The 60,948-nt window shown below is 36.3% G+C and overlaps 1 protein-coding gene across 1 annotated transcript; it reads left to right on the top strand.

Moving 5' to 3' along the window:
• The first annotated feature begins 27,904 nt into the window (after nt 1-27,904).
• On the top strand, nt 27,905-53,893 carry LOC145693554 (transcription initiation factor TFIID subunit 9-like). The gene is made up of 5 exons (XM_081769645.1): nt 27,905-28,066; nt 30,712-30,848; nt 35,915-36,046; nt 43,871-44,135; nt 53,516-53,893. Exons 1-5 carry the CDS (start codon nt 27,946-27,948, stop codon nt 53,707-53,709), a joined length of 849 nt encoding a protein of 282 aa, XP_081625771.1. The 5' UTR covers nt 27,905-27,945; the 3' UTR covers nt 53,710-53,893.
• The last annotated feature ends 7,055 nt before the right edge of the window (nt 53,894-60,948 follow it).

The following is a 60,948-nucleotide window of genomic DNA, read 5'->3' on the forward strand; positions in this document are numbered from 1 at the left end:
GATTACATGAGCGAGACGTCGATGGGACAGGTTCTGTCTCGCGGGATGTAGCGAGGTTCCCAGGTTGAGAACCAGGCAGATCGCGACTCGAGATGTCGTTCGTAGATGGCGGTCTTTCTTGTGTGCCGGAGACAGAGATGTTAGCGAGTCTCCCTTCTATCACCTCGCTTGTCTCCTTCTGGATGGAGCTCTTCCACTCCTCCATTTTCTTCTCGAGTTGTGCACACACGTCATGAACGGTCTCTTGCATCTGCTGGATGCTACCGTTACATTCCGACCTGATCTCATCGAGTGGCGTTTCCTGCTCTAGTTCCCCCCGGATCCTGGCTAGTTGGGAAGCGAAACTCACTTCCACTCGCCTGACCTGATTATTCAGAGTAAGTGTGGTCTGTTCTACACGAGACGAGACCTGTCTAACACTCTCAGAAAGCTCTGAGTAATTCTCTTCTAATCTCTTAGTGGTTTCCGTGACACGAGAATTGAGATCTTCCCGAGCGCCTTCAATCTCCCCCCTCAGCTCTACAGTAGTGATTTCAAGTCGCTCCGTCAATTCCCGTTCACTCTGCTCGAGTCTCGATGTCATGGAATCTAAACGAACCTCAAGACGAGCATTTACCGACTCTATAGCCTTTTCTACACCCTGTGAGTTTTCCTCTAATTTCTTTTCTTTCTAACGTTTTCACATTCTCTTCTTGTCTTCTAGTACTTTCTTCTAGTTTCTTTTGCCCTTGTAGAAGCTCAAAAAGCATGGCTGCTATATTATCATTGCTGATGTTTCCCACAGAACTACCTACATTAATGGCTGGGCTAACACATCGTTCTGTATTTTCTGTGGTTACCTCCCTGTCCTCCCGCAATGGTACTTCCGGATCTCTACTGGAGACTGGCGGAACGGTATCCACCGCATCAGCGTCTCCCACAACGCTGATCGGAACCTCGCTAGCGCTCTGTGTTTCAACAACACTATTCTCTTCGGAGAGCTCTCCAGCTCTCTGAGCGAACTCTTCAAATCCTAACTCTGTGTCCATATTTCTTACTCTTCGAGCCTGTGCTCGCGTTAACACCATTTACAAATACAAAACAGAAATACTAAAGTTTCTTCCCCCCAAAGTTCTAAAAAAACTGAATTCTCGAAACACAGAAATGGTTATCAAAATATTCAAGACACAAATAAATTTCAACACTCAAGACACCTACGTTCTTGGAAATTTTTCGGGCAGAGAAACAAAACATATACCGAAATTTTAACACAAACTGTATGTTGACCAGTTAGTATAACATATACTTCATGCCCTTTACGCTGATGGCGCGACTGTTATTTGTGGCGCAAAAGCGTGAAGTATCGTGCCCCACGCTGGGCGCCACTTTTATTGTGAGGTGCTAGGTAGCCAGAGCCGAAACTACTGTTTACCTAAGAACACCAACACAACATAAATAAAAAAAAATAAATGAAGGAGAGTGGCTGGGAATATTTTAAGTAACTGAAATATTTGCATAGAATGCAAATACAAATTATGAAAAGATTTATTCCCTCTTGGAGATAAGGATCTCTCCTGTAAGGGCCGCCACTCCCTTATGAAGTCGGTAGAGCAATGTTATAAATGTTTTGTGAAACAGCAGATCTCAGGGCAATCTGCATAACAGTCATGCTCAAAGATTCTAAAATAGTGAGATAGTTATATATTTCAAATAAGGTTAAAAAAAAAATAATCTGACAATAAAATTTACAGGTAGCAGCCTGTATGTTATCTCACTATTTCATGACTGTTATTTGGTTCCTTGGGCAGAATTCTCTCTGAGCCCCATACAGAGAGGTGGTCAAACATATACAATCAAGGGGAAAATGCCTCCTTGAATCACACTCCTGAAAACAAACATGTCATTAGCACAGGTACTCACCATACAGCAAATTGAATACACAGTCGTTCTGGTAAGAGCTGGCGGTTTTATTTTCCAACAATGGAATCAGGAACATAAAATAGGATGGATGCATTGATATCCAAACTTCGATACACTAATAATTATCACCATTTCCGTAGTGCACTACACACACACTTTTAAGATATATATATATATATATATATATATATATATATATATATATATATATATATATATATATATATATATATATATATATATATATATATATATGCTAGATAATGGTAACACACTAAAAATAACAAAAAGGAGAAGGTAGGATGAACCTAAAGTAATAAAGGTCTGTCTGACCTCTCAGAAGAGAAAAAAAATATATATATATATAGAGAGAGATATTTACAACATTCTTTTATCTCCTCATAATATTGAGTTTCTTGTCTCTAACAGTTTTAGAGGAGAGATGTATTTCACAGAACATATTTCAATATCTGTGATATAAATACACAGATTGAAGATAAAAAATAAACACAATTTAATACTGGTTCACTGTTCCGATATTCACACGCTGTTCACAAGTTCCATGTGGTATTACACAGTGTCCTCCTAGATTCCCATTCCATTAAAATGAAAAATGTTTGGTAGGAGATATGGTAAGCTGGACTTCACACGTTCAATGAAGGAACTTTTAATAGCTCCTATATAAAAAGCAAAATATAATTGCTGAAACCTTGTACTAAATGTCCAAGGACAGGCACAGCTTAGAGACGTTGCTGGCCTAGGTTTTATACCTCTAACTGAGATATCGTAAAGTATGTATTTCTTTCATGTTCGAAAAACTGAGTTTTCCCATATTAAAAATTTGGGAGGTGCGACGAGATTTAAATATGTTGTCTCTATTGAGCATCCATAGCACTCAGAGATTGAACAATTAGAAACTGGAGATTTCAAATTTTATCTTCCATTGTCACTATATGTAATAAGCACCACTGATGAGAAACTGCAGATATGTGTAGGTCTTACACATTTTAGTAATATGATAATAGGTTCATAAATAAAACTGAGTTCTAAGCACTCGCGTATTCAGTTGTTCACAGGACAAATCCAGGGGAGCCGGAAACAACTTGCTCACACCTCGTCCTGGGTATCGAACACTCTGTTAGTGAAGTCAGGTGACTTCCCTTGAACCGAAAACTATATGTTGTTGCTTCCCGAATCTGACTTGAACTCCCCCGTTCTCTCAGGAAAACGAGTATATGTTTCTGGCAAAAACAAGGAAACGAAGAAACTCGCTTCCTCAAGCAACCTTTGACAAAAGGTTCTCTGCCCTGAGGCGATTTGCGTGTGGTCCGACCTGCACAATGCACTTGTTCAGCCACTATCCGTTGCCAAATTCACCCTTTCTTGGCTGACACGTGCTGCCCCTACACTGAGCAACGGCCATCACTGAACTTTTTGCTCGCAGCAGAAACTATGAAAGTTTTTCGCACACTTTTGTTTTTCTTCACTTGTTACATACAAATAACATTTAGAAACATATGATATCATACATCAAAATAAAGGTAAACATACAAAGAATACTTATTTATACCATTTATGAACTGTCATCTCTCTCAGAAGCAGCAGTACACCCAATTTCTGTGGCTGTCGTTCAAACTGTCTGCTAATAATGCAGCCATGTTTGCTTGGAGAAAGATTGAAGGAAACATCTTTGTTAATTATTTATCTTTCACAAATACAAGATCCAAGTGTCTTGTTCGATAAGGGAAACACGCTGTTAAAATTAATCAGAATTTTGTGCGGTATTTCCAAGAACGTGTATTAGCTTAGTACGTAAATATTAATATTAAACACAGAAAATAAGTCAAATCAGAGTATACAATTTCAAATTGGTGTTGCATTTCGGGAACTAAGTAAAAGGCTCGCTGGCCAGGTTACTGGTTTCTGGTGAGAAGGGGGGGAGGAAAGGACGCTTGACTCGGTGCATTGGAAATCACACCTATTGAAAGCTAAAATTTCGCATGTAGAAGCGAAAAAGTTTATGGCTTTTGAAACAATACAAACACTCTGTTTCCACACACTGTATCAAACTCAGTGTAGATTCACCAAGGAAGTTCGTGGCTACTTCCTGTGTATTGAGATACTTATTTTGTTCCAATTCTGGTAATTTCTTTCCATGTTGAGATGCGAGAGACCTCACATCATGTAGTCTAGGCGACAGCAAGTCGGGAAAGAAAAAAAAAACTTCTCTCAGCGCTATCTCTCTTCCAAGCGTACTGAAAAACATGTATGATTCCTATCGAATCTCTCATTTCCAATTTAATTAATCCTTCATCTATGCTTGTAATATCATTCCTTCCATAATCCCCTGTACGCTATACATTATGCAACGACGCAGTAAATATATGCAACCCATTAATACACTATATAATGCCTATAATTGCAGTAAACACAAATGAAATAAATACAATATAATACAATATTGTATTAATATTTACGTACTATGCTGGTGTTTCACACTTCATTACTAATAATATCAAACTAATATGCATGGAATATGCTAATGTTAAGCAAATAATTATACCACAAAATCCATTATATTTACATATTAATATGCAAATGTGCCCCTCATCTGCATTTCGATATGCAGATGATGGAGAAGGACATAGGCCTTCTACAATGTTCAAGTTTAGGACAAATTAGTAGGAATTAAGGACAACAGCTCACACATGGTTACTTAAGTTTGGTTGCGTTGATATCAATGGTAGATCCAAGGAAATTGGAATCTTTCGACGTAAGATATACTATTAAACTGTGAAATTATACTATGTAAAATCGTAAAATTTGTATGTCTGTAAAATTTATTATGTAAATCACACAGAACAATAATCAGATGTTTTATACGAACAATTAAATAACACAATAACTGACATACATAGTGAATTTGAACATTTTAACTGTAATTAAAGATATATATATATATATTAGGGTGGTCCTCCTTATTTATATGGGAAAAATAAATTTAGGAATTTCCTTGGACAAACCCCTAAAATGGCTCCATATTTGACCAAATTAAGCCATTAGATAAATTAGATCGATTGAATAATTTTAAATGGTGCTTCAAGCGACCTAAAGTTTTGAATTCGTTTACAATATATATATTTGGGGAAAATCTGGAATAACTCTTGAAATTTAGATACGGTTTAAAGGAATGGGAAGATACCCTGGATAATGGAACTAGAGGAAGAGACCAACCTAATTTTGTATAGCATTATCATGGCGGCCACCTTGAAGTCCGCCATCTTGAAGTCAGGTCAAAAGTTTCAAATAGGAAGAGGGTGATGTGACATCGTTTTGAGGTAGCGTTTTCCTAGAAGCACAAATCTAGTATTATTTTTACGCTACTAATAATCATGTAAGAGTTATTACGTGTGAAAGACGAAATGCTTCAATGTAATGTTATTTTATTGTAGTTATGAACCACAGATTTGTAAGAATTTTGGAAGTATTTTACATAAATTGGAAGCAAACTACTAGAGAAAGTTAAATCTTTGTTTCCCCATGAACTAGAAATAAGGTTTCCCATCAAGATGACTCATAGACCATTAAGAGGAAAAAGAAAAACTATAACTTGGAAGAAATCGAAATATCCCTTATTTATGTAATAGCTTTATGATAAGTTTTCAATCTTATTTGATACACGGTTCACTTTTATTACATCTAGGAAAAGATTTTCTATGGGCCTTCACTATCTGCAAAAGAAACTGTTTAGACCTATGCTCCTCATTTTTCGTAAGAACATTGCTACAATCTTCTATTAGTTTCACTCACCTTTGTGTTGCATCGTTTGTTACGTGGATGAATTTAACTATTATCTTTCCTTGAAGATAGTCATTGTTATTTGACCATGAAATCGGATAGCACTCAAGAAACCCTTTGAATATTTTAAATCTCTCGAGAAAAATTTGTTTGTTGCAACAAAATGATTGATTTCTCTTTTCACAATAATTTTTATGGTATCATCTCTTGTGTCAAGCCTCTTTGCTGTTTCACAGTTTCCCCTTACAGTTTTTAATTCTTTCAATCATTTTTTGTTTTTCCATTATGCTAACTTCATCATTAAAAAAAAACCCAATGCTACGTATTCATCCGTCAAGTACCAGAGATGCCGAGAAAGTTTAGAAAGAGCCACTTCAAACAATTCAGTACCTACTTGTCTATCAATCAAGCATACGACTAAAAATGCAAAGTCTCTGAAAACCCGTTTCAATTTGCTTCATTAAACGAAATTGTTGGCAAAAGAGAAGTATTTTTAAATAGTAGATAGCTTTTCCCAGTCACCTTACATGGTGAATTGCTTCAAGTAAACGAAAGAAAACGCCTCGAGGAGGTATACCACCCAAGAATATGATGGTCAGTTCCAAAAATTCCCTGTAATCTTCTATGCAGTGTCCTGGTTCCACAAGTTTGATAGCAAAATCTAACACTTCATTTCTTACATCGGAAATATTGTTATTTACTTCTTCATCATCAATTCCTGGAATAAAGTTGGTACAATCTATTTTAGACCACTCGTTCTGAAAATGCTTAAATAGGGGAACATCCAGTCCAGATGCAAACGAAACACAACACTTGTCAAATACACATTTTAGAACCAATTCATAAATGTAGTGTCTTCAAGGAACCCCTTCCACAAAACTTCTTAACTCGACATACATTAGTACACTGTCTTAATAAAACTATACTTATTTAGCAGAGAAATTATTGATATAACCTTGTAGCCAGCGGCGCAAATCTGTCTTCAACATTGGGGGGAACGGGTAATACCGTTCCCATATATATATTTAGCGATATACAAAATATTTGTGAAGTTGAAAAACAACGCTGTAGAGGATATGGGGAGCAGAATTATCTTCAACATTGGGAGGCGGCAGATTTGAGACTTATCCTGGAAGGGGGAGGAGAGATGAGACTCATATTTCAGGCGATGTAGATGAAGTGGCAGTCGCACACAAATCATCATATTTCTCCCCCCCCCAAAAAAAAATTCAAATCAGATTATAGGGGGAATAATACTCTCCAGTTCTAAGATCGAGATAGACATGTCCTCCTCATCCCCCTGGGATTTGCGCCAGTGCTTGTAGCTTAAAGATCTGATCACATGTACGTTGCTTTTAATATAGGCCTACTAAAGGAATGTAGCTCTATCGTGGCAGTACTCAACAATTACAGTAGTTATATAACCTTCCCGGATACAGAATAACATCTGTTCAATAGCATAGACGTAATGTCTTGTAGTATTAGACCCTCCGACAAGTTTTGAACCCCTCCTAACAAAAATTTCTGGGTGCACACTTGTTGCAATTGAGTAATATTTGATAGTGAATGATAAACAAATAGTTTATGTATCAGAATGTTAAAAGTAACGGGACACGGAACATTATAGATCTACGTAATTAAAATTCAAAAGGGAATGTACGTTATGCACGTTTTAAAAAGAAAAAGGAAAATAAAACCTCTTACATTTAAAATTATATGGTGATCATGACGTGTAACGTAATGAAAAGATTAACAACATAGAATTATTAAACGTTAGCTCACGTGCAGCGTAATAATGCCGATTTTACTTCTTTATTTCGTGCCTCTACGAGAACACCAAGAAATTATAAACATTGCTCATAGGTGGCACCACACTACAAGGCAAGGTTTCTACTGTTCTGAGTGTAGCCAACTATATAAGCTATTCTCCATGTAGAACAGCGTTTCCGAACCTTTTTCAACTTGTGGCACACTACAGGTGTAACTTAAATTCTCGCGGCACACCCATATTATATATATATATATATATATATATATATATATATATATATATATATATATATATATATATATATATATATATATATATATATATTATGTATAAATATAAAATACCGTGGTATTTTTATGTGATTACTTATCTCCTTCTTACAGAGAAGAAAGCTCGATCACTAATTTTCCTCCGTAAATCATTATGCATATTTTTTAATTCTAATTTTAAAATAGAAAACAATTGCAATGAAATATAGGACTCGGGTTTTAAAACTCCACCTCTTTCGAAAACTGTATCTAGCCTTTAACTAAAAGGGAAGATCACTAAATAACGAATAAATAAACAAATCTCCTATACTTTTAAAACACAAATGTAGGTAATTTGCATGCATGTTTGCTTTGTTGAATTTATTGAATGATGTTAAAATTTCAGGTTACGAAATAGTCTTCAACAATAAAGGAGCAATAATGGTCATGACAATGATAAATACGTTCTTCAACATTAAAAATGTACAGAAAAGTAACATAGTATGAAACTTAAAATTGTAGATTTATAGTAGTGTAATAGTAATGTGAAATACAAATATACATTTTGCCCTGTGTCTTGTAATTTGGTTCCTATACAATTAATAAATTTGTTTCGATTTCCTCGCGGCACACCAGCAGCTCATTCGCGGCACACCAGTGTGCCGCGGCACACCGGTTGGGAAACGCTGATGTAGAATAATAATTGATAAATCATTAAGGGAGCAAAAAAAGAAAAAAGAGAAAGGAAAAGTAAAGTAGCATAGTTCAGTAAAACTAAAAGTCATATAAATTACAACTTTAATGCTACTAATGAGTTAAAGTTCATGAGAACTGGATTTTTGACTTTCTATTTTGTATTTTTAGCATTTTCAAAGCAACCAATGATCACTATGATATTCAACCAGTGACGACCCCAGAGGAGTTAAAAGGGTGAACGCCCCCTGGTGGCAGTCTTCCTTCCAGACGTTGTATGTTTATGTAAGTGAAGTAATATATAGATAACTATCCTCTTCGATATACAAGAACATATCTACCTCCCAAAATCCCTCTGCCTCTCTGCTTTTCCCCTCTCCCCAAGCCCAGAAATCTAATTTCTAATCCTAATCCTAGTGACGGGCTAACATGGCTATAGATGTCAAAAGCCCAGAAGTCTAATTTCTAATCCTAATCCTAGTGACGGGCTAACATGGCTATAGATGCCGAAAGCCCAGAAATCTAATTTCTAATCCTAATCCTAGTGACGGGTTAACATGGCCTTAGATGCCGAAAACCCAGAAATCTAATTTCTAATCCTAATCCTAGAGACGGGCTAACATGGCCATGGATGCCGAAAGCTCAGAAATCTAATTACTAATCCTAATCCTAGTGACGGGCTAACATGACCATAGATGCCGAAAGCCCAGAAATCTAATTTCTAATCCTAATCCTAGTGACGGGCTAACATAGCCTTAGATGCCGAAAGCCCAGAAATCTAATTTCTAATTCTAATCCTAGTGACGAGCTAACATGGCTATAGATGCCGAAAGCCCAGAAATCTAATTTCTAATCCTAATTCTAATCGTGTCCCGTTGTATGATATTAACTGTCGCCCGACATAAAGTGATGCAACGTAAACATGATTTATGAATTACTATGCAAATAGATCAGATTAGTAAATTTAACATAATCATGAAGTCAAATTCCAACAAAAGATATTGTATTCATTTTAAATAATATATTTCAATCTTATAGGACTATGGTTTATGCTGTTTTTAACTCTCCTACGAAACTCTCCATTCCGTCCAAATGTACGTGTTCCATATGTATTAGAGTTTTTTTTTTAAATTATAACTACGTGCAAAATAATAAAGAAAGCTCTTTAATTAGTAAAATACTCGAAACTTTCGAAAAAATAAATGAAATCTTTTAGTTTTACCTCCCACGGTTATGCCGTTTGAGTGAAAGGAGGCGATGATGATGAAAATGAATGAGATGGTTGAATGAAGAAATTGGGAGGAAACGTGGGAACAACGAGAAAACTCACGCACACAGTGTCTCTACCACAAAGCACATACAACGCGAGTTGGAATCGAACAAGGGACCCCCATGCATCAGAGGTGAACGGAGCCACCGCGACTTTCAAAACTTTCGAACGCTACATGCTTGTGACATTTTAATTTTATGATGATTGTCTCTCGTCCTTACAGAACGAGAAAGTTTGCTATTTCAGTCCGAATCCGAAACATTATTTGGCTTTGTATAGTATACAATTCGTTATACTCAAGGGTGCCCAGAGGCGGGTTGTGAGACGCAGATTGCGTCCAGATGATTTCTCGTTTTGAGGGGAGGACATATTTTTTTTTATATATAACAAATAATACAAGCTAAAGTTAATTATATTATAATGATGCTTTTAAGAACGCTAGTCATGAAGGAGAAAGTACCAAAATTGAATAAAATTTAGCGTACAAAGCAACTTTTCTTGGTTTTATTATAAAAACAAGTCTCCTATCTACCTTTTTGCGGAAGGAGAGTGACAAATTTGAGGAGATCACATGAGAGAAATGGGGATCCATGGTTATATTCTTGTTAGAACTTGAACCCGTTACGACATGTACAGAAAGGGAGCATAGCGTAACTAAAGAGGACTAGAGAGAAACACCCCTGGAACATTGTTTATATGTCTTCTACTTCATCTTCATCATCATCATCATCATCTTCTTCTTCTTCTTCTTCTTCTTATTATTATTATTATTATTATTATTAATATTAGAAATTTCTTATTTTCATTGATTATGATTAGGGATGCGCACGAGACGAGTCGAGACAGGATTTTCCTGACAAAATTCTAGTCGAAACATGGCTCTTCCAATAGAGAAATATACATTTTTCGAGTCGAGACATCACTTTTACAGTACATTTTCGAGGCGAGACAGCCACAAATCTTGTCTCGTGTGCATCCCTACTTATGATTTCTTAATACATAATTTCAACTAATTTAATCCATTTAATGTGCTCAGGTACTGTATTTATTTTACATTTTACAAAACTTCTTTTGTTTATTTTCAGATGTAAAAATTAAGATGGTAAAAGAAATATATAGGGTGTACATTTTCCGAAAGTTTTGTGAAGTGGACAAGAGACATTTTGCAGTTAAGCATCTGATATCACGGTATTCCAAAACTACAGGGACAACGTTTGGGAGGCGATTGTCACACAAAGATAATTTTAAAAGTTCATATGGACGGGACCTATGGGGAAAAACGCTTAGTTCCACAGCTAGGGCTGCTCAAAAGTATGGGAAAGCTGCATTGCAACGCACATTATTTCGAACATGAGAAACCTTGGAGTGGCGCTCCATAACAGTGTAAAGGAAGTTGCACATCAGTGGTAGGCAGGGTGGGGCTTACCCGGCTCAAGCCTCTTTCCTTAGACCAGTGATGCTGAGAATGGATTCTGCTTACATTCCATGCGTGATTCCGATATCACGACGTTTTTTAAAATAATTTATTACAAAAAAAAAAGTATTGTACAGCGGGGGACATTTCTAAATGGTACACCTTAGCCGTAAATCTCCATATGGCTGTACCATTTAGAAGTGTCCCCCGCTGTACAATTATGTTAAAAGAAACTTGCTCGTCAGGAGTTCAATATTTAACCCTTCATAAGAATTCATCAAACTATTTATGTTATATTTTTAATCTGTTTGAGCTTCTCTGTAGCACGTGCTTCAAAATGTATCATCTGCTAGTGCGAATATAAAGCATTTATCATGTGGAACATAGTCGCTGAACGAACTCAGATGCTTCTAGCACGCAAAGCTATGGAACATGGATTCTGTTGCCAAGAGGAGCCTGTCACTATCCGACCCTGAACACTACATATGACGATCTTTATTCCTTAGACTATGGGTTACTTGTCCATCAAATTTTGATCAGATCCGACCAGTAGTAACCGAGTAATAATGTACCATATACAAGGCGAGCCAAGCCTGTCTGGCCGAATTTGGCTACCAAAAATAGCAACCTTTATTTCTTAGAGCATAGGGTACTTGTCCACCAAATCTGACTTAGATCCAGCCAGTAGTTACTGAGAAATGAAGTACCACTGGTCCAAACAACCTTCATATAATATTTAGGCTAAGCGTTATTTAAAAAGCAAAATAATTTTTGTACTAAAAAATATTTTTAAAAACGTAAAAGTACAGCGTTTTTATCTAAAAAAAAACTTCAACGTAAAAAAATATTTACAACTCTATCTGTACTTGCTTCTTTATTTAGCAATGTCTCTTGCTTCCGTACTAGTAGAAAAAAGCTGCTGGAAGCAGTCACTTTGCTGAGCCCCAATTCGTTCCTTCCCGCTACAAGGAATAAGGATCCCTTCAAAATATTAAAAGTAGATATTTCGATATGCATTTCATGTAGGTCAGGCCCAAATACTGATACAATATTTGTATGTTGTTTTTCTATGTCACACGTAAGTTAGGAAACAGAAAAACAGTAACTGTTGGCTATAGAATATTTATTTTATATATGGCTATAGAATTATGTGACGATATGACTTCCCTCAAGTGCCGCCACTGCATAGAATGCCGTTTCCATCAACGTTTCGCCCTTGCTACACTCCTTCTCTTGTTATTTCAAATGTTTCAATGTGATTTTATCTATACTATCTTCATAATTTAAGGTAATCACGTCACTTTGATAACTTGTAAAAGATAAATTTGTAGTAATGTAGTTGGCAGCACTGATAGGTAAAGAATCTTATTTGATTCAATGTGTTACTTTTAGATTTTCCTTAAACAATATTTTAATTATATTAACATTATTTTGTTCGTGAATGTTTATATTTCTTCAGAGTTTGAATTGAAATAGTGAAATAGTTTTTTTTTCTTTCTTGTATTGGTGTACCAATGTGCCAATATTAATTTTCAGTAAAATAATACTACAGCAAAATATTTTATTGTTAAAAATTGCAGACAAATATTCTCTGTTAGTTAAAGTAATAATAACTTGAAGTCGTTGATAAGAACATTTGTTAGCTCAGTTCATATTAGTTCTCACAGATCATACTTTAGCATTAGTTTGACTATATAAGAGTAATTCTGCAACGCCATCTGTTGTGAAGTTTCGCCGTGTCTCGCTGCCTGAGTCACATACAGAATCCGTTGTGGTTCACTTGCTCAGAGGAAAGTCCCCGGATCTAGGACAGAAAGTGTCGCAGTGGAAGTTCTGTCAGCACTGGCCGTTGTCTCAAAAAGTGCTGGGATCGTATCTAACGGGAGCCAGAGACAGGCCGGGAGTGTTGATCACAGCACAGTAATGCGGAGAGTCCGCAAGGATAACAGAACGGGGCTCACACTGGCGAAACTTCTTTTTTAAAAATAAATAAATAAATAAATAATGAAATCATGCTATCATTACCGTAATATCTTTCGTTAGATTTTGCTTACCAATAGGCACGCTCAGGGATCCGGAACTCCCAAAACTTTCTAACTCAATGTAATTCTCAATAAAACTAATAAAAATGTACACTTTTCTCAATAAAACTGTAATTTTTTTTAACAAAGAATGATTGATGTATGCAGTGGCGGCGATTGGTCGTTAAAACTGGGGGGGCAAGATATGATCTGAATATGTGTATATCAATGTTAATGTTCCTGGTTGTTTCTAACACTATTTTACGAAAGGTTGTATAACTAATAGGATACTATCTTTCTCAGTTAAAATATCATGTATCGTGTTTCACATTTAATTAAGTAAATTGACAAGAGCAACGCACATAGGTACTGACCCTTGATTCCTTGCTTATGAACATCTAAAATTCTGTCTGGAAAATTGTGTGATCAGATTATTTAATAACATATTTGTAAAACAAATAAATAGAAAGGATATTATTGATCATACTAATGAATAATGAGGCTTGTTTTGTAGAAGTTATATTGAAACTGGAGATTAATAAACAACTTACATTTTTAATTCCACACTTGCCATTAAATGTATATTAATACTCTTAGAAAGTGAAAGACAGTAAATACTACAAGCATATGCTACGACCCATGCAATTAAAACACAATTCTTGTAGCTGTCTTAACTCCACGGGAAGACAAATAACCAATACACACTTACACAACGACAAATATTATATGGTACCATTTTTTTTTCTATGAACCAGTAATATATGCAAAAGATTTACATTTCCAAATGAAACTATATACATTAACAATTTTAAATATGGCTTTTTAAAGGTAAATTATTGAATTTCAGTCAATCAGCTACAGCAACATCCCTATTTATCCTAGGATCATGGTTAGTACCTCATTCTGTTCAGAATAGAACAACCTTTCAAACGGTTCCATTCACGCTTTCCTATCGTGTCCGTAAGACGGGAAATTTTGAGGAAAAATCTGGATTTTTCTGATATTTTTTCAAACTTTGATACCCTCTGGACCCCCTTTGTTAACGCACAGATCTCAAAATCAACTGAAAAATACGAAGGAATGTACTAAATATGTATTTAAAAAAATTCAAGCTTCTATTTTCAAAACTAAGTGCGGGAAAATGTTTACCAATGAGCTAAGAACATTCCCACAATGCCCCAGATGACCCGGATGTAATATAAAATTCTGCTGAGACATCCCTATTTATCCTATGATCATTATTCGTACATCATTCCCTTCAGAATAGAACATACTTTCAAACGGTACCACTCACATGTCTCCATCATGTACCTGAGATGGAAAAATCATGAAAAAATGGATTATTTGTTTAAAAAATATTCCTTCTTTGTACTTTTTTGCCCCTCTGTACCCCCCTGTTTTAACGCAGAGACCTGAAACAAATTGAAAAATACTAAGGGGTGTACTAAATGTGTGTGCAAAATTTCAATCTTCTAGGTGCAAAAGTAAGCCCGCCAAAAATAATCTCTCTACAATACTCCAGATTCCCGTATAAAAAAGGATCTCAGGTAAACATTAAATGAGACTCCCTATTTATACTAGGATTATGGTTCGTACATCATTCTTTTTAGAACAAAACAGCCTTTTAAACGGTACCATACACATGTCTTTATCATGTATTTGAGGAGGGAAAATCGCGAAAAAAGGGATCTTTGTTAAAAAGATGTCCTTTTTTTTTTTTTACCTTTTTGACCCTCTGGACCCCCCTGCTTTATAGCAGAAATCTGAAAAGAATCTGGAAAATATTAAGGGGCGCACTGAATGCGTGTGCAAAAGTTCAATCTTCTAGGTTTTGAAGTAAGCCCTCCAAAAAGTAATAAAAAAGTCATAACAAAAATTATTTTTTTTAGTTATGACGTCATCACACTCTACGTCTCGACGCAAAATGGCGTAAAAGCATATGTAACGTGTTGTATAATGCCTCCAGACTTGAGAGAAAAAAGAAACAGAAGTAAAAAGCTTTTTTGGTACTTTTTAAAATCGAATAATGAAGATTCTAGCCTATCACCGAAAAATAGATTATATAATTTAAAAGAGATAAGTGGTCACTTCAAAAAAGTGGGGGGGGGCAACTGCCCCCTCTTGCCCCCCCTAATCGCCGCCCATGGATGTATGCATGAAAATTTGGTCTTACACTTCATCTGTACTCTTAGGTCCCCTTCATTCGCGGCCACTGAGTGGAAACACTGAGTTGCGCCACTGTTTGTGAAAAGACGAGCAACCGACAGCAGGTACCAGGGCTTCTTGTTATTTTCTGTCCCCCCCCCCCCTTTATTGCCCAAGCTATGAGTGGTGTTGCCAGGACACACAGAAATACATGGAACACGCATAAACACACATATAACCGCTCATGGTTCGAGATTTCAGTGTCCATTCGGCGACTATCCGGTTCATATAGTTCGTAGAAGCATTTCCACTATCTCAAGTTATTCCACTTTGAGAAATGGCTGTTAATAGTAAGCAAGCACTTCTTCTTATTTTGCTGCTCAAAAAGAAGAAACGTAGAGGGAAAAAACGAATGTCCGTGGATCCTATGCTATCAACGAGATTGCAAACTGGCCTGTATCATACTTTGTATCGTGATCTCTGTGCAGACAAAATGAAGTTCTTTAACTACTTCCGTATGTCGAAATTTTTTTAAATATTTAGAACTAAATCCTTTTAATTGAGTGAGTTCCCTAAGTTTTGAAGATGCTGACATGAAGGGGAATATTTTAGATTCCCCGGATGACAGTTGGCCTGGACTAGCTTGAATGAGATTCCTGAGGATTCACAGGACGGCTCTCTTTCTGCTAAGAGATTTGCCTTAGAGGAGGATTTGCATGAGAGCAATCGTGTCATTAGGAGTTTATACATATGCATATTATTTCCGGGGGCGCGGTGGCTCAGTGGCTCAGTGGTAGAGCGTTCACCTCTGGTGCTTGGGGTCCCGGGTTCGATCCCAGCCCCCGCCAAGTGAACTTTGTGGTGGACAAACACCGTGCTCGTGGATTTTCTCGGGGTTCTCCCGTTTCCTCCCACTTTCTTCATTCCACCATTTCCACTCATCTCTCATCCTCACCGTTTCCTGTAGCCTAACCGGCATAAGCGTGGGACGTAAAACTTAAAGATTTCATTTTTTTTTTTTTTTTTGCATATTATTTCCATACTTTTTTAGGTGTTGCAGCTCCAAAGTCAACATAAACTTTGTAATTAATTTCTCAATTTATATTCTTTTGTTAGACGCAGGTAATACTCTTCCACTTACCTATATTTTTGCTTATATATTTTTATTACTTACTCCGGTGCTTGTGGTCCCTAGTTCGATCCCAGCTCGCGCCGTGTGGACTTTGTGGTGAACAAACACCATGCTCGTGGGTTTTCTCGGGGTTTCCCGTTTCCTCCCACTTTCTTCATTCCATCATTTCATTCATTTCTCATCATCACCGTCTCCTTTAGCCTAACCGGCATAACCGTGGAACGTAAAACTTAAAGATTTCATTTCATTTTTCATTTTTATTACTTAGAGTTCAACTTCATTTCAACACCTAAGCTACTAGGCTACATAGGACGTAGATCTACAAACCACAGTACCTGCCACCGGAAATCGAACCCGACTCCTGCAAGGGTGCAAGTTCTAAGCATTTAGCCACAAAGAATCCCATAAATATATATTTGGTTTTGTCAACAACATATTTCCGTCCTTTACTTCTTTCCTTAATGATTTAATAATAATAATAATAATAATAATAATAATAATTATTATTATTATTATTATTATTATTATTATTATTATTATTATTATTCTGTAAAGACAATAAAGTGGAGCGTGACAATATTTTTTTCAAATTAGTCTGGAAACCAAAAATGGTATATGTGTACCAGGTTTGGTTTTATTTATTTATTTATACATATTTATTTATTTAACAATCACCAGATACAGCTTGGAGGCCATTTTACACTGGATATCTAACAACAACAACAACAATGGAAAGGATTTGGGAAGGTATCGGCCAGGGCCTGTTTAGTAGGTACCATCCCGGTATTCGCCTGGTAAAACTGAGGGAAACCCTGGAAAACCTCAGGATGGTCGGCAGTGGGATTCGAACCCACGACCTCCCGAATGCGAAGCCAACGCTCTACCACTTGAGCTACTTCGCTCGGTCAAACAGATTAGAGTCGAGATGTAATATTATTCTTGGGACACAATTGATTACAGAAAACCGCTTCTCCCTACCTATTACTGTTTTTACCTTATAGTAATCAACGTTTAAACCGGAAGTAGTTGATTTATGCCATTTCTGGTTTAAATAGAGGGTTAAGAGAGGAGATAGTACATATATTTGAAATGCTAAATTGATTACAAAAACACTTTTCGCTATCTATTATCATTTTTATTCTATGGCGATCAACACTGAAAGCGGAAATGGTTGATTTCTGCCACTACCGATTTGAATAAAGTGTTAAAAGAGAAAATGCGAACTATTCTTAGAACGCTACGATTCCAAGGAAATCGAACTTGTTCTCTTATCGGTTTTCTTTATATAGATTAATATTGAAACCGGAAGTCGTACTGGATTTCTACCACTTCCGGTTTTAATACAGTATTAAGGATGGACATGCAAGATATTCTTGGAACAATTAATCGATTTGAGAAAACCCCTTCTCGCTATCTATTATGGCTTTCGCTCTATAATGGCAACGTTAAAACCGGAAATGGTTTATTTTTACCACGTCCGGTTGATTAATCGTCTCCATTAACGAACTCGGACGAGATACTATAACGCTCCACATATCTATTGCAAAAACAGAAAATAACAATTTGGCATTTGTCCAAGAGTTATCGTAGGAGTAACGGATATAACGTCGGGGATATAGCCCGGACGGACGGATATAATGTCGGGGCTTATAGTATTGTCTTTTGGAAAACATTCTGAAATTTTATCCCTGATATTTACAGTGCAATGCACCACGAAATTGAGACTGTGAAAGTTCTAGGCGTGGACTGGCATTTGAGAGTTGTAAAAGAGTTAGGCAATTCCTTCAAAAATTACAGGTATCAGTGACATGAAACGTGTGTTCCTGAAGAAAACTTTGCACCAAGGACGTCCCGGGGTTGTTTTCATAATTGAATCAAGGTACAATTGGGACGACCCTTCTAAACAGTATGTGACACCACTGAAACGAGGGATGAAGATTGCCAGCGTACCAGATGCCCCAGCACTACACCTGGAAAGTCGAATCAGTGATGCAAAGAACGCTGACGTTGCAATTCTTATATATCAGTAGCGGTTCGTGGTCTGTACAAGCACCGGTTGCAATGTTGCAATATCAAAGGTATGTAGGTATGCGCAAGCAAGGATGGATTCAGAGGTAGCCCAGAGGGAATGTCTCTCCGAAGAAAATTTATTTCACCCGGAGAAACTCAAAATTTCAATCACAAAATGTAGAAATTACTTCACCCAAACTCCTCTTCCCCCTGAGGAGTTCACATTCCCCCCCCCCATGTGAAAATGTCTGAATTCAATACTGCGCGCAAGTGCTTCCCTCCCCCAGCATTCCTGAATCTTATCCAAAAATATTTAGAAAATATGAAGAGGAAAGTCTTTTCAGCTCTATTTGTATATTATTGATTAAAGTATTTCTCTAATACTGATTTAATATAGAGACTATTGTCTTTTTTTTTCAAACAACCACTATCAATGTACGTTTATACACCATTTATATACAAAACTTCTACACTCATGTTATTGAACAAGAGATAAATCGAATATGTAGCATGTGCTGTAAGCCATGAATGATGGTGTTAACCCAAAAAGAAGAAAGAAAGCAAGAAAATTGCATATATTCATGCACGCAGTTAAACAAAGTTATTTAATTATATAAACTATGCATTATTTTAAAATGGAAGTTCTTTCTTCGTTCTTTTCGAGCTTCGAACTTTTCTATGACTTAATTGAAATCTGAAACGCTGCTCGTCAAGCTTTTCTGAATAGAAAACATCGCTACCGCAAATATTTCCCGCTTTCTTTTCTTTAGGGTACAGAAACGCCTCTCTCCTCCGACAATATGCATTTTGTTAGCATTTATTTGTAGAGATGCAAGGGATCGGAAAAAAACCGGCTTTTTTGGAAAAAAAACTCGGTTTTTTCTGCTTTGCTTTTTTGCTTGGGAAATTTTGGGCTTTTTTGAAAATACTGCTTTAAATTGATAAAACAGACTTTGTATCGCTTCTCTATAACACAAAAAATCATTTAATTAGTGGTTGATGCTGATAATAATATAAAACATCGAAAATAAACTATGAATTTCGAAAAAATATTTCAAACAATTTTTCTTCAACATATTTACATTATGAATTCCACAGGATTAACCAATGTATATAATAAGAATTTTTTAACCTCCTATATACAAAAGATAGCAGAGTTGGCAAGAACCGTGGTTGTTTTTGAAAATGCCGAAAACCCGTTTTTTGGGGGATGTTTTAAACCAGGCTTTTTTGGTTTAAACCAGGCTTTTTTGACTTACATTTTTTGCTTTATATATTTATATTACATATTCACAGAAATAAGTTCGTTTCGCCTTGATGTTATTATGCAACAGCGGGGTTATGCCGGAAGAACTCCCATAAGCTTAAAGAAGTGCGGTCAGTAAATTTCTTAAGTTGAGAATCTCCCGCCCTAGCCATTGGGAAAATCCCGTCATTACTTGAAATGTAAGACAATAACGGGAAAATCCTGTTATTGCTTTGCATGTAAAATTTAAAGGTCAACGTACCATAATCAGTACGCTAAAACTGAGGTATTAAATTACAAATTTAGTACCGGTACGTAGATATCATTGAAAGTCCAATCCAAGCTAATGTTGGAAGCTACGTAGGCAATCGATAAATTTTGCCAATTTCTATCAATATATTTAAGCAATATTGGCTTCTTTATAAAACAACACGCATTTAGGCATGCAGAAATATACAATTTGGTTTCGTTTCGTATATTTAGGCTTAAAATCCTTACGAAATACCGAGGTTATCAAGGAGAAGACTTTCGCTTAAACTGACATCCGAACCGCTACTTGGGTTACGCATGAAAGAAGGGTTGTGGTTCGACCGAGAATTGAACATGGGACACCTTGATTAAAAGGTGAAAGGGAAATAAAACTATTGCAGGTGGTTTGATATCTGGAAACGTCACCATGAAGTTCACACGATTCGCATTTTTCATTCTTTTTAATTTTGTGGTTTAAACCAGTTATTAAAAAAAAAAAAAAGTTGGTGTTAACCAGCCAACCCTAAAAGTAAACACTTCTTTTTAAAGAATACACAAATAACTAGCAAAATAGTATGTAGTATTTTTACTTCAAAATATTCCATACCCTCTTTTTGAAACAAAATAAAATTAAAATAAAACATAAGAGAAATACTTAGATTTATATGATACACTTAAAGGCTGAACATCTAGATCTTTTGGTTCTGTATATTCTTGAAATTCCACAGTTAAGTTTTATAGAACCACCATCACAGTTTACCCAATCCTCAAGTTTTCTGAATTTTTAACAAGAGGGATTCAACATATCATTACGGAACTCCCCCCCCCCCCAAAAAAAAAGACTACGGAATATATTTAAGTTAAGCTAAATACAACTGCACAACAAACATGACTGAGTGATTAGCTTTTGAGCTTCTATCGGGAAGTCCGGGATTCAACCAGCATTCGACCATTCTGACAAAGCTTTTCTTCATTCCATCTGTGAATGTAGAAATAGTGCGTGTACTGAGAGTTGGGCGACTTCCTTTTTTATTGTTTTTAAATCGTTATTATTACTAATTACCAGCAGTGACGGTTTTGCGAAGGTTAGGGGGGCGGTCTTTCGGACTGAAGCCCGTTCCCCAAAGTTACGGAATGTCTGCAACAAACGAAATATCTATTATTTATGCCTTTACTCATAAACTTTAAGCTTCCGTCAAATAAAAATTACGAATGTTTAAAAAAACTAAACATTAGTAAGAAACCCTTCCCAAAATACTTTTCTAAATCCGCCACTGATTCTCAGTATAAAATGATTTTTAAAGTTGTATCCGGAAGATTATTGCTAAACATATAAACGAAGCGAAATATTAGTTATGCCTGTACTCATAAACTTCAAGCACTTCCCAAATAAAATTAGGACTTTTTAGGAAACGAAACAATCAGAAAAACCCCTCCTAAAGTACTTTTCTAAATCCGCTACTGATTATTTGTATAAATTGGTATTCAAGGTTGTGTCCGGAAAATTAATGCTAAATCACTTCACAGCTACAGTATAACAGAAATATGGAAGTACGGTTTGACGGATATATTGAAAAACGTACGCTTTGACGGATAAATAGAAAAACGGACAAGTTTAACTTTTGCGCTAGAAGCTAGAGTACTAAAAGCTCTTAGAAATGAAACACGGATGACAAACTAGAGAGGAAAAAAGATGTCGATAACTCAAAAGTTAAAATAAAGTTAAATAGCCTCTAAAATTACCCTCAAATACTACATTCTTCATGTTAGCTTTAATTCGTATGACATGTGCTCCATCCATCTTGATGGTGAATTTCAGAGCGAAATATGACATTCAGGTCATGGAATTCTTATCTAACTATAGAATATACTATAAGAAAGCTATTTAGATAGAAAAATCATGAAGTTGAAAAAAGCCAAAATTTCCAAAATTCTCGTTTTTTTCCCAAAAAAGCCGGCTTTTTATGTGAAAAAAAAACCATCGATTCAAAAAAGCCGGCTTTTTTGCATCTCTATTTATTTGTATGAATATAAGGAACAAAAAGTCCGTTTTCAGAAACCACGTATTTTTGTCTGCTATTCTACTATAAAGAAGTATCAAATCTAAGATGTTTTCTTCGAAAATGAAAAAAAAATAATAATAGTTTAACATTCCAGCAAATTAGACTAAACAAGACAGATGATTATTGAAAGTGAATGATTTGAGATTAATTTTTTATGCTCTCCGCCGGAAATCGAACACGGGATCTTGTGCATGAAAGACACAGAGCTACGAATTAGACCAGTGGTAAGACAATTTCTTCTTCGAGACTCGATCTTCTCTCCACCCCAGAATAGGATATTTTTTTTTTATTTTAAAAATAAAACTTAACCCAAGAATTTTCACCTTTGTATTATAAATGTTAAATAAAATCTATTGACTTCGAATGACCGCTCCCCAAACTTTCAGCGTAGTCCGTCCCTGCTACCACCAGCCTTGTATTTGTTCTTTGCGAGTTCGTGTTTTGTGAATAACTTCTTTCTTCCGAGCGTCTTTCTCTCTCTCATCCTATCAATTGAGTCAAGTGCTGCCAAGCGGATTAATTCGTAACTATTACAGAAGCTTGCCAGTTGCGGAAGAAGGTGCAACTACAAGCGGGCAATACGGGAAGATAAGAGCGATGCAAGAATAAATCCACTTTCCCATGTTAAGAGATAGGAATTCGCTGCCATATGCTCAATGTTACTGCTTTCAGTGCCAACGCTCTCTGCAACAGGAAATGTAAATTACTCTCTTTCTTTCAGTTTTTAAATTTTTTTAAAGAAATGCATCAATCCTGTTTTGCGCTCAAGAGCAAATGTTTATTTTTTACTGATACACTACTTTAATACTTAAAAATATTTTTAGTATTTAAAAAACATCCGGTTGCACAACCATGCAACATATAGTACCAGCTGTCGCTGATATACACTATGTGATTAAAAGTATCCGGACATCTCCCAAAACATACGTTTTTCATATTAGGTGCATTGTGCTGCCACCTACTGCCAGGTACTCATTATCAGCGACCTCAGTAGTCATTAGACATCGTGAGAAAGCAAAATGGGGTGCTGCGCAGAACTCACGGACTTCGAACTTGGTCAGGTGATGGGTGTCACTTATGTCAGAAGTCTGTACGCGAGACTTCCACACTCCTGAACATCCCTACGTCCACTGTGTTTGATGTGATAGTGAAGTGGAAACGTGAAGAGACACATACAGCACAAAAGCGTACAGGCCGACCTCGTCTGTTGACTGACAGAGACCGCCGACAGTTGAAGAGGGTCGTAAAATGTAATATCCAGACCATCACACAGGAAATTCAAACTGTATCAGGATCCACTCCAAGTATTATGACAGTTAGGCATGAGGTGAGAAAACTTGGATTTCATGGTCGAGCGGCTGCTCATAAGCCACACATCACGCAGGTAAATGCCAAACGACTCCTCACTTGGTGTAAGGAGTGTAAACATTGGACGATTGAACAGTGGAAAAACGTTGTGTGGAGTGACGAATCACGGTACACAATATGGCGATCCGGTGGCAGGGTGTGAGTATGGCAAATGCCCGATGAACGTCATCTGTCAGCGTGTGTAGTGCCAACAGTAAAATTCGGAGGCGGTGGTGTTATAGTGTGGTCGTGTTTTCCTTGGAGGGGGCTTGCACCCCTTGTTGTTTTGCGTAGCACTCTCACAGCGCAGGCGTAATTGATGTTTTAAGCACCTTCTTGCTTCCCACTGTTGAAGAGCAATTCGTGGATGGCGATTGCATCTTTCAATACGATCGAGCACCTGTTCATACTGAACGACCTGTGGCGGAGTGGTTACACGACCATAACATCCCTGTAATGGTCTGGCCTGCACAGAGTCCTGACTTGAATCCTATAGAACACCTTTTGGATGTTTTGGAACGCTGACTTCGTGCCAGGCCTCACCTACCTACATCAATACCTCTCCTCAGTTCAGCAGTCCGTGAAGAATGGGCTGCCATTCCCCCAAGAAACCTTTCAGCACCTGATTGAAAATATGCCTACGAGAGTTGAAGCTGCTATCAAGGCTAAGAGTGGGCCAACACCATATTGAATTCCAGCAGTACCAATGGGGGGCGCCATGAACTTGTAAGTCATTTCAGCCAGGTGTCCGGATACTTTTGATCACATAGTGTATATCGGAGATTACTGGAGACGTGAATCAGTGCTTCAGTTCTGAGCAGATGCACAGTCTGCACGTTACACTGAAAACGAAAGTGTAGCCGAATGCGACAGCTTGGAAGAGGAAGTTTATATCGTATGTAACACAACACGAAATTGATAGCACATTACTGCAGAGCATATTAATGTGTATATGTATTCTTATAGCAAACGTTTATTGTTTTCAATTTGTAGTACGTATGTTCGTTTTTTGTCATAACCCTTTAATATTCGCATACCGAGGGAGAGAATTATTCTTCTACGTGCCTCATATACTATTGTGTGTATCATTGTAAATAAAATATGCTCAAATGTATTTTTGAATTTCATTTATAGTCTCAGATACATCATTTTCGGTGTGTTACGCATCAAAATGCACTTTGACCAAAGTGTTACTCGTGTATTACTGAAAAACTTATTTAAAAAAAAAAATGAAATTTTTGAGTTTTACGTCCCACAATTTTGCCGGTTAGGCTAAATGAGACTGTGATTATGAGAAATGAATGAAATGGCGGAATAAAGAACTGATTTTTGTAATCATGCCATCTCAACTTGTAATACTTTACTTAGAATATAACATTAACAGTTTACGTAAGTCCGTGACAGTTTCGGAGCTATTAGTTTTTCTGCTCTCCTGAATAATTTATTATTATTATTATTATTATTATTATTATTATTATTATTATTATTATTATTATTATTATTATTATTATTATTATTATTATTATTATTATTATGGACTTAACACTTTTTTTTTGCTTTGGAGTTCCTTAAGTTTAGTTGTAGTTTTCCTCTTAGCTGTAGCTTATTGGGGCTTGTTGCTTCTAGTGTAGACTGTAGTCCTTAGGTTAGGTAATGTAGGATGATGTAATCTTTGTATGCTAATCAAGTAGTTTGACCTGTTGATGTTGGAGTTAAGCTTTGTACTGATTTGTTAATTGTTCCTTATTCTTTATGATTGACATGCAATAGTAGCGTAATATACTGTTTGTTTACTGTATTGTATTTATTCTAGTACAATATGCAGCTTTCTCATATTATTAGATTTTTCTTTAAACGTCAGATTAGAGTACCCAACAATAGATTTATCCATTCCTAGACAAACTTTGGATATATATACTAATTTATCTGGGAGCGACTTAAGAAGCGAGGAACGTATATATTACTATACAGATATTTTTAAAAAAGAAAAAAGTATAGAAAACTTAAATTGAGGGGGTTAGCTCAACAGTGGTCTAACCTACATTTTTTAAAATGGAGAAAAATCAAGTGAAACTTAAACACATGTGTTTTTTTGTACAACATATGTATGTACGTACAATGTATGACACATTCAGCCACTTGTGCTTACTTTTGTTATATTGTACAAAAAAAAAAAAAAAAAAAACATACACACACACACACACACACATGTGAACACATGGCAACAGAAACTACCATGTTATACTGCGTAATATGCAACCCTTATACACATACCCACACTTGAACAATTGATAGTCTCTTTCATACGTCTTCGCTCCACCCAGCTTCAGATAGTGCACCATATCTGGGAACACCATATGCAATCTCCCCACTCAAATATTATTCATACACGACGTATCTACACAGATGCTTGTAAACATTGTAAACAACATCCTGAACATATATATATATATATATATATATATATATATATATATATATATATATATATATATATATATATATATATATATTCTCTAATACATCAATTTATCTGACAGAGACCTGGGAAATGCGCACAGGATTGAAAGTCACCCTTCAACTGAAACTTGCTATCTTTGTCATTTGCACTGACAGCTTTGGTGTTCTAAAAGGAATATGTAGAACCCATTGATGTCTGCAACTGCATGGCTACACATTAATATTCGCAAATAACTTAGAATCCTGTCAACTTACCCGTGCCTTGGGGGATGATAGTGCTGTTATTAGCCGGGTACTTAAGTTCATTTCTGATTGTGGAGTTGCTCACGTTCTCTGAGCTATTTTAGTTTTTTGTGATTGTTTTATTGCTTCTAAATTTTTATATTTTCTCTCAGCTTTTAGTGTTGTTTTCTATATATTGTTATTGTTATGTATTTTATCTTCTTATTCTTTTATCTTCTACTTTGGCTTTTGTTTTTTTAATCTTTTCATTGAGCAGCACTTTTGTTCATTTGAACTCTATTCGTTTTAGCCTTTTCCTGTTTTAATCTTGCAGTCCTGAACAACCGAATCAATTGTGACAGGGACATATAACGTCGATGCTGACGTCCCCATTAACTCCCTACTCATTCATTAATTCATTCGAAAATAATAATCAATTTGTCACGCTAATTCATACAGCAGCCCATTGCGGCATCCCAGCTAACAAAATCAGTGTTATCTTTAGTAGATCTCCGGTTCCCAGCCTTATGGGGCGTTTACACTTAGTCGATTTGCGTTCGATTCAGTTGAATTGTCGTCACTTTCAACTGAATCGACCGTGTAAACGGGACTTCAACTTAATCGCTTGTTGATCGAAGGCGACTAATCGACTGGCAACTGAATTAAAAGACGTTCTATTTTCTGTGGTTGAAATAATTGAACACATCCATCAATCTGATTCGGCCTAGTTGCTTCGATTTAGTGGCAAATGCAGCGAGTCGATTTAGTCGTGCGACTAAATCGACTAAGTGTAAACGCCCCATTAGCCATCTCTGACCTGTTTGCTAAAGCAACGGCAAACCGAATGGCGCACCTACCAACAGCAACAACGATTACGACTTGGACTTTATTACTGGCAAATAGAACCTCTACTCACCACACCAAAATGGAAGGCTCCTAACAATTGCACAAGAAAACACCATTGTTTATATTCTAGCCTTTATCTCCATACTGTTCAGACTCCCATCCAGCAATATAAACAACAGTAGCGCTCCTGCTGAGTGTATTATTGTGGAGAAGAAGAAGGTTATATCGACCACCTCATCTCTCAGTATTCTTTAACCACTATTTACTAACCGATACTCACCACATTCATTCACTCTATCTATTACACTAGTCCCGTGACAATAGACTTCTTACTCGCTAACAAACACATCTCTTTCTTTATCATCTGTTACAATATTACATGTGAATAACTAAGATTTATAATGTGGTCAACGTGTACAACAGTTGAGCGCCTTGCGACTAGTTTATTGTGCGTTGTCACTTTGTTCCCGAATCTATCCTTGAAGTTATTACTTTCCAATTTTACCGTTTGGATTCTTTATAGGATCTCATCCTGGAGCATCATTCGACTCAGAGAGTTCAGCCATCATGATCCAATGTAGGAACCATTAACACATGAACAATGTAGTTTTATTTTCAAAAATCCCCCTTGTGGGAGCTGGACGCTCATACTTTCAGGGATTATTCATTGAGTATCTACGAACTTACCAAGGGGGTAACAAAGCAACTTTGATTTACTTATCGACTGATACGAAAATAAAACAGAACGTACCTGTACTTCATATCTGCATGTGTAGTGCCCTTGTACTTTATCTATGACTATGTGTGTGTAAGAGGGGAGGGGAATTTAACGCATATCGCATGTCTTGTGCACATGGATACTTCTTACTATTGCACTACGTAGAAAATTTATGGTATTTCATGTAGAAGTGGTAATAGAACACAGAAGAAACGCAGATCACGACGTTATCATGTATACTATTACCCAATTTTATATTTGTAGCCTATAAGATATATATATCTGACGCACATATCTAGTATAACCGTTAGTGGTTTCAGAGGTCAAGAAGAAGAAGAAGAAGAAAAACTGATGATGAAGAAGAGGAAACGCTGAGCTGATAGGGTTGTAAAGATGGCAGGTCCAAATAAACATTTGCCGAAAGATGCACAAGTAATTCAAGCTATTTTGAAAGACATGGGTGTTTCGGAATATGAACCACGGGTAGTTAATCAGCTTATGGAATTTACTTATCGTAAGTAAATAATGTATTCTGCTGTTTTCTTATTGATTGCGGCTACTCCGTCTTCTTCTCTAACGTGCAGCAAATTCGCTTGTCAAATAATCAAATTATGTTTTTTCTATATTTTCTTTTTGGATAAGGTGTTTTATCGAGTAGATTATGAATCTGTGAGCAACAAGAAATTATTTCAAAATTTAAGTTTTCTTGAAACGTTTTTGTAGATGTTGAATTGGATTTTTTATTCGACGATACGACGTTGCACTTCGACACTTAAAAATGTTATTTTTCACAAGAACTAATCAAAACTCACCGTTCAGCTATAATGATAATCGACTTCGGAATTTAAGATTTTATTGGTAGCTACAAAGTACAAGCGTGGAAAAAGTTATTCTAATCACAAAGGACATCTATTCAATGAATCAGAAAAATGTTATTAACCTTAAAATTACGTCTAGACTTAGAGATAGACACACTAGATGTACGAATTATTACAGAAAACTGATAAACGGTGTGCAATTTATTTTTTAAAAATGGCAAAAGTGCACTTTGAGCAGGACATTCGTAGAAACCAATATTACAACGAGCTCTTCGGGAATTCTAACCCCTTTCGCTCGCTCAGCTATGTTGTGTGAAGTAAGTGACACTGGAGATCTTCTATTTGCAAGACTGGGGGAGAAAAACTAAAAGATACCTAAAATCACTTGTTCTGCTCAAAGTGCACTCTTACCAAAATAATTTTACCTGTTAAAGAAATTTTGGTGAATGACAAAACTTCTGTCATTCTTCTGTAGATGTTCAGAACTGATATAGACGTCTGTTCCGCAGAGGGTAGCCAATAACTGATACAAAAGTGTATGTAATTTCACTTTCGACGGAAAATTTGAATTACTGGGTGCAATTTCACTTTAGAATGGCTTATGCAATCTGAATATAGTAACAACAACGTGTGGGCATACGCCGCAACACATGAATCAGTCTATGCTAGGTAGCCACTAAAAAGCACGAACAGGAGTAGAGTGCAGCAAGGTTTGCGTCCATAGGGAGCTGGCGCATCAGCGATAGTGAGTATGCGTGTAAGCGAGGATAGTGCAAATATGTTAATTGTTGGAATAGAATAGTGCTGTTTCGCCGGACCAATTTGAAAATCGAAAAACAATACTAAAATGTACTGCATTCTGTAATATTTGCTGGGATTACATTAAGTTATGTTAGATTACGTTACATAACGCGGGCAGTGTTACTATACGGATCTATAGCATAAGTAGCGGAAGTAGTAGTAGGAACGGGTTAGAAGCTCCGCAGAGGTTGGTTGAGTTCTGTTCTCCACATGAAATGGGCAAATTAAAGACTTGCATTTTACAGCGCCGCTTACACCGTAAATAACAACTAACAAAGATAACCACTTTCTTAACTTTTACTATTCCCCTTACCTGACTTTCACTCATTTTTATTCACAAACTTAAATGAATTCTCCATTTTACCTGGTAAATTTCCTAAAATTGGTCCGGCGATACAGCACTTAACCCAAAACTCATGCATAAAACATGAACCAACTTGTGACTGGTGGAAACTAAAAGCATGAATGCTATCTAATCGAATCAGGGCAAAAGTACAGCATGGGGCACGAGCAGAAGCGAGGACGTGCGGCAGTGGGGAGCAGGCACGTCGGTGTCGGTGGGTATCGCTTAAACGAGAGTAGTGGAAAAACACTTTACATGTCAGAAAATGCATGGTAGCACAGCTGAAGGGGAGGTACTAAATTAGGTTAGATTAGATTAGGTTTGGTTCCTCTTCTGTAGTTTCAATTCGTTTCTACACTTACAGCAAACTGTTCGTCGGTTTAGTAGATCATATCTTTCAGGCCAGGACTATATGAGACGGGGGCCATATAAGGTGGAATACCAACCACCATAACACGTTCTCTGCCCTCGGCTTAAGTTTAGAGTTGCCCCTTCAATTTCAAAGCTACAAAAAAGCAGTAAAAACATTAAAATGTGTAGTTCTACTATACCGGTACGGATCTACAGTACAAGTGGAGTAGGAGTAAGAATAGTAGTAGTAATAGGAACGTGTTAGAAGTCCCGCAGGGGTTCGTTCGGGTCTGTACTTGTCATAAAATGGGCATGCTGCTGGATCATTGAACCTTCCGCTTCTTGCAAATAGTACTCACTTCCATATACCTTTTCTCGTATTGAACGTAACTTTACTGCCTAACTTACACACCTAAACATCACATAAGAACTCCAAATCTTTCTCCAAAGAACACCATTTCTTACCTCATTTCTCCTGTAAATTTTCCTAATTTTCATAAAAAATTGAGGGGCAACTCTAAACTTAACCCCTGCCCTTCTGCAAGAACTCGAACCTGAGAATACTTGCACCTGTGGTGCAAGCACTGACCATTAGACCAGGGAATGGGCAAGAAATGTGAACAGAATGGCTCTTGCAAGCCTGTGCTTGATTCTCTCCATGTAAATGTTCAGAGCTTTGTCCTTGTTGGGTTAAATGTCTAATTTATAGCAGAAATTATACAGGAATTCCTCGTGTTTGATTACCATGACCGTATCGTAATTAAGAATAGTAATATTTAGAATTGTAATTAATAATTAGAATCGTAATTAAGTTATAACAAGTAATATTTTTCCGATTCACTTTAGGATATATAACTTGCATTTTGGATGATGCTAAAGTATATGCCAACCATTCTAAAAAGAAGCAGATCGATGTGGACGATGTTCGACTGGCAGTACAAATGCAATTGGACCGCTGTTTTACTACTCCTCCACCCCGTGACGTAAGTATACCTTAGACAATGCTTTTCAGCCACAGGTAAATTTATGAAATTATTTTAATAGTCTGTTCTTGCCTGTTGCCTACTGGAATCTTTCAAATAGTAAAATATCTGTGGGAGAGAATTTAAGCCCTCGGCATAACATGTCGATGCGCTACTCAACTCCCTGAACAGTCATACATTCTACATTTCTGAAGTCTATGATCAGCAGGGTTGGCAAAAAACTTTGGTTTTTATTGGGGGGGAAAAATAACGTTTGTTTGTTCGTTTATACAAGGTTTTTTGGTTTAAATAATTTGCTCTATGTATTTATTCACATATGAACAGAAATAAATGTTTCGCCTTGGTGTTATTATGCAACAACGGAGCTATGCTGGAAGGGATCACATACGCTTAAAGCGGAATCCAAACCGCTTCACGGCTTACATCCGAGAGAAATTGTCCTCCATTTGAACTCGAAACCGAGACTAATTGGCCACAAATGCGATACGTCTGCCGACTCACTCACGAAGGACTCCTGATAAAAATACGTTGTACTGATCTTTACATACTTGTTAATATAATTGTCAAGAGTCTTTTCAGAAGGACAAAAAGATAAACAGTTGCACAAGTGAAACCGTTGTACAGAGTTGCGTATGGACAATTTCAAAATATGCAGAGTACAGAAGAACTAATTTACTCCAAGTTAGTTCACTACGACTTTTATTAGTCCAAGTAAAAGAAATACATGGACTTAATTTGCATATCAGTAAGAAAAGCGAATAAAGATACGAATTATTTGAGTCCACTTTGGCTCTGACCCATTTTTACAAAGATACTTCTGATTACAATAAATGCCCCTCGTGGGATTTGTATGATCCCCCCCCCCAAACAAAAGTACGGCATTTCGATGTACTTTTTCAATAGTAAACATTATTAAAACAAAACAATATTTAGATTTTTTCATTTGATTGTAATTGCATAACAGTAATAACAAACTACAAAAATAAATAAATAAAAATAATAATAATAATCACAAAAGAAACATTCATAAACTTATATATTTAAAAAAATGCTTTTGTAGTTTAATCTTTTTGAGTAATGAATGAGGAATTTAGATCTGAATATAATACGAATAATACACGGGAGTGAAACTTGATAACCTACAAATGTGTGTTTATCAAGATTTCACTAACACTTACATTTTTATTATTATTATTATTATTTAAACCAGCTGGTTTAAACCAACTCTGATTTTCAGCCACTCAGTTCACATAGCCACAGCTTTTGTTATGCTTGAACAACCGAGTGTTTACATTCATAAGCATGTGCAGTTGAATTCGTGCTTTTTTTTTTCCTTCACACTATTTGTATGTCATTGACTTTGCATCTATGGAGAAAGTGATTGTGATATAAAATCGGTTATCTCCTATATTTGACTATATGTAATGTATAATTCAGTCGTCAGAGGTGTTCTGTATTGTGGATACTGGGTTTTTCAAGTAGAACAGGAGTTACGTCACAGCCCATATGTCTGGGTGGCTGAGCACCGTTATCTGGAGTGATAGAATTTGTGGCTTTTTAGGGAGCTTGGGAAGTGGTAACATTTAATAGTAATAGAATTGTTTTAATATCTTTATTTGATTAAATATCTTTAATATGGTTGACGCACCGACATTGTAAGTCGGAGACTCGATTCAGTCGTGCATTTTATCAGTCTTTGTATATCATTGAACTTGCAGCTATAGGGGAATTGATGTTTATAAAATCTGTTATTTCGTCCATTTATTATATATCATCTTAACAAGTGTTCGATAAAGTTCAAGTCAAAGCTTGTAGCTAGATAATAATGCGAGTGCCTGACGCACTCTTCCTGATCACCATTAAGGGTGACCTTCTTAAAAGACGAGCCTTACACTCATGGTCGGTCTGTACATCCACACACCAACCAGGATGCATGTTCATGGAGTATTTATAAGAGACTTCAAAAGAAGATCCTTTGTAGTTATCCCTTTTATTTGGGAGCTTCTTTCAGTGATCAGCCTCCTGGCGACCAGAGGTTTACCACCATATATAGTGATGTCATACGAGCGTTATAGGCAAACTCACGTCCCGCTTGGAGACAAGGTTTGAAAAAACCCGGTTTTTAAAAAAAAAAAAAAAAAAAACAACAACCTACCTGGCCCCACATGCGTTTTTCGTTTTTTTCTTTTTTTTTTATTTATTTATATTTCAATGTCTTTGGGGTAAAGGTATTACAACTTGTAACAATTTTCTATTCACTGTTATTTTGAAAAAAAAAAAAGGCCACCATTTTGAAATTTTATATTGGATCGCCGAGAAAGTCTAAATAGCAAATTTAGAATGTCTTGTGCTTCTACCCTCAAAATTTCAAGACTGAAAATTGCGTTTTCTAGCGTGTATAGCTGTTATTTATAAATAAATAAATAAATAAAAAAAAAACGCCATTTTGAAATTTTATGTTAGTATGCCGCCAAAATCTATACAGGGAATTTAGTGTGTCTAGTGCTTGCTTGTACCCTGAAAATTTAAACTTAAAAGGCTGAAAGTTGTACCATGCAGTTTGTGTGGTATAGGCAGACAAACGAAGAAATTAGGTCGAGTCATCCTAAAAGCGCCAAATATGGATACCAAATATATTAATTTAAAACAATCATATAATTCGTGTTTTGTAAAATAAATGGTTTTATTGCTGAAGTTCACTTCCGATACTTTGTGCGTTTATTAGCGGGAATTTCCCGAGACTTGTTGCAAGACAGTTTTTTCCCGAAAATTAATTTAAAACAGTTAACAAAGATTCAAAATGTCATAAATAAAATTAAATATCTTCCAGCGTTTATTGTTGAAGTATTCACTTGCAAAACTTCGTGCGTTCAATTGCGCGAATTTCCCCAGCACTTGTTTCACAACAGGCTTTCCCCGAAAATTCATCTTTCTTTACTGTACATCGACACTTCCACTAGTACGGAAGTTTAAATTCAGCACTTGAAATAGTAAGCATTATGTATTCTTCGGAACTCCGAGCATTAAGCTTCTTAACTTTGGCAATAGTTTTTACGCCATTCCTGGTGTTAATTCTAAAGAATGCTTATTTGAAGAGTAGCAACAAATAACTGAACTAAACTGTTGTTGTTGGACAACCAAATTTTACTGAAAAATACTTGTGTTACTATCAAAGGTAAGAAATAATACTAATAGCTTTACTAATGTATTTACATATTTACTGGTAGTACCGGCATATGGCCTTAAACCCTTCAAATGTATGAAGGATATGTATGTCCTTCGGCGTCTCTGAGTCGGCGAACACACTATTCACGGAAGATATTTTCTAAAATATAAAATTGCATACTTCACTTCAAATAGGCAATAAGCATAATCCATACATTAATTTGTTCTATAATTATCTCAAGCTAAAATAAGTTTTATTTATTTATGTATTTATTTATTCAGTGCATTCAGAACTTTGAAGGTACTGAGTTGAATGGTGTTGTATATCTTAAACATGAAGTATCTAATTCGCCCAAGGAAAGTCAAAATCTGATATAAACTACTTTCAACGTGATTATCTTAATTTTACCAATAAAATACTAACAAAATGCTCAAAAACCCAGGTGGGTCCAATTCGTAAAAAACACCAGACTAACCTGGACGGGGAGTACCTACCTCCATATCGTTTAACCAGCGCTAGTAAGATAACCGCGGAGACACTCAACCAACAAACTCGGGGACCTTAGTCACCCATTTGGAAGTATTCCGAAGGCGTCTCTCCTTCGGTAAAGTTGATAGTGTCCCAACCTGCCAGCTTCATTTTACGGAAGAGATACACCATTTATTACCGGTACCAATGGGATCCATCTGCACCAGACAGATATTCCCATTTAGGGGGCACCAATCACTCCCCTCCGGTAGATGTTGCTATAATAGCCTGCGTCAACAATATCCGTGGTGAGGTATCATATACACTCCTGGGTCAAGTGATCCGTATTATTGACTCATTTGAGAGCCTTGACACACTCTTCTGATCTCTTGCCTTCCCAGTAGGTGATTCCATCACCACTTCCACCGAGTCCATGCTTATCGACTTGGACTCTTTAAGGAAGAGCCGAGCATAGAAGGCGATGTTTTAATTCGCTCCGCAAGCCTGCATTATTTTGTCCGACATCGTATTTGGCGTGAGTCTCCTCCCCTTTTTTCAGCACGGGCTTAGGACTGGCCATCATATATCATTTTACATAGAGATGATATCGATAGATTTCAGGCTTATACATAAATTCCCAAATGTGTTTCCTTGCACTGTAACACAAAACTTAACAATGTTACTGTTGGCCTTTTCCATCATTGTGCTATGACCATCCGATTCCATATCAGGAGAATCACCCTACCACTTAATTCCTTTGCAACTGTGTATCATGGTTACTACAATATTGTTTTGTGACTACTAGCGTTCTCTTAAAACACGTAGGCATGTCGTAGAGACGAAAAAAAATCGTGACTTGAGGTTCGCAGTCTAGGTCCAATGCTATCGATCAGTGAAGATGCTGCTCTACGGCTTGGCTTAATAATATAGATCATATATATATTGCAATTCTGTTTACATATTCAAGCTCGTAGTCTTCAGTACGGAATGTGAAAATTTGAGCTGTCCAAGTTTCCTGATGGATAACCATCGGCTGTTTCTTTAATTTATTTATTTTTTTTATGTAATGTCATATGATCTTCAGGAATAGATCTTTTGATTCACTACATTCCTGGAAAATTCCAGTTCATTTTCGAGCACCGTATTTGATTTGGGCTGTTCAACGGCTAGTTGCATGGGGAACTAGCTGCGAAGGTTATACCCTTATCAAAATTGCTGAATTCTACAGTGCGTAGTATAGTATTCTGGATTGTCTACGTCTGCTCCCCGAATCAGTACTTCTGATAGGGTGTAGCAGTTTCTTTTTTGTCTTTTAGTGAGAGTATCCCTTTATATATATATATATATATATATATATATATATATATATATATATATATATAATATTTTATTGTTAATAATTAATATTTAACTTAAGATATATTTTTTTCAGATGTTGCTGGAAGTAGCCCGATCGAAAAATAATAGTCCTTTGCCGTTCATTAAACCACATTACGGAATACGTCTGCCTCCAGATAGATACTGCCTGTCAAGTTGTAACTACAGATTACGCAGTAATAAGAAGGTAGGTTTAGTTATTTAATGAAATAAATTTACGTATATTTACATTAACAAATATTTACTTTTAATATATATCATTTGAAAATGCCAAAGAGTTCCGAGAACACCTCTTTCCTGCCCCTTCAGCGGCTTTGAAATTCCTACTCCAAACTTGCTCTATGTCTCTTGACGGAATAACACATTGTGAATTATCAGTCATACTGCACACATGAAGAATATAATTTGCCAGGTAGAATTACAGATTGCAGAACTATTCTTCTCGATTCCTAAAAATACCATACCGTCTTGTAAATACGGTTACCTTTTAAACATAACAATCACTCTGTTTGTAGATACGTAGTCCAAGTATGACACGTAGATATAGGGTTCGAAAAGTCCTGGGTGCCAGGTCCCGATGGTAACGGGGTAAGCGAATCTGACGTGAGATTTTGTTCGTACGTTAGTATTCCAAATTTTTATCTACCAGTAGTTCTGATTTTTATGTACTTGAATAGATGAAAAGCAAATTATAAATGTTTATAAAGTTAAAATTTTCCAGCTTACTTTAAACCTTAACATGAATGAAAAAGCTACTTGATTTAATAGGATACATCTCAAATGCTCCCGAATTACTAAAGGTGAAAAAAATTATTGCCTTCTTCAACGCATCTTTTCAGAAAACTAACGTGCCAAATCCGGAAACTATGGAACTACATCCCGTTGATTATCTTATTCCTAAGAGCAATACCTTTCACACTCCAGTAATCCTCCATAAATTTCCCTTGTTTCGAAATATTCTACGTGGTGACTTCCATTTCAACTCAGGCAAAAAAATATAAAATTGTACCATCACCATCTCAGATATTGTTGAAACTTTTTTTTTTTTTTATAGCAACTAGACATGTTTTTAAGAGACCCATATTTTTTTGTTTTGTCAAAAAAAAATTCCCGCCAAGTAATGGGCCATCAAAGACGGGGAGTACAATTTATGAATTGTAAAAGACATGGAAAATGGTTAAATTCGGAGCCCCACTATTCAGCTATGGAGACAGGTAGAGTTATAATTCTTGTTGTGGTATGTACATAGGGATATAAATAAACTATATTTTATTATAGTTCGGTTTGCGCATGCGTACCTTTTTGTACATAAATTAACAAATGAACATTAATTTATCTGAAAAGTCGAAGTTTGTGAATTTTTTCGAGCACTTCCGGTTCGAATTTTAAAATTCTGTTTTCACGGTTGGTAAGACCTAGTTTCCCGCTTTTCGAAAAAAAAAATTGTATCGCTTCTGTGTGCAACCGTTTTGTCGCAGAAAATTTGAGAAATTGTAAAATTCTCAAAAATCGCCATTTTTGGGCGCCATTTTCTCGAAAACACCATCTTTTAAAATTCTGAAATTTTGTCAGATGGTTTAACTTTACATGAATAATAAACACACCAAATACCATTCTCGACCAATGCTTCATGAATTAACTACAGCCTTTTGAAGTTAGCGAGGTTTCGTTAACTTTGATGTCACAGTTAGCAACACTGGAAGCAATAAAAATGCAATGATTTGATGATGTTTGTAGCTCACATTAATTAAATGAAGAATAAAAGGTTTTCCTGGCTGATTTTTTTATTATTTTGATCAAAAAAGCGCTCTGAAATAGTAAAATGAGCCTCCCCCCTTCTCCGTTTTTTTAAAAACGAAGTAATTTGAGATGGGAATTATGATTACGAAACACACAAATTTTAAGTTGACTTACTTAAAATGGTCTTCGGAAGCAAAATTTCACTGATTTTTTTTCACATGGACCAATCATTTGCTTGCTTGGTGTCTTCTTCGCTAATAGCAGTAGTACACTCACAACTCGTCCAGAGGTGGATCCAAGGAGTCGATCGTCCTCCCAGAAGAAACTTTCTTATTTTATATATAAATAAAACCCATTCCAGAGTTTGGAGCTCTTAAAAGTAGCTCTAAGTAGCAGTATTATCCCCCCCCCCCCCAGAAGTTCGTCCTGGATCCGCCCCTGCGTAGCACATTGTCGATAATCACGAAACACTTATTTTCACTTCTCTTATGCTCTTCTGGAAACCTGTACCCTGCTGAAAGTCCATGTGGAAGCATAAACAGCACTTCAACTGTACGTAATTCATGATTTATTCATAATTCTGCTACGCACCACTGGTTATCATAAGTATATGCAAGGGCGCCGATCCTGGGGGGACCGGAGCCCCCAAAGCTGATGTGGGCCCCCTATTGTATTTATGAATGTACAATATTTGTCATAATTTGAATGCAATTTGTCTTAAAATCCTCATATATATATATATATATACCTTCTGCATCTGAATCCCCTCCCCCCAAATCTACAGAGAAATCGGCGCCTTTGCGCATATGTATGTAACAAAAGTTCCTTTTTGCAGACTTCTTAAATCTACACTTTGAATTGCAGAAGCTCGATTTTGGGGGAAGCATGAAGTTAGTTTATGGTGACCCGTTACTGCCATAAAAACTTCGCCATTTTCCGAAAGTCAAAGGTGACTTCGTTGAATACTCAGGTACCGGTCGCATACTTTCCCATTCTTACTTTTTTTTTTTCTTTCTTTCTTCCGGAAGTTGTCGAATTCAGTTCCAGGCAACAAAACGAGAGTAATACCCGGAGTTTGTACTTGCACTATACTCACGACTTCTGCGGTTTTAATACTGTGTATCTGTTTTTACCTAAGGTTATGCCGCGTTTCCACATTTTTTACAACTCCAACCGTCCCTTCCCCCCAATACTATCGCAGAGACCCTAGCATGGCCGGTTTCACTGCAAAACCACTGCTTTATCGGACCTGTCTGCATCTCGATCATCAGAAAGCGATTTTTAAAGTGGGATGCAGCACCATCATAAATCACTGACACGGTTTGGGAAATTGCAGACACTTATTTCTACGTATTTGAACCTTTTTCTATAACCTATATTTTCGCTTTTCTTCGAGTATTTTTAGAATCTTGTCTATGGCTATGAGTACATGAGCCGAATCGTGTGTTTTGTCGTCGCTTATTACTACAAAACTGTCAGTTGTTTCATATTCCGGTGATATAACTAAATTTCACTTTGCAGAATAACAGTCCAGTTTTCAACGAAGTCCTCATGAAGTAAAATAGAATTTGTATCTTGAAATTTTATACGATGGTTTTCGGTAGCAATTAATTCTCTTTGGATTTTCTTGATGTAGTCATGAATTGCAATTCTTACAGTTAAACCAGCAATGTACGATACGAAAACGGAAAGTGGCACAGTTTTTTTTTTTTTTTTTTTTTTTTTTTTTTTTTTTTTTTTTTTTTTTTTTAACGAGATCATTGTTTTCCCATATGGCGTACGTGACATTTTCATTTTCAGCAGGATCAAAGACTCCACACTTATTCCTTTCATTCCAGGACATTCACTACATTCTTGAAGAAGACAGCTGCCACTTTCAGAAGATCATACTACTAAAGGAAGCAGGTCACTCATGACAGCTTCAATACAGGTTGCATGTTTGATTTGTTGCAACGCAGTAGCAGATAACTTAAAATTTGCACAATACACACACACACACTTCCCTATCAGGTTGCGGACTGACCCACTTTAGTCGAATACTATAAAATTCCGAGTGACCCATTCTTATGCTGAGATTGTTCTGTTTAAAAGAAAGTCCGTAAATTTCTTTGATGGAACGCGTAAGAAATTGTTTTTAATCTTTTTGTCCTTTTTGGATCACTAATGACATCGCACTTAATTGAGACTTTGTCTGGATCATTCCAAGTCATTACTGAGGTAATAGTTCAGGCTTTTTATAGATCATCAGAATTTATTGGATGGCCATTTTAAGTAAGCTTAAAATTTGTGTGTTTCGTAATCGTAATTTCCATTTCAGATTACTTCGGTTTAAGAAAACGGACGAGTAAGGGGGAGGGTCATTTCACTATTCCACAGAGCTTTTTTGATCAAAATAATAAAAAACCAATCAGGAAAACCTTTTATTCTTCATTTAATTAATGTGAGCCACAAACATCATCAAATCATTGCACTTTTATTATTTCCAGTGTTGCTAACTGTGACATCAAAGTTAACGAAACTTCGCTAACTTCAAAAAGCTGTAGTTAATTAATGAAGCATTGGTCGAGAATGGTATTTGGTGTGTTTATTATTCATGTAAAGTTAAACCATCTGACAAAATTTCAGAATTTTAAAAGATGGTGTTTTCGAGAAAATGGCGCCCAAAAATGGCGATTTTTGAGAATTTTACAATTTCTCGATTTTTTGCGACAAAACGGATGCACACAGAAGCGATACAAATTTCTTTTCGGAAAGCGGGAAACTAGGTCTTACCAACCGTGAAAACAGAATTTTAGAATTCGAACCGGAAGTGCTCGAAAAAAATTCGCAAACTTCGACTTTTCAGATAAATTAACGTTCATTTGTTAATTTATGTACAAAAAGGTACGCATGCGCAAACCGAACTATAATAAAATATAGTTTATTTATATCCCTATGTACATACCACAACAAGAATTATAACTCTACCTGTCTCCATAGCTGAATAGTGGGGCTCCGAAGTTGACCATTTTCCATGTCTTTTACAATTCATAAATTGTACTCCCCGTCTTTGATGGCCCATTACTTGGCGGGATTTTTTTTTTTTTTTTGACAAAACAAAAAAATATGGGTCTCTTAAAAACACGTCTAGTTGCTAAAAAAAAAAAAAAAAAAGTTTCAACAATATCTGAGATGGTGATGGTACAATTTTATATTTTTTTGCCTGAATTGAAATGGAAGGCACCACGTGAGTACTAATCTCTATCTCATGTAGCTGACTAATAATAATCATAAAAACGTTGCTTTCCACTCTCACTTATTTCATCTGTTCTATATTCACTAATAACGTAATTGGTCAAAGGAACATAGTTCCACGGACAACGTAAATTTCCTGGGGGGAAAAAAATGTGCTGACGAAGGCAACAACTTTTGCCGAAACGTTCACATTTAGATAATTTTTATTGCTTTTGTGTTATTTCTTAATAGGAATGCCCATTATACCAGTAATTATCATTTAAGGTTAAAACATTAGCACTATGTATGAAATTGGATCTGTATTATTATGGTTTCCGGAACTGGCGCCTAGGTCAGTACAAAATTTTTCGAGCCCTGCTTAAATAAATGGAAGACATTAGTAAATTGATCAAGAAGTATTAAAAGTAAATCTTTGTTAAATATCGAAATATAAGTTTAGTTATACAGTAAACGCTCAGTAGAATTCATTAATATAAATTGGGATAAAAAAAAAAGACAAAACTATAAAATAGTACTTCTACAGAAGATTGATCCGTCTGTATGTGTCCGATTTTAAAACTTCACCCGTATTCACAGAATCAAACAACAGGAGGAAGCCAAATGGCTCTCAGGGTGAACCGATTTTGAGAAGGCTATGTCGTAGCACTTTTCCACGCCAAGTTTACCGTGATACAGATTCAGAAGCAGTACAGGAAAAATGGATGTGCATTGGGGTCAGCGACCATCAAAAAGCTAATCGACATAAACACCACGATGTTCAGGCAGTTCGTTCACCAAGTAAAGGGAGTAGAAAGCGACCGTGTATTGCGGTGACTCCACCTGTAGCTCGGAAGTTGCACCGAATAGCTCTGCACGAAAACCCACTAACGTCATCCTACTAAATAAAAATGATAAATAATTAATTCTAAGGATGAATAGCATAGTAACGGTCTTTACTTAATATAACCAAAAAAATTCTTAAGTATCCCAGAAGCATCAAATTTACGAATGCAAGGATTCTGAAGAATTCGATGTATTCGAAAAATTCAAGTATAACATTTCTACAACTATTCGAGGGGGTAGGTTCGAGAATTTCCCAATACTGGGCTTTCTTTCTCCAACACGATCGTAATTTGTGATAGTTTGATCCAACAATAACTCTGATGAAGAAAGCAGTTGTGATTTTGAAAGCTTTAGTCAAATTGAAATTTTAATGACAGACAGGTAAGAACAGAATGTTAAGAAAGAAAAGCTTAGTTTACAGAAAACCAGAGTATAGGTAGTTCGTAATGATCACCGTGTGCATAAATAATAATATAAAATCTAAATTTCTTGACCGAATATATATCAGCATAGTTATTTATATATTTGTATTTTATTTTCAGTGCTTTAGAAAAGTAAAAGCGAAAAAGGTACCTGTTAGTAGAAAGTGTCACGTGTTATGTGCTAGTTTATCATAAGAGGTACTTACGATAACTGGAAAGTCACTTGTAGTAAATTTAGAAGTGTCTGTACTCGGCTTTCCTCCGCCAATCTTTTCATTTTGACTCAAAGAGTTGACCTTTTTAATATTGTCTATTATCATGCGCTAGATGTTAAGAGAAGTATATAATTAGAACAAAAGAATTTCGGCAGAAACATGTGGAAACTAAAATCAAGAATTTCTTACATGAACGTTAGTAAGGGATCGCGCTGACCCAGATATAGATCGCTTACCTCTGGTACGTGGGGTGCCTGGTTCGATCCCAACGTGTGACAAGTGAATTTTGTGGTCGTCAAACACCATTTGTGTGGTTTTTCTCGGGATTCTCCCGTTTCTTCCTACTTTCTTCATTCCACCGTTATCATCCATGTCATCATCATCGCCTTCCTCAACCTCGGAGCATAAACGTTAAAAGAAAGAGGAGTGAATTTAGTACACCTGAACACTAAGAGTATTAAGTGGAGAATACTATTCTTTAAGACACTTTCCTTGTTTTATATTGTGTACTTAGTGTTATTTTTTAAATTTTTTCACGACATCTGTTTTACTTTTATCTTATTTTAATTTTAGATCTTTGTTTTGTTATATTTCTGATCATATATTCGAGCTCTCGCGTAGCATAGTCACTAACGCTTTCGCTTTCGGTGCGAGCGATCCCGGATTCGATTCCTGGTGGGACATTCGGTCGAAATAGAGTAAAAAGCATTTTCAGACCAGCCATCCTGAATGAAGTTTTCCTGCGTTTTCCTCATTCACACCAGGTAAATGCCGGGATGGTACCTAACATATAGGTCCCAGGCCACTTTCTCCCTTCTCTAATCCTTTCTTTTTTCCCTTTCCCCGGCTAATGTGATCGCCGAGGGACGTTATCCTTCATACGTGACGGACTAACATGGCCGTAGATTCTGAAAGCCCAGAAATCTGTTTCCTAAATCCTGCTTCCTTGATCACGTATTCGATATCACCTTTTTTGAATTTTTTAAAATTGATATTATGTTGTTGGTCACTTGGCTCTTTGTAGTGGGAATAAATAGTATTCAGCTGGCGTCCCCATTAAAAGCTTGTCACTCAGTCGATTAAATGGAAACACACCGGTACACGATCGGACACTTTTCATTTGCGTTAATTCTTTTTATTATTCTGTCTGTCTGTCTGTCTCTCTCTCTCTCTCTCTCTCTCTCTCTCTCTCTCTCTCTCCCTCCCTCTCTCTCTCTCTCTCTCTCTCTCTCTCTCTCTCTCTCTCTCTCTTTCTTTTTTTTAACACTCTAAGACAAAGCATACGTTCCGTGGAAGGTAAATGCTTAAATTAGGTGCCTTGGGTATGTACCTGTTTTACGCAACGCTCTTTTGACTTTTGAAATTTTATAGAAACAAATTATTTTTGTGCTTTAAAAACCTTGAGTCCGAAAAGTGTTTTCGTGTTTATTCATTCAATTAATATTTTATAGTAATGAATTCATTTTACATACACATAGAATTTCTCTATCTTTAATATTGGTAGCAGCGAGTTTTATAGTTTATCATAGAATAAAATAAAATTTTATTTATTATTATTTATTTATTTATTTTTTACAGCCACAACAAAAACTTATTGGCAGTTCGCAATTTTCGCTGTCGTCGAATCCTCGCATATCGATTGGTTCTCAGGGTATAGGAATGATGACCAATTCCAAAATGCAGTCAACGGTAGGTCTTCCTTCGAAGCCTGGAACGACCTTGTCCCTCATGTCTGGCACGCAGAACAATCCTACCGTCACTTTTGTTGCGAAGCAGCCTAACATTCCACCAGTACAGCGACCGAAAGTTGTTACTGCCCCAAAACCTGTAATAAAGTTTTCAGGTAATTTTCAGTTTTAAGGTAGGATATATTGACCTTTAATTCCAGTGGAGTGTGTGTGTGTGTGCGAGCGTAATTGATAATGGACAAACATGTATATCGTGGTGCAAATTGATACAAATTGGTTTTGTTATGACAAACAATTAATATATTTTCTTGACACTTCTCCAAAATTCGAAACTTGAACACTGTGACCAGAAGTGAAATTTGCTACCGCTGAATTAATAGTACAGGGTGATTATTATTTAAAAAAGAAAACCGGGAATTTGGTAATAAATAATTTCATGAAAACATTTTTAAAAAATATTTATCTCATTTAATAGTAAACATAATGCCATTTTAGAATACATACAGTACAATTTATTTTCAACGAACTTAAAAAGTTCGTTATTGAATTCTCTATGTCTGAGTGTGTGTGTCTGTGTCTGTTATTTGCAAATTTTTCAGTTTTGATCCCTCCATTCGATAGAGCATAAAAAACTACCTAAAAAAGTGATGGAATTTTTCGGTCACTCTTATTGTTCCCGAGATATTGGCCGAAAGTGCCTCTTTCGGAAGATTTAAGGAGTCATATTTTGGGAACCTAAGTCACAGAGGAACGATATTGGTGTTGATCAATACCTAAGAGGATGCTAAACAGTTTGGTACCACTTAGGTAAAATAGTAACTGGTGGCCACTGGTTTGGCCAGTAGTCAGTGTCCACATCACTCCTATAGATAGTTTTTGATGCTCTATAGAATAAAAGCCTCAAAATTTAAAAATTCGCAAACAGCGCAGATTGTTTTCAATTTTAATAGGATCATTTCAGTATTTTTATCCAACATAACTTTTAAGTATTGTGAAATGAAATGGGATAGGTTTCATTTTGAAAGGTATTTTATTCGAGTTATGGAATTGTCCGTTGAAGAACTCCGTTATCATGCCATATGTTTAGCAGCGTAGTTAAATAATATATATTGAAGAAGGAGTAAGATAGACTGTTCGCTCCTGAATTTACATAGTAAATTCCCCCCCTCTTATCAGTGTAGTATATTTTTTAGATGATGTGTGCCAGTTAATGGAAAAAACAGACATGCGAAATATATGGCAAATAAATCTTTAAATATTCTATCTTAAGATGAATACAACATTTATTTGTGTTGCTGAGTAGAGTTGCTACAGTATTACCGAGCTAGACACAGGTTTCATCCGTTTACATTAATTAGCTGTCCCGAAACTTGCTCTTGCTTAGGATCAGGGCCGGATTTCCCAATAGGCCCGGTAGGCCTGGGCCTATGGGCGCAAGCTCCCAGGGGGCGCACGGCCGAGAGAAAAAAACATTTAAAAATATCTAAAAATAAAAAGAAATAGCCATAACAACATATTTTTTGAATTGATTTTAAAAAATCAGGCTAATACAGCATTCTGATTTTGCAGTTCATTGGAACAAATAATTGTTGGTAAAGTTAAACTATTTTTCAACATTATGCATCAACTTCGTTACAACATTGATTGCCCAACATTGATATTTATTTGCCCAAATGGCTAAATTGAACAAAACCAAAGTTATTCACCAATCTTTTGTTAATACATTAACGGTATTTTGTTAAGCCCAGAACCAAATAAATTCCTCAGAAAAACTTGCAATGATAAAATTGCATCGTGGAGTGGTGTTTAAGCAGTTAACATATAGGCCTGATATAATTTTTTAATATAGGTTTTTAGGAAAGTAACTTTAACCAGACTAGGGGGCGGAAAAAATTATTGGGCCTAGGGGCGCCAAAATGCTAAATCCGGCCCTGCTTAGGATCGCAAGTGAGCAATACAGGAGTATTAAAGTAAGAGACTTTATCTTTTTAAATTTTCTGTCTAGATTTTAGGTTAGGAAACCCAAACTGTTACGCTTTTAAACGCTTTTAAACATGTTTAATTCTTAAATATTAGCAGATCTTCCGTTCTTCGCAAAAAAAAAAAAAAAAAAATGAATAGTATGTAACCTGCAATACAGCAAAGTAGAGTGGATTGTCTAACTTGAAGGGCTTCTGAGGTACTCTACTTTTTGAACCTCAGAAAATGACATTCGCCAATCCCCTCCATCAACTCGAAAATCGATAAAACAGCTTCGTACGCGATTAGATCTGGTGACTACGTACAACATGTGGTGGCTTTAGGTGACTCCTTTCTTTGGGAAATCTGATGACACACACACACTTTATTTTATATATTAGTATACATTGCACAGTTCAGCATTGAATATAGTTAAGGTGGATCACTAGGTATTCTCGGTGCTATGCTAAACACTGCTTGAATAGTGCAGCATTGCTAGGTTGTGTCGTATGTTTACTGGTGCCATATACAGTAATAAAGGAAGTAATCATGGAATTCTGCGTGAACACTTACTGGAGAAATTAGTTTTCGACCCTTACTGCAATTCTCAGCTAAGTTCCGCTTCTCGAACTACAACGCTAGAATCCAGGAATTTAACGGCAACAACACATAATGACGTTCTGCGTAGGTTTCTTCTCAAAATCTTTTTCCTTAAATATAAATTAATATTTAAATAAAATGAGAAACATAACACGAAAAAAGGTCAAACAATATATCTTTTTCGTAATAAGATCGTTACTTTTAAACTACTTTACACATTCAAATAAACATTTCATAAAATTGAGCACTTCTAGTAAGATCTAACAGCAAGTGCCATCTTGTGTGCTCGTTGTAAAACGAATCAAATATTTTCTTCTATATGTTACCGTTTCCGATATCAGAAGACATAACCAAATGAATCGGTGTCTTGTGTTATAGCTGAAACACAACTTTATCTTATAGTACAATATGTATAATATGGAACGTTTCATTGCGCAGTGGTTAAGGGAATGAGCTAAAATATGTACTGACTTCCGGGTGGTGATCCACCTTAATAAGAATGAAGGCAATACTGTATGTAATAGAGATATTTATATATCATACTTAGCATGTGTCATGTTTAGTAACTTGGTACTACAGAATGTGTTTCGCTAAAAATGCTTCCTCAGATAGGGAAGGGAAAAGCAAGAGGAAAAGAAATAAAATGGAAAAATTAAAATAACAAAGGAAAGGGGCCAAGTTGGACGCCATGTTGGAATGCAGGGTCACGTAATAGGATTACCAGGCTCTGAGAAGGCGGACTTTAGTGCATAAAGACAAAACTAATAGGACGGGTAAGTTTGTAAAAGTGCAAGCGAATAAAGGAATAATAGATTAAACAATTGTGTAATGTAGAAAAAGTACAAAAAAAAAAAAAATGGTGAAAGAATTAAAAAATAAAAATTAGTGAGTAATAGTAATAAAAAATGTAAGATAAAAATACTAAAAAGTGTGTGGAATAGATAATTATAAATAATAACAATAAAAAAGTAATTAGGAGAGATTTAATAAAGCGTAAACAATTAAGATCAGGGGGTCGATTTGCGGACAGGATGGTAATGTAAAGATGAGGAGCATAAAGAGTGTCTGGGGAAAGGATTTTTATAAAATGAAAAGAATATATGTAAATGAAATAATCTTGTCGTTGGTCGAAAAATGAAATGAAATGAAATCTTTCAGTTTAACGTCCCATGATTATGGCGTGTAGGCTAAAGGAGACGGTGATAATAGACGAGAAATGAATGGAATGGTGGAATGAAGAAAGTTGGAGGACAAGAGAGAATCCCGAGAAAACCCACGTACACGATGTTTGTCCACCACAAAGATCACTTGGCGTGATTGGAGATTGAACCAAGGACCCCACATACCAGAGGTGAACGCTTTACCACTAAGCTGAAGCGACTCTTGTAGGTGATCGAATCACGGGAAAATGGTTGACCGTTTGATTTTTTTTTAAATTAATTTTTGGAACACATGTAGTACCTACCGCAAGCTGCATTTTATCCTGTCACTTTGGTTAAAGGTCGTATCCTAAATGGTTAGGGAAGGCACTTAAATATGTATGCCAAACATAAATTATCATTTTAGTTTTTATAATTACGCTTTCATTGAAATACATATCCTATGGGGAATGAAGAATTCATATGTTTTCCATAAACATGTTTTCCCCATGTGTGTCCTCTGGATGAAGATTAGGAAGATATTGACACATAGAAAATTACTGGCGCCAGAAATTAGCATTATATTTGTTTTCCAACTCTCTCTCCTTAGCAGAATTGGCTGTGGTAAGCAGGGGTTTATGCCGTGGAACTCTTCCATCATAGTTTGATGGGTGCAGATATCCTGACAGCTGTAATCCGGATCACTTTCAAGTGTTCTGCCAGATCTGCAGCGTTGCACTTAAAATTTTGTTCCACACACACCTTTTGATAGACTCAGCTGGCGTTCCATTGGGCCTGGTCAGCGAGAACATGACCTCACACTTTTCTTTTCATGTCTTTTAAGCTAGTAGTAACCCCATGCACAAAGTTGCATCTGACGACGTTCGAAATCACTCAACTCTTTTAGGCGCGACAACCTTGCTTCTCTTGTGGAATTTTTACACTATCCACACTTCGAATAACAAACGAATTACGGCCATTAAAGACTTTCAAATCATAATATTTCATCATCCAAAGTGTACGTTTACTTATGATATGTCTTTGTACACTTACTAATTAGAAAAAGGGCTGAAAAATGTAAGTAGTGTATATAAATTAATGTAGAAATTAAAAAAAAAAATGTTCAGTGTATTATTTATTTAATTCCATCATTACTTTATTAAACTATTTTTCAGCCCTTTTCTCGTATATTACACAACTTTTCCGCATTTATCATTCCTTTTCTCCCGCACTCCTACTGATACATCCGACCAACCAATTTCATCCTCATCTACTGAACTCTGCTTAGCATTGACTAAAATCTATTCTCTGTTCGGCAATAACACCATGCAACCCCGCATTCCAATTGTGTTCTTCAATCTTTCTTTTCCTTATCTACTGTCCTCCGTATCTGACAAAGAGTGTGGCGAAAGCGCCTCTAATGCACTTCTTTTAAAGTATGCGAATACATTCCCACTAATTCATTATATGCTGCATGTACAAAGTAATTTTAACATAACGCGTACCTGGACACATCACAGCTTTTTCCTATCTATAAATTTAAATATTTCTTTTCTCTTCCTTGCGTCTTTCTTGGAGAAAGATTTCATAGTGTACTTTCAATTTTAGTAATGCTTGTTTTGATTAGTTTCCATCAATATTTTCTATTCCTATATCGGGATCCCTTCGTTCTGTATAAAACTATCAATCTTTGCCAGTTCTCTGCTGGATGGTCTCTCCGATTCTCCTCCACAATCATCGGTCTTGGGCAATTTTTTCGTGTTTCTTAGTCTCATTCTCCAAAGGTGAATTCGTTTTTATTTTGCTCCGAGCATGGTTGCTGGTCCGGCCGATTCCACACATTTTTGACTGATTCTTAATGTGCGGTCTTCTTGCAACATTTGAAGACTCTGCAAGTAGTGTTACAATATGCGAAGAACATATCAAATTTTCTTCTCTACGGTTCTTGGTAACAGTTCTGTTCAGTGTCGGCGATACGTCTCACTCGGGCATCTCTTTCGTCCCTTATTGTTCTTCGATGTTTCGACATAAGTTCTGTATATCGTCACCACCTTATATAGGGTCATGCAAAATTATTTGTATAAACTTGTAGAGATGATTCCTTGTACCAAATAGAGTTTTAAAGTCATAATAGGCATGGATCGAAACAGTCACCGTCACTGAGCGCCATCGTGGCTTAATGGCTAATACTCGTGATTTATGTGCTCGTGGTCCTGGGTTTGTTTACCAGTGGGAGTTCATGTGGTTTGGATACGACGTTAAACTATAGATCCACGTCTCATATAACGTCTGTGTTGAAGGAAACACTAAACTCTAATGGACTAATCAGTGGAGGTACTTGCGTCTGACATAAACCAAGGTAATGATTAGCATCTCACTTTTAGCAATAAGGTTTGTCTCATACAGAATTGTTTATTCAAAACTGAAGATAACTCCACATAACCAACCAGTCATAGTCACGGAGCAACAGCCATTGGAAAGATGGGTTGTAAATGTGCTATCTTTCAATTACTAAACAGTGAACACTGTAAGTGGTTTTAGGTAGAAATTCTTGAATAGTTTGGACTGGACTTTAGGAACAACTTGTTCAAGTTGGTTGTCGCTGTCAGTGTGCGTCCGTATAATGTCGAAAGGATTTTGCACGTCATTTCATCAGCTTATTTGTTGTCATTAATACAAGTGGCACAGCTTCCAGTTTGCCGTTTCGCAAGAATCGGAATGTGAAAGATGTATCATTAACTATATATCATTAACACCGCATACCAAGGAAGGGTCAAAAAAAAAAGTCCATCACGTAAGTCATTATTTTTTGTCCCAGAAAATGTAATATTCTCTATTTTGCGGTAAACTAAGAAACTGAACGCACAAAATAGAGAAGAATACTAAATTTTCTGGGACGGAAAATGATTAACGTCGTGGACTTTTTTTTAAACTCTTCCTTGGTGTACGATGTTACACGTAACCCTTGATGGACCTTTGATTAAACTTTAAATTTTAAAAGAAGAAGGACAAATTAAACAAGGAATTCAAATGTCACACAAGAAAGAAAGAAAAAATGTTGGGTGTAGATAGGCCAAAGAGAAAATGCCAAAATATGATATACATTTACTTGTTTACATTTGCGAGTGTGGTTCAGAATGTCGAGATATGGAAGATGTTAGTGTATAACTATAGTTTGCTACTAGGGTTTTATTGAATTCTAATGAAGGAATTCTGCCTCATAATAAGTATTTACGATAAAAAAAAACAGAGCTTATACTGTATTTAAAAGATAGAAGAACGTTGGATGACTGTGTTGGAGGCCAATTAGAAAAATCAAAACCTAATTAGAAGTGAAAGTGTTCGCGGTCAGGGAAAGTTTCCTTACTTCGTCATAAAAATTCAGAGAAATCAATATCCGACTTTCCGTGTGAACACTGCGATGTGTCGGAAGTATTCGTATGCAGTGGAATAGATATACCTACAGTACAGACTTCTCGCAAAAGTGTTAACGATTAATGATTTGTTTCCTCAACCTTAGGCCCACCGTGTAAGTCTGTAAAATGAAAGTGTAGTTTTTTTTTAACTCCCATGTTGATGGCTTCTAGGCTAAAGGAGAAAGATGATTAAATTATCAAATAATTGGTGGAATGAGAATATAGGAGGAAATGCGAGAAAAGTCATGGTTATGATTTTGTTTACTACAAGCTTATATGACTGGAATTTAACCAGGGACTCTTTGCGGCAGATATAAGTGCTCTGCCACTGAGTGAACGTGCCCTGTGTTTCGACCTTTATTTAACTAAAGTTCGTTTTATTTTCTAAATTCTACCCTTAAATGTCCCGTAACAATTTAGAGAATTACAGACTCTTTTGATGAGCTGCTGTCGTCATCCTCAGTGAAGTAGAAGATAAACATATTAATAAACACTTCACACTATGTAGATACATCGGACTTAAAGGTGATGTCTCATTCACATGTTTCAATGATTTTCTCTAACTATAAACTTTGAATTGAAGTATTTTACCTCAAAAGGAGCATAAATCTACCACTGATTCATGTTTGGCATGATCATACGCAAAAATATTGTGTTGAAGTCTTTTATTGATATGTATACCGCTATTTACGCCTACGTGAATAATTTTTGTATAAGCGGAAGTTTCATCACATACTCAGGTGTGTGTGTATATATATATATACAACCGCGGATTCAGGATATGATCAAGGGAAGGGCTAAACCATAGTTTGCCGCTTTATCCAGTGCAAAGAAAATGGGATTGAAGCTCATTCTATCCAGTGTATACCTAAGTGTCAGGGAGTGTTAGCCCTCCCCTTGGATCCGCGCCTCTGTATGTATAGATATATATTCAGGATGTAACAGAAAGGTACGGCAAAATTTCAGGGGTGGATTCCTTGTGGGTAGACAAACAAAAAGTTCATATGACCATATGTCAGGAAATGCATCGTTACAGAGTTATACGGCCATTCAGCCGTCTGATGCTGTGAAATAGTCACATTCTGATCGTCCCTTAATGTGACTCAATTTAAAGCTTAATAACTCACAACTCACACCCTGATTAAGGTAGGAAGATAATTTTGGTATCAATGTGTTCCTGAAGAAATGGCTTTTCGCCTATATGTATTTTATGTATCTGGGGGGTACCACGGCGGACGGGGGAGGGAAACTACCTTTTTTTTTCCATCTCGTAGTTACCGTCCACCGTGATACCCTCCACATACATAAAATACATATCAGTCGAAAGCTTCATCATTCAGAAACACACTGATACCCAAATATCGTCCTAGCTTAATTAGGGGGTGAGCTATTGATGTTTAAATTGAGTCACATTAAGAGACGACCAAAATGTTACTGTTTCACAGCATCAGATGGCTCAATGGCCATAACTCTGTACAGATGCTTTTTCTGACATATGGTCATATGAACTTTTTGGCTTGTCTACCCATAAGGAATATAAAGTACGTGTAACTAACGTTTTATTCTTGAACTAGTGTTTTGTGTGCAAGAGCTATTTTTATCACGAAACTAATTTTCTTTAACTCAAGAAATCAAGAACGTAATCGTGTAACCTGTATATAGTGTTTCAGGGATTCATCCATTTGTTCTGTACTTAGTTAACTTTCATCTAAAAGTTACAAGCCTGTACATTAGTAATGTCAAACTCAATATCTCAAGTAGGCCAAGTAGTGCAGTAGACAATGTACAATAGTGTGGGCTGCAACAAAAATTTTAAAAATCCATTTTCATACTTGATGTATTTAAAAATTAGTAAATATATAAAATCTTATCTTAATAGTACTGCAGTTATTGAATAATAATAATAATAATAATAATAATAATAATAATAATAATAATAAAGGAACCGGCGAAGATCCAGATAGTAGATGAATAACTTGTTTCTTTCTGGAGACATACTCCTCGCATTTCAGAACATATGTCAGATGAATGTCTATTAATATCTGTGGTGACTTGTTCCTTTACACAAGTGAAAAAAGTTGTTCAAACTGATACGTACTATCGAACGTGGAAATTATGTGAAGCAAATTTTGCATCAATTTTGTAAATAAGTAAATTATATTGCCATTTTCTCGGGGTAAACCGAGGTCCGCAAGTTTGACATGCCTAATCTACATAATGTAAAGTGTTAACCAGGGTCTACTACATTAAGGATAATGACAATAGCTGGTCGAAATTGCCTATTGTTCTCTATATTGTTACAGGGCTCTTAAAGGTAGGTTTTTTTAATTATTTGACATGCGTCAAATATTATCTTTTAAGCAGTGTGCTTCCTTCTTTTTTTGTACTAATGGTATTATTTTAATTTTTTTTCTTCCTCAGCGGCTACCACACAAGCGACTACAATGCCTAAAATTCAGATTTCCAGTCCAGGGATGACTTCATCAATTTCCTCCATACAACAACAACAAAGCCCTTCAATTCCAACGGCAACCGTGAAAATGGAAGTAGACGACTCCACTGTTGGAGGACTGAAGAGGAAGAGAGAAGATGATGAATTTGATATGCCTGAATAACAATTTCATCGTCTCACACTCGTCGAAGAAGTGACGTTGTTTTGTTGTACAGAAATATTTTATTCAAGTACCTGTACAACATACTATGTTCGTTATTTACCATTACATTTGTATTATATCTTGAAGGAAAGTGATAGTTATATATAAATGTAACTGTATTTTATTATATCTACAAAACAAAGATCTCGTGCAAACTAATTTACTTCTATGGAAGATGTAGTGAAGAAATACATTTTATATCGTTGCGTTGTATGTGAACAGTGTGTTAGTATGGTTTTCTATCCTTAATCATCATCAAAATGTGTTAATACAGAGTGTGAAAGTGGCTCAAATAAGAATGTATATACAAATCAGTTACTATTTTCAGTTACTGAATATTAATGATAAAAAATATTGTTGTTTATAAGAAAGAACCATTAAAACAAGATAAAATGGAAACAAGTGTAGCTTATTATTTATGCATTTGTTTGATTTTTAAGTTAAACGTCTCTTTCATCACCACGGCCGTACGAGATGAAATTCGTATCTTGACGTGAGATTTGAAATATACATGTGTGTATACCGGAGATCTGTCCTGGGAGTATACATCACAGAAAAAATATGTACGAACTGTTCGGCCATCCAGAAGTACTGTAGTACGTGTGGAAGTTTTATGTTTGCTTATTTTAGCCAATAATCAACTTTGATTTCTAACAGTAGTCGTGTCGGCCAAAACATTTATGGTGTAACGCGGGTTGTATATATTCCAGACATGCCTGACTTGGGTTTTCCTCATTTTACACCAAGTTGCAGCAAGAGTATCACACCATGGTCAAAATATGTTATAGGCAAGTTGGTGCTGCTCCTATGGTGGAAAATAGAATATGGTCACCCAAACGTAAAGCAAAACTATTTGAATTCGAATATTTTCGACGTGCTTTTTGCCAGAAATGTGAGGGGCGAAATACATTTTTTCATGATTTCGATAAGACCCTTCAAAAAAAAAAAAAAAAAAGTATATTCATGTTTTATTTAACTCTCGTAACTTGAGTCGTTTCTAAGATATGAACTATTTCAACAGTAACTTCGAAATTTGAAGGAATTTATGAGAACCTCCATCAAGTCTGGGAGGATTAGGTGGGCGGGTCACGTAGACACAATGGAAGAAGTAGGAGCGCTTTCAAAAATTTAACTGGAAATCCAAACGGAAAACGATCATTAGGAAGATGCAGATGAGATGGCAGTATTAAGATGGATCTCGCAGAAATAAGAATACAAAATAGAAACTGGATACAGATGACTAAGGACAGAAGTCGATGGATAACTTTTCTGAACGCGACATTGAACCTACGGCTTCTATAGGCCATAGAGTTAGTTAGTTAGTGTCCCACAGTTATGCCCTTTAGGTTAAACGGCGTAGATGATTAATGAGAGTGAATATGAAATTAAGTTTTGTGTATTCTCCACCGGAATCGAATCTGAAACCACGTCTACCAAAGGCACACATTGTAGCCACTAGGCCAGCGGAAGGGGTTGCATCAAGTAATAAAGCGCTTACCTCTGGTACGAGGGTTTTCTTGCTCGATCCAGACAATGTAAATTCGTGGTGAATGTTTTTTGGGTTCTTCCGTTCCCTCGCACTTTCTTCATTTTACCATCTTGTTCATCATCATTATCTCCTTTAGCTTCGGAGCATAATTCGTTGGTAATGGGGCGAAGTGGCGTAACTCGATTTTGAGTTTTGACCACCATTCGTCCTTATTTAAACTCCTCTATCAAACGTAAAAATTTCGTAGCTGAATTCCTTAGACAGGGGTGCCCACAAGGGGGGGGGCTATGACGCAAACTGCGTCATTGAAATATTTGGGGGGGGGTTAAAAATCTATATAAATATATTTGAGAGGGTATAAAAATTAATCGAAAAGATTTTTTTCATGGAAGAACACCTCGGATAGGCAACTGAGGGGGGGAGGTGCGTCATGGACATGAGGGGGGCACCACTGCCTTAGATAAGGGACACACAAACTTTCTGCAAATGGTGTTTTTTGAAATGTACGGAATAAGGTTAAAGAGACATTTAAATTGTTCTCTTGTAATATTATTAAAATCAAGATGCGCCACTTAGTCCTTTCACCGACGAATTATGGGCGTTAAACTCAGAAAATAGTAGTCATTGTATTAAACAATTGAGGACGAATTACCATACATTAATGTAAGCTTGAGGCTATAAGAATATCGAAAAATTGCCAAAATAGCGAAATATTGTAATATCGAAAAATTTTGATATTTTACTACCTATCGATCGATTGGCACACGGTATCAAATTATCGCACAGTACTAAAAACAGGGATGCTTAATGTAACTATCTGTTTACAGCTTCGATGCAAACTAATCGCCTAACAGATTTCTGTAGGCGGACCTAATTTATGCTCGCTACATTTCTTGGTAATGATGGTTTCTACCAACAGGATAAGACCATCTGACTTAAGGGCAATAATTGAACTTCCCTAACTTGAAATATCGTAGTAAGCAGTGGTGCCTGGATAGCTAGTCGAGTTAGCAAAATTTTGATAATTCTGATTGGCTGGTAGAGATCACGTGATCTTAGGCCCCGTTCCCATGGGAAATTCAAAATTAGACCCGTCCTTAGGTCTCATGGTATGACGTCGAGTGGTCACATGATCTTAGGCCACACTTTCGAGGGTAATTTAAAATTAACTCCCACCCTCTTTTATGACATCATTGAATTTTTGAATTAGGGGATATGGTGGTCTATCTTATTCTCGGTTATAGCGACGCAACTACGCTAGTTGTCGCCCAGGGCAAGGACTCGCCTTAGCGCCCCGTTATCAACCAAACCAAAACGCTCCCCCAAATATTTGCCCAATTTTGAGCCCCCTCAATCCGGGGTACAAGCCCCGATTGTCCTCTCCCCCTAGTTACGTCTCTGCTCGGGAAGAAAATTTGGAGAGTTTTTATCCTCTCTGATGAACGCTTTATTACCTTATATTGTTATATGATTAAATACAGGGTGTTGGACAGAAGTACATTAATGTACCAATGGAGGGGGTATGTATAGTCCACCTTTAATTTTCTCGTTCCCTTTTATGGGTATAAAATATAAATTTCGGCAGTTTTTATCCTCTTTGATGAGGTATTATTCCCTTATATGGTTATGTGGGTGTGTACAAGAGTCCATTCTCTTTTATAAAACGTGGGTACATTAATCCCCCTCTTAAATTTCGGGAGGGGTACCAAGGATCTTCCCTTTAAATTTGGGAATTGTTAAAAGAAATTGTAAATGATGTTTAGGATCCTAATATATATGTATAACACTGCCAGTTTAGATGATCCATTTCGTTCCCTTTCAAGGGTATAAATAAGATTACCAAAAATATAAGGATATTGACCTATAATGGGCAGGGTTGGGTAAGTTACTTGCCCCAAAAAAGTAACTGTTACTTTACTTCGAAAGTAACGCGTTACTTTTAGGTCCGAAACTTTAAATATGTGAAAAAAATATTACTTCAATTTTCCGTACTACTATTACTACAACTATTATTATTATTATTATTATTATTATTATTATTATTATTATTATCGCACGTTCTGAATCGCTTTATGTAAATGCAAGGACAAATTTTTACTTGATATATGAACGTTTTCATGTAATGTAACATTGATAAAATGCAATACTGCGTTACTCGTATGGATGGGCACGAGCGAGTTTTCTTTGAAACTCGATTCGACTAGAAACAGACATCTTTGAGCTCGACCCGAGAACTCCTTTCGAAAAATTTCCTCCAACTCGACTCGAATTGGGGTTGAGTTTCAAGTAGAGTCGAGCCAAATCCGGTGTGTAGTTTCGAGCACATTCTTCAAGTATATTACATAGACAATATACCCTACTATTACTACTACTAATTATTATTATTATTATTATTAATTATAACAACACTATACATGAAAGATAAATGGTTTGTATTTGAATACTAAAAAACTAGTTCATTGCCAACCTCGGTAGTCGTGAAGTTTAGGAGTCAAGGACATTGTTTACGAGCTTCTGAATTTGGGTTGAGGGTCTAGGTTGAGTATTTAGGCTCAAGCCAAACACTGTTAAAAGTTATAGGGCACTGGCCAAATATCTTCAAAACTGCTGGGCCCAGGTTTACAATTGTCAACGACTCGAGCAGCTCGGCTCACAGCTCATTCACTATCGACCCGAACCGAGAAGTGAGCCGAGCCAACAGCTCACGCAACCGACTCGGCTCAGTTGAGCCGAACCGAGCAGATGGCTCATCCCAACCAAGCCAGCTCGAGCCGATGGTTCACCCCAAGCGAGCCGGCTCGAACCATCTTCTCAGTTGAGCCGAGCCCAACTGAGCTTGTTATAAAAAATCTTGTGGTCTCGCTATCGAGACGAGATGCGAGCAGTGTCCCCTCTCGTGAGCAACACTAAAAGTATTCCATATTACTGTTTAGCTTACATTTCTCATGGCTTTCGCTTTCCAGTATAATCAGGCCATAATTTCAGGACGAGTTAAAACGAACGAGCCATTTATCAACCTCGACTGGACTCGAAACTCGACGCGAAAATCTGAATCGGCTCGGAACTCGACTCGAGAATATTACCTTTGACTTGACTCGAAACTCGACTTGAATTCGAGTCGAGTCGAGTTTTAGCTTGAGTCTTGCTCATCCCTATGCGTTAGAAAACATGGTTGCTTATTATTATTCAGCTAAACTAATTATATAATAATAACAATGTTGTTATGTAAAATTAAAAATACAGAATATAGAGAAACATTACACTACAACTAATAAAATGAGAACACATGAATTGGTGGTGAATCAAAACTTGCCAGTAAATCTTAAAATCGACACATGGTTTTTAAAGGTAGTTTCAAACTCTATAATCAACGGGAGGCAAACTGATCTGAAAGAACTCCAATATTACATACCATCAGCAAACTATTTTCTAGTAATAAAGTAGGCCTGCTCATCAGAACACAGTTTATTCATATTAACCCCTTACTGTATATCGTTAATTATGGCACCTTAGTTGTTGATAAATCTGTCCTCCACCATCCTCAGCTTTTAAGAAAAAAGTATTCTTTCAAATGTTCGAACGGTAAAATATTTTCGTTCTCCATCTTTATAAAAACAACACCAATAAAAGTAAAATAGACTACCGGTATCATTGGACTCCTAGTTCACTCACTGAATGTATTGATTTAGAGCTGTCAAAATCCACGACCAAATCTTCCAGGTGCTTGCAATCAGTACACCTGATTACATTAAGGCTGTCCTCATCTTCCAAAAACAGCAAGTGGCACTACGAACTTATCTGTTTCTCTGTGTGTCGGTGACTGTCGGTCACTGACATACGTAGTTCATGCTCGATTATTTCATTCTGAGAAATTCACTTACAGGAAAGAAACATTTGTTTTCGAAAAAAATATACATATGTTATAGTTACTCATCCGAAATGTAACGCGAAAAAAGTAACGCAAACTAGGTACGTTACTTAAAAATTTGTAACGCGTTACCGTTACAGTTACTTTGCAAAAAATGTAACGTGTTACTAGGAAACATTACTTAAAAAGTAACGCGTTACTTGCGTTACGCTACTTCCCAAGACTGATAATGGGTTATTACCAGTGGCGATCTTAGCGGGTAGGCACGGGCCTACCCAAAAGTTTTGAAAATTATATAAATGCTAAAAGATATAAGAGTAAACAGTGTTCAAAGTGGAAGAAAAGCAGAGGCGGTATGTTTTATTACGATTTTGACATACCAGCTATCTAAATATTCAAATACGGTGAGGGTATGTTGCCTAAAAGATTACATTTCTATTTACATAATGACTAAAAACCATTAGAGAACTTCTCTATAGTTACAGTGGGAGGGACAAAGAGATACTTTGATCCCGTCAACAACTTTCTGAAAAAATAATTGAAAAATCCTCTTATGTGGTATTATAGAGAATTATACAAGAAAATGCTCAAAACCCGAGTTTTTATATTATTAATTTCCTGCGAGACTCCCACTCGACTGAGGAGTATTCCAAACCTCCGGAAGATCCGCTCCCATAGCAGAAACCCCTAAATCCCCCCCCCCCATACTTAAAACACGACACTTATATGCATTAAGGCAAGAAGACACACACATAAATAAGAAAGAAACAATTCAATATGATACATCAAACTATAAACTAAGTGAAATTCTTTTAGAAAGTTCACCTCATTTAGGAACAAAAGGTAGGAAAAAGACAAAAATTTCGCTGCTGGCAAGTTACAAATTATTTCTACATAAGCTGCTCGTCAATTACTGTGTACAAAAATTGACTTATTAAAGGTATTTAGCATCTACTTTCCAGTGACAATGTGTCTTGCTCACTGAAAAACCAGAGGCGGTATGCCTTCATCACGGAGAAACCAGAGGCGGTATGGAATACCACCGCATACCGTCTCACTTCGACCATTGACAAGTGAGAGTAAATATATATTTTCCATTATTTATATTAATTATAGATAATTATTTAACAAATATTATCAACCACTACTGTAAAAGTAATTTCCTACTGTCAATCAATCAAACGAATATATGTATCCATACGAGGGGGGAGGGGTCTACCCAAAATTATAATCCTAAAGCCGCCCCTGGTTATTACTTGAATGGATGGGTATAGAACCCCTCATAGAACAAAGATATATGAACGAACCCTCTTAAATTTCGGAGTGAAAGGTCAAGATTAGAGGCAGAACCAAGATCATGGTGCACGACTAATTTCGTTCCTTTGGATGGATATAAAATTATTAAAAATCGAAAACTTTGGGAGGGATACGTAACTTTTGGGATCAAGTGGTTAAGATTCAGTTCTAATTGGTGCAGGGGTAAAAGTGGAAGTGAAAAGGTAGGGGAACGCGTGACGTCCCCCGTGCCTGTCTTTGCCCATTGCAATTTTTAAATAAATGAGTGGACGCCTTAGATATTTATTGGAAGTCGGTAACGGCGTTCCCTCGCGTTTCCCATGACTTTTACACCTAGATTGGTGGGTTTTATAGAACCCAGACCATGGTGGATAATTGTTAAAACAAGAAAATATAGTGTGTAATGTTTCACCTGAAAGTATACATTCATTCTCTGAGAATGGTGAAAGAGAGGAGTCCATGGCCTGGTTAGTATCTCTTTGTGGAAAGGTTCCTTGAGACTACTTTATAATTTACCGAGTAGGCCTATGTGACGGGCGCACTACGC

This window comes from Thermobia domestica, chromosome 8 (genome assembly GCF_964235325.1).
Source record: "Thermobia domestica chromosome 8, izTheDome1.hap1.1, whole genome shotgun sequence".
Lineage (NCBI taxonomy): Eukaryota > Metazoa > Arthropoda > Insecta > Zygentoma > Lepismatidae > Thermobia > Thermobia domestica.

Coding starts and splice junctions, on each gene's coding strand:
- LOC145693554 (XM_081769645.1), top strand. CDS start 27,946: ATGGCAGGTCCAAATAAACATTTGCCGAAAGATGCACAAGTAATTCAA. Junction 28,067..30,711: donor GCTTATGGAATTTACTTATC/GTAAGTAAATAA, acceptor GATTCACTTTAG/GATATATAACTTGCATTTTG. Junction 30,849..35,914: donor CTACTCCTCCACCCCGTGAC/GTAAGTATACCT, acceptor TATTTTTTTCAG/ATGTTGCTGGAAGTAGCCCG.